The sequence below is a fragment of the Sus scrofa genome, chromosome 6 (assembly GCF_000003025.6).
Source record: "Sus scrofa isolate TJ Tabasco breed Duroc chromosome 6, Sscrofa11.1, whole genome shotgun sequence".
Taxonomy (NCBI): Eukaryota; Metazoa; Chordata; class Mammalia; order Artiodactyla; family Suidae; genus Sus; species Sus scrofa.
In genome coordinates, this window is record NC_010448.4 from 88,255,888 (window position 1) to 88,320,301 (window position 64,414).

Sequence of the window (64,414 nt, forward strand, 5' to 3'; positions counted from 1 at the left end):
TGCTCCAAGGGCCACCCCCCCACTCCCCATGTGCTTACTCCAGGCCCCAACAGGGGGAGGGTATGCGCAGGGTCTCTCAGGAAGGCAGGGACAAAGATTGGGGTCAGAGCCCAGGCCAACCCTCCCAATCGGGCCAGCCTGACCCCATCACAATTTGATGAGACCAAGCGAGCTGAACCACAGAGACACAAGAACAAAGCTGGGGGTCCCAGGGCTGGACCTTCCCCTGGGAGAAGCAAACAGCTCAGCAGCAAAATCCACAGAGTGAAGTTTATTCCCAACAAAGTTCCCCTCCCCCATCCCCAGCCGGGACAGGGACAGACAGGCCGGGGGCGAAGAGGGGGCTCTAGGGGCTGAGAGGCCTCTGAGAAATAGGGAAGGGCCCTGGCCCCCCTGGCCACGCTGTGTCTGGCTCCCCCAGCCCGGCTGAGTCCACTGTGCCTCCCTGCCCAGCCCTCGGGAAAGGGGAGGGGGCGCTGGCTCCTGGGTAGTTCCAAAGTGGAGTGTGAAAATAGAGAGATATATATATTTATATACGCAGTGGGCAGTCCGGCGTGGCACTCACACTTCTGTCTGGAAGTCGCCATCGGGTGGTTCTGTGGGCTCCCAGGCGGCGGCCCGGTGCAGGGCCAGCCGTTCTCGGGGCTTGGGGGGCAGCGAGCCCAGCGTCATAGACTTGAAGGTGCTCCAGCTCTGATGTCGCCGTTGTTGGGATAAGCCAGGACGCTCCCCTGGGCTAGGCTTCTCCTGCGGGGGGGCGGGGGGGAGCGGGAAGGGCCCGTGGAGATGGGCCAATAGGGGCTCACTCACTGCACAGTGGAACAAACTGAGGAGGCCCGGGGAGGGCTGGTGAGGCCCAAAGGTACTGAGCCATCAAATGCCACAGTGGGTTCAAATTTGGATCTGCTTGGCTTCAGGGCTGGGTTCCTGGCCCCTAGACTCAGGGTGGCCTCCTGGGACTGTCTCCTCAAGATCCTGGTGGAACCTCCCACCAACAGCCCCCAACCTCCTGAAAACCCCAGGCTGTCACTTATGCCATGGGCAGGCCCTTGGTGCGGCGGGCTGGGGTGGTCCAGGCCAGGGAAGAGGGCGGGGAGGGAACGAGGGCCTCGGAGCTCACCTCACCCCCACCCGGCCGGGGGCACTTACGCTGGCCACGCTCCGATCGGCCGCCCCACCCGAGGACACACTCCACCGCTTCTCCCTCTGCAACGGGGGCCGTGGGTCAGGGTAGGACCCCAGGGGCCACTGCGCCGGCTCAGGCCCTGAGCTTCAGGGCAGGGGCAGTCGCCAGCGGAGCCCTCACCTTGGCCGTGGACTGGCTGCGGTAGCGGTCGAAAGTGTGGAATTTCTGGTTGAGCTCGTGGTAGAGTTCCGAGTGCCGTTTCCGGGTGTGCATCACCTTCTGGGAGCCACGGGGTGTCAGAGGCGGAGCTCCGTGCAGGGCACTCGGCAACCTGGGTCCCCACATCCCTGCCTACTGCTGGCCCCTCCAGGACAAGGCCTGGCTCTTCCTCCCCCCAACAGAGCTATGGGCATGGGTGGTGAGGGGATGTCGTGGGGGCAGACTCTTCACCAGGGCTTGAGCTGATTTTAGGAGGGGACCCTCCAGGGACACAAACCCCAATCCCCACCCCAAAAACCCAACACACACACACACACACACACACACACACACATATGTACACACGCTGTAGCACTCACCTCAAAGTCCAAGTCTGAATACCGTAACTTCTTTCTCTGGGAAAGAGCAACAAGGAGACAGTGAAGGAGAAGGAAATTTTTTTTTTTTTTTTTTTTTTTTTTGTCCTTTGTCTTTTTAGGGCCACACCTGCGGCATATGGAGGTTCCCAGGCTAGGGGTCTAATCAGAGCTGTAGCTGCCAGCCTGTGCCACAGCCACAGCCACGCCAGATCCAAGCTGTGTCTGTGACCTACACCACAGCTCACGGCAATGCCAGATCCTTAACCCACTGAGCGAGGCCAGGGATTGAACCTGCAACCTCATGGTTGCTGGTCAGATTCATTTCCACTGCGCCACGATGGGAACTCTGAGAAGGACATTTTTTACCACGTGCAGGGGCTTTAGGAGATGGAAAATCTGGTCCCCCAGACCTGCCCACTGCACCTTCCCCCAACTCAGGCCCAGGAGTTAAGAATTCCCTAAAGGGCAGCCGTTGAGGCTGTGGAAACGAGGTTGGGGCCTGGGAAAGGAGACACCAAGATGCCACATCGCCACAGGCCCGTGGCTCAGGCCCCAGGCCCACAATTTCTGCCACCCCTGCCACACACACACATGCCACAGCCTGAGGCAGACGCCCACCAGGGGCACACAAGCTGACACAAGCGTAGAGCTTGACGACACACAGGCCACATGTCGCCATGCAGACTTCCAACGTGGCAAGGACACAGATCCCCCAGGGCATCACAGGGCAGACCCTCCTTCCTCCGAGCCCTGGATTCCACCCCTCTGTCCTGCCCAATCTTGCCCCATCCTCTCTGCCACCAACAGGCTCCTCTCTCCCTGGAAACCTCCGCTTTTCCTGCAAATAGAGGACGCAGGGTTACAGAAACCTGCCTTGGACCACATCCTGCTCCTTTTCCTGCTGAACTTGGCCCTGCCTCCCTGGCCTCCCTCCTTCACGCCTCTCCCGGCCCTCACTTACCCAAGGCCACCTTTAAGGCCCCAGCACCCTACAAAGCCTCCAGTGAGGCTGGAGAGGGAGGCCTTAAGGTCAGAATGTTGGCCCGGGAGCACCAGACCACAGACCAACTTTTGCCAGTTAACGCTGGGGAAACTGAAGTCCAGGGAGAAGAAGGACTGGTCCCATAGGCTTCAAGGATGCCCCTAACACCATCACCTAGACCTCCCAAGTCCCCGGCCTGCACCCACACTCACTGGCATCTGTGACCCCCCTCCCCAGGTCCTTCCACCTCCCTGCTTGCTCTTTCTCCACCAACCACCCCGGCTTCTGCAACTCGAGGCCCTTCTCACTCTGCCCTGGACCCTCCCCTGCCCTTCACCATGTGCACACGTGTCCCCTCTGTTACTGGCCACACTGTACTTTCTGGAGGCAGCGGGACGCCTCTCCCTGCTCCCTGATGCCCATGGGCATGTACACATGGCTACGCCCGACTAAACAGACTCCAAGTTCCACTGCTCTAAACTCGCTCCTCCGCCCCCGCCCCATCACACTTGCCCACACCAGAATTCTGGACGTCATTCTTGACCCCCTTAAGACGCTGCCACGTTTATTGCTACCTCCCACACAAGGAGCCCAGCGCTGGCCCCTCTTCGGTGGCCCAAGCATGGGCAGGTGTCCACAGAACAAAACCTGCCACGCTGAGCACTCCCCTCCCCGGTGCCTGTGTCGCGTTTTCTGTCTTTGTGATGCCTTCCTGTTTCTGCCATCTGTGGCAGGAGCAGGCACCAAATGTTCAAGACACATTTTGGGAGAAAAACTAAACTTGCAGACCTTCTAGCTGCTAACTTAGTTTTCTCTGTGCGGAGGATGGGGAGCAGGTTTCTGGGGCCGAACATGAGCAGCCAATGGTGTCTGAGCTGTGACTCCTGCCCCTTTCCTCATCCACCGCCCGCCCCCCCCCCGCATTCCTCTAAGGAAAGTTCTAGAATATTCTAGAGGTCTACAGGAGGCCACCACCACCTGCTTGCTGCAACTGATCCCCTGCAGGGAACAGGCCTAAGGAGGCCAGAGAGAAGGTGGGGGAGCCACAGAAAACACACAGGCAGGGAAAGAGAGGGGCTTACATTTGCTCAAGAAGACGGGGGCAATTACCACAGGCCTATAGGCAGTGCCAGGGGCTGATAGCAGCAGCAATCCCCAATTATCTAGCACTTTCCATCTGCTCCACACAGAGATAAATGTGTTAACACTAGTCCATCAGTCCTCGCCATGAGTCTACCAAGAGGCTGCTACATTCCCCACTTTACAAAGGAGGAAACTGAGGCTCAGAGAGATTAAGGCGAAGGGTCTCAGTGGGGAGATAATGCTCCTGATCTCACCGCTTGCCAGCAGTGCCCAGATCCCAACTCAGGTCTGCGGGGCCCGGAGGCCAGGCGCTCGGCCCTGGCGATGAGGCTTCCCTAGCAATACAGCACCAGGCCTCAGCCACAGGCCCCTTAAAGGAGGGCCCATCCTAACCGGTCACCCCAAAGCAGGCACAAAGGCAAGCGTGAGCAGGCACCCTCAGCACGTGGGGTCCAAGCCCATTTGAGGAGCTCAGAGAAGCCAGGATCCCCTTGGAGCCGCCGTGGGCACGAAGGGAGGAGAAATGCCCAGTGGGTATGCTCCCCAGGACTTTGTGCAGGAGTTGCCAGCTGTCCCTTCCCAGCTGCTGCCTGAGACTCAGAGAGACTCAGGCACACAGGGCAGGGGTCCCACCCTCAAGTCCTGCTGACAGCCCCTCACCTCCAGGGAGCCCAGCTTCATGGTGGAGCCAGGCACGGTGCGGGGCATGGTCCGGCTGCGTTCCCCTGGCTCGGGCACTTGGCGGGCACTGGGTGTCGGCGGGGGCGGTTGGAAGGTCATCCCGTAGGGGTTCTGTAGAGACCCATAGGCAGGGCCCAGCCCCAGGCCCGAGTGGTCCACAGACAGGAAGCTGGGGTAGCCTTCGGTGTGGGTCAGCGCCTTGGCGGCCCGTCGAGGGGTGCCCTCAGGCCGAGCCCGCGGGGGATCCTCGCCACCTCCGCCCGCGCCGGGCTGCAGGCTCAGAGTCCTCCGGGGCAGCACCATGTAGTCCCCCTCGGAGCCCGGCTCGGCCGGCCGCAGCCATGTGAGGTCCAGCTGCCGCAGGCCGCCCTCCCCACACATGTACACGGGGTTGGCCTCCTGGGGGGGCGGGGGCTCCCCCAGCCCCGGCGAGGCTGCCATGGGCACCAGGATATTGCCAGGCAGTGGCGAGAAGCTGAGGCTGCCCTCGGGACCCACGAGGCAGGACTTGGGCTCCTCGTCCTCATCCAGGGACAGGCGGGACAGGGTGCCCGTGATGGTGGACGGGTTGCAAGTGTTGACTTCCTTGAACAGCACTGGGGGCGGGAGTGGAAGAAGGTAAGTCCAGGGGAGGGAGACGCCCCCAGATGCCCTTGCCCAGGCCAGGCAGGCACCAAGCCTCTGAGCTTGGACGGCGGGAGAAAGGGGGCCTGGAGTGATGGCACGCGGTTAGCACAGGTGTTGAGAAGGAGGCTATCCCAGAGGCTCCCAGGAAGGCAGGACCAGGAACAGAGCCAAGGCCCAGCTCCCACAGGGCCTGGGTGCAGGTCCTGACCTCTGACCCCACAGCTCCAAGGCTGCCAAAGGGCCTTGCTCCTCCCCGCTCCCTGGGCAGTTCCTCCCCGGGAGGCAGAACTTGAAGGAGATGCTGGTAAGAATCATGGAATGGACACAAAGATAGAGCAGCCCCTTTGCGCCGAGCACCCTGCCAGGCACTTGATATCTCCTAATTCACTGAAGGCTCCCCCCCCCCCCCCCCGAAGGACAGCCATCTCTCCCGTACAGGTGAGTTCACTGAGACTCCAGGGGCATGCTCTTTGCGCAAAGTCCTACAGCGAGGGGTGTTCACAGCCAACCCAGGGCTGTCTGCCTCTACAGCTGGACCCAGCAGCCAGACGCCTGTCAGGGCCTCCCATGATGGGGCTGGGGCCCCCCCTTCTCGCCATTCTCTGGGGCCATTCTTGGCTCTGCCCTGGCACACTCACCTGTCTGACAAGCCAGATCCACATCTTTTTCAAAGTCTGACTATAGGCAGAGAGGGAGAGAAAAGATAGGCAAAGAGAGAATCCATGTATCATGGAGTGGGGGGCACTCAGCCTCCCCCACCCACCCAGAGGCTTCGTCCACAGCACACTGCCCACAAGAGCAGAGGGGCCCCAGGCATGGTCTCTGCCAGCCCCAGCTGTCAGTGGCTGAGCCTGAATCAAACCTGGTCTCTGTCCCTTCCCTGCCATGGATGGGGAAGGTGAGGGGTCTAGGGCAGCGGGCTGGAGGTGGCACCCAGAACCCACCTGTGCCCTGCCCAGGCCTCCTCACTCACCAGGATCTGCAGCTGCCCGTTCTTACATGAGTCGGGGGAGTCTTCACTCTCATCAGCCCGGCACACGCCCATCTGGCACTTCACCACATCCTGGACCTGGGGGCGGCAGGTGCCCGCTGGGCCTGAGGCCACCACAGGGCCCCTGGCCACAGCTGGCTCTGCCTCCCACCCCAGGCACCCAGGCGGGTGTGGAAGGAAAGAAGCGCATCCAGCCTAGCAAAGGGGAGAAGGAGCCCCAGGAGGCAGAGGCCGAGGTCAAGGCCGCTCAGGCTATCAGCTTCCACAGCAAGGGATGCCCAGCTTGGGGCCTGGTCGGGGCCTCAATCTTCCCCATCTGTGCAGTGGGGAGAAGCGAGGGACCGGCGTGGTTGGGGGCGGACAGGGGCAGGAGAGGCCCAGCCCACCTCTCGGCGCAGGAAGCAGTGCACAGCCGTGATGACAAAGCCCTGCGCAGAGTTGAAGACAGCAAAGAGGGCCTGGAAGAGGACGGAGCGGCGGTCTGTCATGGCCAGGACGGCGGACATCCAGGTGAGCGCCAGCAGGGGCAGCACCACGCAGGAGCTCCAGAGCGAGGCCCTGCGGATGAGGCAGAGGGTCTGTCAGGGTGGCTCCAGGGGACAGGGCTGAGCCTGGGCCTGCAGGCAGTCGGGGGCCCTGAAGCTGCCCCAACCCGGCAGGGCCCCAAATGTCAAGACCTCAGTAATGTCCCCAAGCAGAGAGGGGCTGAGGTGCGGGAGGCAGAGAAACAGAACGAAGACAGACAGCAAAAAACTGGGGGACCAGGAGAAATGGGAGGGACAGACACGGACACAGTGGGAGAGCCAGAGGCAGCATCAGGGGGCAGAGATGGAGAAGGTGGAAAGAAACAGTGGGAGAGGAGGAGGCAGACAGCTACAGATGCTGTGAGTTTCAGCCCCAATGTGCACAGAAGCACAGGCCGGGGCTGCCTCCCCCGAGACTCTGGGAGGGGAGGAGAGGGAGAGAGACGAAGGGAGACGACAGACATGGCGAGAGGGAATGAGATGGGCAGAGACGCACAGGAAGATTAAACAGGCAGAGAGGACGGAGGACACACATCACAAAGCACAAATCTTTAGGGAGAAGATGGGGGCCACGGCGGCAGAGGCTCCTCCCCCTTGGCTGCCCAAGGAGGAGATGCCAAGCTCCCAGGGGCTGCTCAGAGCCCCTGGGCAGAAAGATTGTGGCTGGGGCAGACGCTCAAAGCCAGGGTCAGGGCCAAACCCACACATCCCCTGCCTCCTTGACAAGGGAGGACAGAGGAAAAAAGGCAGAGAGGCCCTGGCATCCGTGTACCAGTGCCAACCCACGAGGGCACAGTAAGGCAGCCTTGCCCTACTGGGCCAGGTGCCACACCCAACCCACCCTGTCTCATGAACACTGCCAGTGGGAGAGTCAGACGGGGGTTTGCACAGCTCTGGACAAGGCAGAGACACAGGCAGGGGGCCAAGATCTGCCCTCAGAAGAGCGGTCTGGGGCTGTTGAGCCTGGCAGGAGGCAGGCACAGTGGTCTCCACCGGCCCTGGGGGCAGAGCCAAGACTAAAGAGAGGACCTCACGACAGTCAGAAGAGCTACCAAAGATTAGCCACCAATCCTCTGCCAGGCCCCACAGCGAACACTTTACACACATTAGTCACACTGTGACCAAAACAACTCCAACAAACAGGCATGGGGATTATTACCCCAATTCACAGATGAGGACGTTAGTGTGCCCAGCTGCACAGACAGAGACAGAGCGGGATGCAAACCCAACCTGGCCACCTCTTGAGACCAAGCTCCTAACTGCTCGCCCTGAGAGACTGGGTCAGAGGCAGACGGCAGCCCAAGTGCGAGGGAGCGTTCGCCCACGTGGAGCTTCCAGAGATGGGGCCAGCTGCCTCCCCAAGGCAGGGAGCTCCCTGACTCTAGAGGTGTGCAAGACGAAGCTGGGCCCCCACTGGGTCAGGGAGGCTCAGATGGCTTTCCGGCCCTGTGGAAGTGGGGACGGTTGGGCCTGAAGCCTTGGTGGGTTCACGCATTCATTCTACTCTTGTGCGTCTGGGATTTTAAGAGTCGCAGCTGCCAGGGGACATCTCGGTGAAATAATTCCCTACCTCCAAGATTCTGTCCTCCAACTGATTGTGAGATTCAATGCCTCTGAAATTCTACGTCTCAGATTCTATGACAGATGACAAGACTCTATGATTCACTCATTCTAACATTCTTAGCTTCTGATTGTCTTATTCTAAGATTCTATCGTTCTAATTCTAAGGTTCTATGGGCTCGAAAATTCTAAGGGCTGAAGATTCTATGAGCCTCTGTAGGCTGGGGCTGGAGGAAGGAGTGCATGGCTGTGCCTGGATAAAACATAAGCCGGGGTGGGGGTGGGGGGGAAACGGGACGGGGAGCAAGGGGTGGGCACAGGAATCTAGCATTTTCCGAAAGGCACAGACATTCGCTCCCTGGGGCCCCTTCGCCACCACAATGCCCAGCCCTTGAGAGCGCGTGGCAGTGGGCAGGGCCAGCTCTCCGGACTCTGGGCTGACATCCCTCCTCCCCCCACCACAGCCACTGCCCCCCCTTCTTTAGCCCCTGCCCGCCCCCCCTTTCCCCGCGGGGGCACAACTAACATGGCGTTCCTGGCCGAGGCTGAGCTGAGCAGGGGGCTGGGGACCGCTCCACACGCTGAGCAGGGGAGGAGCAGGCTGGCCCAGGGGCACCGCTCCGACCTCGGGGGGGCGCCACAGACATGGGAGAAGGGGGGAGACACATGGGAAGTGGGAGGAGATGGGGCAGCATGAGCCCCGAGTGGGGTGGGAGGGGGAGGGCAGATGAGAGAGAGAGAGGCGGGTTAGGGTGGGCGAGGGGCTGCAGCCGAGCACACCAGGTGCCCACCTTGCCTGCACCCTTGATGCACCGAGGTCAGGGAGCCCCGGTTGCACCATCAGGCCCTGAGCCTCCAAGAGTGGCCTCGGCCCTCCCTCCCTACATCACGTCCCATGAGGCCGCGTCACAGAGACCCCTGTCCCCTTACCCGGCCCTCTGCTTCTTGGACTTGTCTGAGATGCCATCGCGAGCCATGAGCTTGTTGAAGACGATGATTCCAATGAGCATGTTCACCTGGGGCGGGTGAAGGGGGCGGGGCGGGGTGGGGAACAGGATCACCAGGGGCCCTCCTGGCAGGGGAAGCCCCGGGGGAGGAGGCAGATGCCCCTCCCCTTGGCCCCGCCCCTCCCAGGACACCGAAGGGGCACATACCAGGACAATGACAGCCGCAGGGCCCACAAAGGCATAAAGCAGGCCACCCTCCAGAGAGAGCCAGCAGCTGGGGTGGGGGGAAACGGGGTATCAGACTCCCAGTGGGCGCGCTCTCACCCTCAAACTCCATCCCTCGGTGCTCCCTGAGCGACCAGGTCCCACCCCGCCTCCATCTCCCCTCTGACCCAAGCCCTGGGGCTATCCCCGGGGTCAAATAAGGCTGATCCCTGAGCTAAATGGTTCTGAGACTATCCAATCCCAACACATCCGTTTACAATCAGGGAAACTGAGACTCAGAGACGGGGAGAATTTGCCCAAAGTCCCACAGCAGGCATGGGCCAGGAGGGCAGGCTGAGAAGCCCAGAGCCCTATCAGGTCCACTAACCACCCCCCAACCCCTGCTCTCCCCGGGAGGCCCACGTACTAGCTGGATGTACCGTATCCTTTGGTGCGGGTAAAGCCGACAGACACGGCCACCACCAGGGCAGGCAGACCTGGGGGAGCGGAGGAGCCAGAGTGAGATGGCCGCCTGTCCTCGGGGTCCCTCATCCTCCCAGACCCCCAGCCCAGCTGACCCCTGTGCCCAAAGAGTGGGACCAGGGCCAAAGATGAATGTCTACTGTCTTCCCCTGCCCCCCAAGGCCCAGTGACAGGGTCCAGCCTGGGCCCTGCTCACCCCAGCCCAGGCAGAGAAAGCGCTTGCGGACAAGGCGGGTGCGCATCCGTCCAATAACAGCCAGGTAGGACTGCCAGGCCTCCGTGAGCACCCAGCAAAAGGACGAGAGGAAGAAGAAGTGCAGGAAGGCGGCTGTCATGGTGCACACGCCCTGCAGGGAGAGGGAGAGGGCGGGCGTGGCCCTGAGCAGCTGCCCCGGGAGGAGGCGCCAGGCTTCCCACGCCCGCCGCTGGGCGCTGCCACGGCTGCCCACCCGAGCTCCGCCCCCTACAGAGCCCTGCCAGGCACCCCCATCTTCCTGCACCCACACACAGCACGACACAGGCCCGGTGACATGCACATGGCATTCGGCATCCAGGAGGCGGGCGGGCAGGCTGCCCACGCGCAGACGGGGCTGGCAGGGAGGGGGCAAACTAGAGCACCTGCTACGTCACGGCCGGGCAGGCCTGGCGCCTGGCACCTGGCACTATGCACGGAAGGCCGAAGGCGCACAAGGCACAGCCAGCACTGTTAGATCAGACACAGGCAAGAGGCTTTGCTCGGGCTCCCACGTGGCTGCAGATGCCACCCAACACGTGTGAACACAGGCGCTCGGCTCACGTACACGCTCACAGATGTACACAGACATCCGTCACTGGAGTACACATGCCCCCTCCCAATGCCCTCGTGTGTGCTCACACACACAGTCGCCCCCGCACACCCTCACCCAACACCCGGCTCCGGCGCCGACACACATTGTCACCTAAGTTTCATACACACGAATACACGCACTGGCACCTGCAAACACCCTCTGCCCTCCCGCCTTCGCCCCAGTCTCACACCCCGGCACCCCTGTGAGCCTGCACCTGCCTTGCTCAGCACCCGCGACTGGCCCACAAGGATCAGGATGTTGGATGCCAGAATGGACAGGCAGAAGTTCAGCAAGATGATGGAGCGTTCAGATTTTATGAACCTGGGAGGGCACGGTGGGCAGAGACAGAGGAGCTGGCTGTCCTGCCCAATCTGTGGTGGCCGGCCACCTCCCGCCTGGCCCTCCCCCGCACCAGGCATCCCACCTACCTCCAGAAGGCAGCATAGATGGCAAGGAGAGTGAGCAGCGCCATGCAGGACACAGCACAGCCGATCACAAGGGGGACAGAGGGGGAGCCGGCCAGCTCCAGGGTCTGGGGTAGAGGGTCAGAGAGTTATTGGGAGAGGGCAACTGCAGGGGTGCCCTCGCCCTCCCCGCATCCTGTCTAGGAAAGACTGCACCTGCCCCTGTCTCACACTCATGCACAGAAAGGGACTCACCATGATGGCATTCACACACGCGAGGAGCAGACTCAGTCACATACATGGATGCATATTTATGCTGTCACCCACATTCTTCTGCACACAAGTAGCCACACATGTGTGCGTACGTGCATGCAATCACCTGCTGCCACACACCCCTGCATGTCATCGCTGAGAGCACCATCCCAGGGGGCACAGACTTCCACGTGCAAGCCCACAAGTACACCTACTCAGACGCCACGTGGGACCACCTAGGTCCCCGCCAACACCATCGCAGATGGCCGCTGGCAATCCAGGCGCCCCCTCTCCTGCCCAGCCCGGCCCTTCCCTCCCACTCACCAGGTCCTTGGGTGGCTGGGCCAGCACAGCAAATGTGGACAGGTGCTGGCATTGGCAGCGGGTGTGGGCTGCCTGGGTCTCCAGGGTCTGGCAGCTCTCGGTGTCCCAGTCCCCTGAGCTGGCGTCTCTTGGGTAGGGGAAGAGGGGGAGTGAGCCCCAGCCCAGCTCTGCAGCCCTACCCCCAGTGCTGGCCACTTCCCAGGGACTGGTGAGACCCAGGGCAAGGCCACAACCAAGAGACAGGCCATGTGAGGCCCAGGACTTGCCCTGGATCCCTCAGGCCAAGGATAGTGACAAGGAACCCTCCCTCTGGGCTTCCAGGCAGAACGTCCCCTCCTGAAGGATCAGCCCTTTCCCACAGAGAGCCCTTGCCCAACTCACGCTCTGGAGTAGTCCCAGCTGGCACAGTGGGGATCCGTGGTGCCCTGGGGAACAGAAGACGTGGGTGCAGTGGGCAGTGGGGCGCTCAGCCTCTGGCCATCATCTGACCTGCCTGCCATGGCAGGCCCCGCCCAGGTCAGCCTACTGTCAGGGCAGACGACCTCCCCCTCAGAGAGGCCTTTGGCTGCCCTTGCTGGGGTCTACCCAGGGCCCCCACTCACGTTGATGATGTAGGAGAGCTCCACTGTGATGAGGGGCTCAGCTGGCGGCTGCGTGGGGGGCCGCACGGTCACTGTCATCACCCTGGATGTGACAGCCAGCGGGGGCCTGGGGGACAGAACCTGAGGTCAGCTCCTGCCAGCAGGTGCTCGGACCCAGTCAGGAACCCTGAAGGTGCTTTTGGATCGGGAGGAGGAGGCTACCGTGGGACCAAGGCCAGGGAAGGCCTAGAGTTCAGTGGGGCCCAGGACATTGGGTGAGGTCCAGAGCTCAGGCCAATACCCCCAGGATCTCCCCTGGGCCTCTAAGAGCTGCGCACAGGTCTTTGAGAAGCGCCTGTGTCCAGAGCCAGGCAAGGGGGTCCCCGAGGCTGCAGATGGATCTCTCCGTGGTCAGCTCAGGTCCAGCCCTCCTTCCCTTACCCAGGCCTCCCGGGACCCTCAGCTGCCCCCCATCCACCCCTCCCAGGGACTCACCTGGGCGGGGGCAGGATGAGGCCGAGGGTGCGGTAGAGCACAGCACCGATCACAAAGTAGGAGGAGGCCTCTTCGGGGTCCGCAGGGAGGAGGCGCTGGTGGGAGTGGCCTGGGCCAGGAGGCACGGTTCCCGGGCCTCTCCCCCTGCCCAGGCTGCCTGCTGCCCCTGACGCAGATGCGGCCGGCTTCCCTGGGGAGGAGAGGCTGAGCACCTCCTTGGGGAGGAAGAGGCGGTCCTCTGAGTGCCTCACCCAATCCTTCATGCCCCGGCGGCCCCGCATGGGGAACGTGATGTCGCTGGACACAGCCGAGACGGGCTCGCGCTGAATGCTGATCACTGCAGGGGTGAGACGGAGGCAGAAACAGAGGGGACAGTCACGGGGGAAGAGAGAGGTGTCGGGTAGTCAGCAGGAAGGCAGGTGCAGACACCAAGGTTGGTACAAACACAGAGGTGGGTACAGGGAGAGACACGGAGAGAGGGACACAAAGAAGGGGTTAGAAGAGGAGAGACAGGGCCCAGAGAAGGAGAGAGAGGAAAAGAGGAAGAGCCCTCAGAAATCATCCCTCTTCCATGGGAGCCCGGGTTTGGCCACCTCCAGCAGCCCTCCCCTGCCTGCCTCCTTGTACCCAGGTTATCCGTGACAATCAGAGAGCTCTGGAAGGCCTTGAGAGCATCGCCCACCAGGTGAATGAAGTCCTCCACGACACGGAGCAGGTGCACAGAGCCAGGGGACACCTGGGGACAGAGAACATGTAAGGGGCCAAGGCAGGAGTGGGTCATGGGGGAGGAAGCCTGGAAGCCCAGCCTCTCACCTGCTGAGCATCGTCCCACTTGTCCTTGTTCTCTGCATCCACCATGAAGCTCACTACCTGGAAGAAGCGCTGGGGAGAGAGCAGTGGGTGTCGGGAGGTCCCAGACCCAGGGACAGTAGCTTCCTTCCCCACCACAGCCCCACTTGCTGCCCCCAGCAGACTCTGCGATGGGAGCCTGGCCTCTGGCTTCAATCCAGGGCTTCTGAACCTTCAGCCCTCCTTCCTCTTGATGGGGCAGAATGGTACCTGCACATCATCAGCCGAGGGCACATAGGTGGCCCTCTTGAAGGTGTCGGTGACATTCCTCAGAATGTCCACGGAGAAAAGCAGGTCCCCACTGTAGTAGGTGCGCCGGGCCAGGAGCTCCTGCAGGCTGCGCACCACTTGCGACATGCCCTCGCCCGCCAGCATGCGCTGCCCTTTGGCCAGGTGCTCCCGAAGCTGCAGGTGACAGGAGGCCTGCTGTTACCAAAGTGTCAAGAGCTGGAACCAGTCCCTGGCCCATCCCACTCCAATCCACCCACCCCTTGCATCCAGAGGGAAAAGGTCAGACAGAGATGCTCAAAAGGGCTCAGAGGGAGACAGAATCTAAGAAAGAGGCCCATGAAGAGAGAGAATCCCCAAAGATACTTACAAAAAGACCGAAATAGAAACAGCTAGAGAAGAAAGGAGCTCAGATATACATATCAAAGATGATAAGCACAGTTCGGGGACAAGGCACCTCCCTAATCCAGGGGGGTCATGACACGCCAGAAAGTAATGCGTCCTCTCTGTCTCTGTCTCTCTCTCTCTCTCTCGTTCTCAAACACAAGCTCCAAGCACAAACACAGCAAATACCAGTTGCATTCAGACAAGTACACACAGGCCACATTTGCTGGCAGCATTCTTACCCCACGGCAGGCCCTGAGCTAGGGCCTGGGGACGTAGAAATAATTTCAACTTTGTCCCTGCCTTCAAGGAGCTTCCCAGTCTAACAGGACAGATATTGTGATGAGGACTCAGATCACCTAATGACTGAGAAGCTCCAGGAGCTAGAGGAGCACAGAGGCAGGTCCCAGGGATAAGGGAAGACACGCCAGAGTCGGGCCCTGAGGGATGTGTAGGAGTTTGCCAGACAAGGAGAGGCATGGCCAGGCAAAAGTGGGCAGAGTATGCATGCCAAGGCACACGGGCAAGAATCAAGCTCCCCTAACTCCCACTGGAGTCTGGGACAGACCCCGTGTCTCCCCGCCTCCAGCTCAGTAGGATGCACTCACTGACAGATACAGGTAGCGGTACTCGTGAGAGATGCAGCGGGCAAAGCTGGGCAGCCCCCAGTAGGCCACACCCTGGGCACTGAGGAGACAGCGACGGCTGGCAGAGCCTGCAGGGGGACAGGACCGAGGGAGGGGTGTCAGGGCCAAGCTCTCCTCCACTCCACTCTTCAGGATGGAGGCTCAAAGAGACTGGGGGCCCAGTAGGGGGCAGCAAGCATGGCAGGGGTGGGGGATCCACCTGCCCCTCACCTGAGGCGTTGGGGGGGCACTTGTTGTAGATGATCTCGCCAGCAGCCGCCTTCTTCCACGTCATCAGCATCACGTACTCGTCCCTGCACATCTCATGGAAGGCTGTGGGTACGGCGGACGGGCTCAGCCAGGCCCACGCACTTGCCCCCCAAGCCCCAGGGTCCAGTGGGCCATACCTGGACACCTCTTCTCACTGCAGGGCTTCACCTCCTCCCCGGTGCCCTCGCAGGGGTAGCCCTGAGCACCCGTGGCCTGGCACATGCGGAAGCGGCGCTGCCAACCTGTGTCACATGTCTTGGAACACAGGCTCCACGCATTCCACGGCCCCCACTTGCCATCTGTGGCTGCGGAGAGGAGGGGCGTGAGTGGCCCCAGGCGCCCCTTGGGCCAGGGCTGCCACCTGCCCACCCTGCGCTGCGCACTCACTCACCCGGGCACTCAAGGTTGCCACACTCGCGGGTGTCAGTGAGGGCCCCGGTACACGTGGCCCACGCTGGGCCCGCCACACTGCACTTCCTGCTGCGTTGCTGGGTCCCGTTGGCACAGGACGTGGAACATGGGCCCCAGGGACCCCATTCTAGCCACTGGCCTTCCACTGCATGGGGAGACACAAGCAGGGGTGGCTGTTGAGCAAGGGGTGTGTGGGGACAGGTGGGGCAGGGCACTGCAAGGAGATGTCAGAGCCTGCTAGGCATTCAGACCTGAACAAGGCCAGACCCACTGGAGAGGGGTGGCTGAAGGGGGGCTAAGGGAGCTGGTGGTGCCTGGGCCTCCCTGCCCGCCACCAGCTCCAGGAATACAGAACCCCTCTCCACTTGGCATGGAGGCACACGCTCTCTTCTGTCTAGGGAAATGGGCCTGGGGCCACCTTCTGATCTTTGCCCACAGGTAAGCCCAGCTTTGTGTCCCTTCACAGGCCAGCTGGCCATGAGCAGGAAAGTCTTATGAACAACAAGCAAAGGCTCAGGGGAAGGGGCACTGGCAAGCAACCCCCTTTGGATGGGTCTCAGGTGCCAACTCCAAGGATAAACTGGGCCAAGTCACCTCCCACGCCCAAAGGTAGACTTTGTCAGTCTCCCCATGCTTGGTCAAAGTTCATGCCCCCCCCCCCAGGGGCAGGGCACTGGACCTGACTTCCGCCCCTCTCCCAACCCCACCCGGCTAGACAGCCCGCCTGGAAGCCCACGGGTGCTACTGACCCGGGCAGGCAGCCATGCTGCAGAGCTTAGTCTGCAGCTCGGGACCCTCGCAGGCCTTGCCGCCGTGCTGGGGGGGCACGCAGGTCCGCATCCGGCTCCGGGACCCCCGCCCGCAGCTGCGGGAGCACAGGCTCCAGGACCCCCACTCCTCCCACACGCCGTGCACTGCAAGGAAGCACGTGGCCTGTGGCTGGGCGGCACCTCGGCCCCGCCCACTGCCCATCCACCCACCAACCAGGAGCTCCGGCAGCTCTGCCGCTGCTCCTCATTGGCTCTGCCCTGGACCCCAGGACTCCGCCCTTTAAGGAGATGCTGAAGACACAGACTTCAAGTCCCAACTCACACAGGATACCACCTGTGGATACCGGACTGGGAGATTAGAATCAACCCAGGAGGGGAGCCAGGGGTCCTCCTCTCCTGGGGGCACAGGAAAGCCCAGGAAATTAATATTTCCCTTTGCCCCACCCCCACCCTCCCCACCCCCAGACCCAGAGCAAAAATCCAACATGGCAGGCCTGGGGCAAAAGAATGCCCCTCCCAACCCCAAGCGGATGGACAGACAGACAGACATGACCCTCTACATAGACACTGACACAGAGCTCACGTTCTGAAACACAGCTTTGCCCCAGCCTTTGCAAGCTCTGGGCACACCCCCAGTTGCCAAGACCCCTTCCCAAGTAGTCCTACTCTAAATTCCCAGCGAGGAGCTGGTCTGGTCTGGGCCCCACTTCACTCCCTTAGGCACAAGGGGCAGGACCGGCTGTCCCCCCACCCCGCAGGCACATGCGCATTCTCAACAACTCCATGCCAACTGAGAAAGGCTTCAGGGTCTAGGGCAGGCTCCCTGGGGAGTGGGATACGGAGTCAGAGGAGGAAGGGGATGGCCAGAGAAAGTTGCATTTTTTAAAAAGTGGCTTTTGTCTTAGATCTTGAAGGACAGGCTGAATTCAAATATCCAAAGTGGAGGTGGAAGAGACAGGAGAACAAAGTGCAGAGCAGTGGGAAAGCGCAAGAGGTGCTGGTGTGGCCAGAACATGGGGAACCCCGCAGGCGTCGAGGGGAAAAAGAAAGACGCCGCCTTGATTACCAGGATGTACTACACAGGCCCAGAACCAAGCCAGCCGGTGCCGGACTGGGTCTGATTCATCTGTGTCGCCAGTGCCCTGTGCACGGCTGGGCATGCTGTGGGGGCCCGTCAAGTTTGCTGAAAGAAGGAGGCAACCGACCATCTTTGGAAGATGAACCTGCCCAAGGCTCAGGCAGGACAACCCTGCAGGCAGACGGGGCGGGGAGGATGGGCATACCTGGGCAGGTAGCTGAATTGTTGCAGGGCCGGGTCTCCCGCAGGGGCCCGCTGCACAGGGTCCCATAGGGGGAGGACACGCAGGAGCGGGTCCGCACCTGCAGGCCCTGCCCACACGTCAGGGAACACACGCTCCACGGGGACCACTCCTCAGCCGCCGGGTCGCCTACGAGAGAGGGACAGCGTCGGCGGCAGGGGGCATCTCCCAGGGACTCGGTCTCACGGGACTCCTCCTACCCTGACCCCGAGTGAGAGGCTCTTCCGGAGGCAACCCAGCCCTGCCCCCAGGCCTCACATGGCAGAGAAACACGACTGAGCTCCAGGACATAGACACAGACACACCAAACACACATGCCACCAGATGCCACAAAGTCGGGCCCCGCCGCAGAGGAAGGGAGGCGGGCCCGGGTTACCTGTCTGTGCCATGTATAGCCCAGGCTCATCTGCAGACCTTGGCCACTGCGTTTTCACCTTCGGTTCCTCTTCCGGCTCCTCACCTGGAACACGGAGGTGGTGGCAGGGGCTCAGCAGAGGCCAGCTCCATCCTGCCAGAGTGGCACAGAGCGGACAGCCTTGCTCGCCCTCAGCCCGAGGGTCCGGAACCAACTGCAGGTGACGCTGAGAGAACACCATGTCCTGCCCCTGCCCCACCATCCTACGGATAAGGAAGCTGAAGCTCGGAAAGCCATGCAGGGCTCGCCCACGGCCGCACGACCACCTTTTCATCTTTTCCGCGGCCAGACTGGGGGACACTGGAGAGGAGTGGCCGCTCATATCAATGAGCTCTGAGAGGCCTTCCTGCTGAGTGCTGTCCATACCGATCTCCTTAACCCTCCCCTGGGAAGTAGGAAGCTCTGTTTAAAGATGAGAAAGCTGAGGACCAGAGAGGGGACGTAACCTAAGATCACACAGCTTGGTAAGCCTGAAGTCCAGGCTCTTTCCACTCACAGGGCTAACTGCCAGGGCAGACAAACAGCCAAGATAAGCAGCTGCGACCACCGCCTAAGCCAGGGGCAGGGCCTGGGGCCTGGATTCTGCTCTCCAAGCAGCACTAGATTATGACCTAGAGGCACAGGCCAGAATGCAGAATGTAGGTGCCTCCATCCAACAGACCCTACTCCCCACCACTCTGTGGCCGGGGAGCTGCAGGTGTTCTGGGATCTGCTGCTGCAGCCTCAGCCCCCACCTCACCGGGCTCTTGGCTGCCCTGATGGATGTGTCTGGTCTAGGCATGGGAAGCACCGCCAGCCCTGGAGGAGGGGCTGGGAGCTCCCATTCTCCAAAGCCAGGCCCTCGTGCTCAGACATGAGCTCATCAGGCCCTCTCCCATAGGCTGGGTAGCAGGAATGAGGGCAGACGTGAGTGCAGAAGAGGAAGACCCAGCCCGTGCAGAGGCAGCTGGGCAGGTGGGCCCGGAACAGCATTTTGGGACAGGGCTCAGCTTGTGCTGTCCCCAGACTAAAAGGTACTCCTCTCCCCCACCTCCAGGCACTCTTCCTGTTTCTGGAAGCCAGGTCCACACCAGACAGGCACTTTGTGTTTGAAGGAACCCAAGAAGGCTGGCTGTACTCCTTCTGCCCCCTGCCGCCCAGACCAGGCTCTGCGTCTGAGAGAACATTCTTCCTGACCCGGCATGAAGAGTGGCCACTCTGAGCAAACCTGCTGTCCAGCGGGGGGGGGCCTGAGCTGCCACTCAGCCAAGCTTCTGGTCTCATCCACTTCTGCGCCCTTGCCTTCACCCCAGCCACCAGTCCCAGGCCCTGATCTTCATCATCCCTGAAACCTCCACGACCCCTGAAACCCTGATCCTCACCACCACCTCCCCCGCAGGACAGCTTCCGAGTCAGGCAACCCTGGTCCCAAATGGGGCATGGACACTGACCAGCTGTGTGACCTTGGGCAAATGTCCCTGCCTCTCTGACCCTGTTTACTGACTTCTGTAGGACAATACTCAAAATACCCCCTACCTTGAGGCCTCCAGACAGGAGGCCGTGGAGCCCTCAGCACTCTGCTTAGATGTAGAGAATGTTCAGAAGTCAGTCACTACCTGGTTGATTTCACCAGCTCCCCTCCCCTGACCACCTCCACCCCTTCTGTGCCCTCATGTGCCACCACCTTTCAGCTGCTGGGGCCTCCTCCCTTTGAACAGCCTCTGCCATCCCTCCTGGCCCCACTTTGGGCCCTGCCTCTGCCAGGATCACAGAGAAGGCGCTGGTGCCAAGCCCGGCAGCTCCCGAATCCCCTCACCCAGCCCTGCCACCACACCCGCTCAGCCAGTCCCCAGCCCCGGAGTCTTGTGACAAACTGCCTTCTCCACGCCCACCCCCAGGCTGCTGAAGAAACCTACAGCTGTGCCAACCGGCACCACAAAAGACTCAGGGCTGCAATCTGCCGGGCACGCGGGGCTCCCTTCCTTCCCCATTCCCCAGCTCACAGGCTGTGCCAGACCTTGACCTCCATCCTCAAGCCCATCTCCAACCCCCCCACCCCGCAACAAAATCCTTTACCGAGAAAGCAGAAGCTAAAACACCAGAGCACCCCCGCCCCAACCTCCACTGACTTCTTGCCCCACCTCTCCAACTCCCAGCCTCCCTGCAGCCCTTCTCCTCACAAAGGCCAGCCTCTCAGCCGGCGCTGCATCCTATTCCTTTCGCCTTCGCAGGAGCATCCATTATCCCCGCTCTCATCAGCATTTCGACAGCATTCTTCTCATGGCAGCTCAGGAACGCTCGCAGCTCAGGAACGCTCCCAGTCTCGGTCTCTTCCGTTGGTGGTGGGGGGAGCCCTCCTTTGACCTCCCTGCCTTCTCTGGCCGCTGCCCTCAACTTCTCTTTGCCATTAACGAGTGGTCCACAGCTGGCACTCCAGTTTCTCACCTGCCACTCACGTCCTGGCTCAAATGTCACCTCGCTTGGTAATCCACTGCAGTCTGGCTCCCAACCACATCTTTCGGCTGAAACTGTTCTTGACAGAGTCCTCCGCGCCCTCTTCATTGCTAAATCCTATGGACACTTTGCAGGCCTTGTCCTGCTTGACCCTTGGGCAGCAATTGGCCCTGCTGACTTGCCAGCCTGAAACGGTCCCCTCCCTGACACTCCTGGCTTCCTGCTACCTCTCTGGCTCCTCTTCCCAGCCTCCTTGACTAGTCTCACTTCCGGCTGCTTCCAACATCAGGCATCCATGCTTTGTCCTTGTTTGCACAGTACAACACCTTCTCCCCCAGACTTAATTAACCACCTCTGAATGGCTGCTCCCAAGGCATTGTCCCCCGCTGCCCTGTGCTTCACTCCTGTACAGCTTCCTGCCTCCTGAACAGATCCCATGGTGTGTGTGTGTGGGGGGGGTGTCCTCAAACTCGGCATGTCCAAAATAGAATCATCTTCTCCTCTCACATCCCTCAAGTCTGCTTGTTCTCCGCCTTCTTCATCTGGAAAACTCCTACTTGACCTTCAAAACCCACCTCAAATGACCTCTTAAATGTGAAGTCTTCCTAATCCCTCACTCCCCAAGCAGAGTTGACTGCCCCTCTTGTACGTGCTTTCTCATCCCAGATGACTCCATCTTCTGACTGTCTTAATTTCCCCCACCCATCGACCCTTTGAAAGGAGGCTGTTTGTGAACCATCTCCCTAACCACAGTGAACACAAGCACAGAATCGGGCCCAGAGAAGTAGCAGTAAACACCAGTGAACACACTACTCCTAGCTTCCCCCCCAACCCCCATGGAGGGACACTGGAAATGGTCATTTGTCATCTTAGGTATCAGCTCTGCCCTGCAGCCCTCTACCTAGAGCACCCCCAGCCTGACATCCATTTATTAATTAACATTCTGGAGGTGCCATTCCGCGTGTTGCCAATCCAGCCAAGAGTTTTCTCGTCCAGCTCCTTTTTTGGCATCTTGGCCATTACTGTTGGGTGTGGCACCCCTCCTCCTGTCCCCAGCCTGGCATCCAGTAAGCCCATCAAACAGGGCCATGGGAGAGAGCAACCTGACTTGTCATGGACTCACACTGCTTCCTGTGGTGTCCACATCCTCCACCAACCACTCACTGCCCGTTTGCAGCCAGCCCCACAGTATAATCAGAGCTGCTATTGGTGGTTTCTCGAATCCACGCCATGTGCCAGGCCAGGTCCAGCTCTCGAGCCCCTCTCCTAGCCTCGCCTCCTAGGCTGGGCCAGACAGGGGCAGGGGCTTGCACTGACCACCCTGCCCTCCCCACCACCCTCAGAGGCGAGGCCAGCAGTTTCTTTGCCGGCGGTGAAGGCCAGTGCTCCCTGAGGGGCGAGAAGACAGATAAGACCAGAGGTGGCAGCCACTGAAACACACATTATGCGGCTCCGGGCTCCGACCAGTGAGTGTGAGAGGAAGCTGGGCCAAGAGGAGGGGAAGGATGTAAGCACCCCCAGACCTCCCAAGCGTCCTACTCAGTGAGTGCTGAGAGCGACTGGACCAGGGGCTCTATGGCTGACGGTGCTACAAGCTACCCACTTTCCCACCTGGCTGCACCTGGGACCCGCTTCCCTGCTCAGCCCCAGTGATCTCTTAACTGCTCTCTTTTGGGGGGAGGTCACACCCATGGCACATGGAGGTTCCCAGGCTAGCGGTCAAATCGGAGCTGTAGTCGTTGGCCTACGCCACAGCCACAGCAACGCAGGATCCAAGCCAAGTCTGCAACCTACACCACAGCTCAGGGCAATGCCAGATCCTTAACCCACTGGGCAAGGCCAGGGATTGAAACCTGCATCCTCATGGATACTGGTCAGATTTGTTTCCACTGAGCCACGATGGGAACTCCTGCTCTGTTTTGTTTTAAATAACCTGGTAGTGGATCATTTACTACACAGCTCCTGTGGGCCAGTCACAGCCCACACTACATCACCTCATTCAATCCTTATCAGGACAGGTTCTCCCATTCTCCTAAGAGGTTCGAGGCTCCAAGGGCTCATCCTGGAGAGAGGCTGCTGTGGGATTCGAACCCTGGCCTTCCAGATTCCAGAGGCCACTTTCCACTGAACTCCACTGGCTCTGACAAAATACAACTCAACTTGGACCTCAGAGAAACCGTCCCTAATTCCCATGGGACCCTGCGTTACTCCCCCCGCCCCCACAAGGCCCCCCAAACTTGCCTCTATTATCCTGTTTTCACACCATTTTCTAATTGTTCCTTTGCACCTGCTCCCCAGCCAGTGAGCCCAATTCTCTGTAGCCTCCAAAGTGATCCTCTGGAAGCCCACAGTGTAAACCTCAGCCTGGCATGCCCCAGCCCCTGCCAACCTGTCCAGTCCTGTTTTCCCCTCCCCACCAGGTAGCACACTGTGAGGCCATGCGGGCCAGTGGGAAGGACCCAGATTTGGGAGCCGGAGAGATGAAGGTCTGATTCCCGAGTCTGCACAGGCTTGCTGTGTGCCCCTGGGCAAGTCGCCTCGCTTCTCTGAGCTTAAAATTTTCCAACTGAGGAGTTCCCGTCGTGGTGCAACGGAAATGAATCCGACCAGGAACCATGAGGTTGCAGGTTCGATCCCTGACCTCTCTCAGTGGGTTAAGGATCGAGCATTGCTGTGAGCTGTGGTGTAGGTCGCAGACATGGCTCGGATCCCGTGTTGCTGTGGCTGTGGTGTAGGCCGGCAGCTGTAGCTCTGATTCGACCCCTAGCCTGGGAACCTCCATATGAAGGAGTTTGGCCCTAAAAAGCAAAAAATAAAAAAATAAAAATAAATTTCCAACTGAAAATAGAGATGATTCTTCTTCCCACAGGGTCATCAAGAAAACTAAATGATGAGAGATATGGACCACCTGGAGCATAAGCTCTCACTGCAAAGGTGCTGCCACCTCCTGCTTGTTACCTTTGGACATGCAAATGCTTTCCTCCTTCTGCTCATCTGTTAATGGTGTTTCCCTCCTCTTGGAATGTGTTTTATCTGTCAATATCTTCTAGATGTCAAATGCCACCTCCAGGAAGCCTCCCCAGGCTGACCACAGAGAGGTTTGAATGTGCTGGGGGTCCCTTTTCCGGCTGCAGCTGTGAGTATCCTGACCTCGTCTCTCTCTTGGGCCCCGAGGGAGGGTCTCAGTCTCCTTTGACCTATTTGCACAGGCAGCCCAGCTCTGAGCTGCCAGACACGAGATGGGCATTTAGCAAACATGAACCAGATACCTCTGAGGGCTCTTCTGCCCCAACCCCCAGGGGCCACCCTAGCTTCACCCCTGTCACAGGCGCTCTGCCACCTGAGCAGGACTGCACATACCTGCTACACCGCGCTCCACAGACCCTGGCCCCCAAACGCCACACAGTCCAGCCCCCTCAGCCTTTGTCGTGAATGTGTTAAAAATAACCACGATAATCATCACTTCCACAGGGAGAGCGCAGAGCAATTTACAAAGCAGTCCTCCCTTCCCTCAGGCTCTCTGCCTCCTCCCTGAGGCTGGCCCCAGAGCCCCAAGTGGGTACCAATTGATTTTCCTGAAACACCGTTCTGTCCTGGCCTTCATGGCTCCCACTCCACAGCAGTGCTTTGCATCCTGGGGGGCAGGGGGGCAGCGCAGGGCAGAGGAAGGTGGCTCTTGCAAATTCCAGGCTGTACCTCTGCAAGCCCAGTGCACCTGGGTACGCCTAGCCAGAATGCAGTCCTCCTCCGATGACCTCTGGCCGATCTGTCCAGCCTCCCAACAGAGCTAGCTGGGTCCCTACCACCTCCCCCGCGTGCCCAGGAGCTCCTCAAGATCAGGGACCATCTGACTCATCCTGCCTCCCCCACAATCCAATTTCTTGCTGTCTTAAAGCCCTTGGTCAACAGAGGGAGGTCCCACTGGTTGGGGGAGTCAGAGCCTTGGCCCCACCTCCCACCACTGGGAAACCGTCGAGGAAACACTGCCAGTCTGCCACAGCTCCCTGTACCTGGCCTGGGCACACGCCACACCTTTGCATGGGCTGCTGCTCCCTCTACCTCTAAAGCCCTTCCCCCTGCACTGGACCTCACCTGGGGGAGGCTCGCTGATATGCCATGAAATAACAATGGGTCACAGACACAGGAAGTGATCTCTTTTCTAGGTCTCTTTCTCGGTAGAGGGACTGTTTGCCAGTCTTGACGGTGATAGTCCAGTTTGCACCTGCCACCCATGTAATTAAGAGTGCCCCTCCCCCCATTTACAATCTCCAAAATGTCCTGGTTCAGATGATAAATGACATGGCCACCTTACTCTTAATCCTTCCAAATGCATGAGAGAGTCTCTGCGTAGCCAGAGACTTTAACACACTCCCAGCAAGTGTTAATTTCTCTTTCTAACAAATTGAGAGGAGGGGTGAGCATCTAACTAGAATAATGTTTCTCACGGTGGTTGTTTCTTTGGTTACCTTCTATTTCAGATAAGTGAAACTTTCCCACTGAAGATATAGAATTTCTTTTTAATATATTAAATTTAAAAAGCAATTCAATTGGGAGTTCCCACTGTGACACAGCGGAAACGAATCTGACTAGGAAGCATGAAGTTTCGGGCTCAATCCCTGGCCTCACACTCAGTGGGTTAAGGATCCAGCGTTGCTGTGAGCTGTGGTGTAGGTCGCAGACGCGGCTTGGATCCCATGTTGCTGTGGCTGTGGCGTAGGCCCGGCAGCTGTAGCTCTGATTAGACCCCTAGCCTGGGAACCTCCATATGCCACGGGTGTGGCCCTAAAAAGACAGAAAAGACAAAAAAATACAAATAAAAAATACAAATAAAAAGCAATTCAATTGACAGAAAAAAAATTCCACACGCTACTGAACTCCTATTCACTCCTCAAAACCCAACTCAGAATCACCTTTTTGGTGGGGCTGTGACCGCAGCATTGTGGAAGTTTCCAGGCCAGGGATCAAACCTGGACCATAGCGGCGACCCAAGCCAAGGCAGTGACAACACCAGGTCCTTCATACTGTGCCACAAAAGAACTCCAGCATCACCTTCTTTAGATGACCTTCCCACTGCTATGTGGTTTAATCCCTCACTCTTCCTCCTCCCTTGACATCTGGCACATGCATCATACCTATTACATGAAACTATGATAACACACAATTATTTATTAGGAATTTACCATGTGCCAAGCACTGTGCTAAACACTTACCCACATCCTCTCGCTTAATCCTCACCATTACTCTTTAACATAGCTCCCCTGCCCCCATTTTATAGGTCACGATACAGGGATGAGGAAGCTTGCCCATGGCCACACAGCTGGTTGGCCTGTGTGTGGACTGGACCCCCACCATACACCAGTGGTCCTCCTCCCCGACCAGAGGGCAGGAGGTGTGCCTGCTTCACCTTGGATCTCATTCACCAGAGCTGGTCCAAGGCCTGGCACCAACTCCACTCTGATACCGGCATGAAGACATGTGCTGGATGGGCCGGGACTCAGTCCCCTCTGAGGTGTCTGGGGGAGTCTGTGCCCCACTCCCTGTCCCATGATGGAGCACACAGACTTCCGGCAGCAGAGATCTGGCCTGGAAGCATCTCCCAGGAAACGTTATCACGTGTGCTACATCTCCCCACACCCCACTCCGAGAGAGGCCCGGCCTCCCTGATGTCTGCGCCCCAAACAGGCAGGCAGGGCCCCGCCTGAGCACTGAGGAGAAAGACAATCCAGGACTGGGTTGGGCAGGTCAGAGGCAGCTTCCCACAGAGACAGGGCTCCAGCTGTGCTTGGAAGGATGAGGCACAGGATAACCCAGGGCAGGGCAAAGGGCATTTCAGGTGAAGGAAACAGCCCAGCCAAAGGCAGGGAAGCCAGGAGTTCCTGTCATGGCTCAGGGGTAATGAACCCAACTAGTACCCATGAGGACGCGGGTTTGATCCCTGGCCTCGCTCAGTGGGTTAAGGATCCGGTGTTGCTGTGAGCTGTGGTGTAGGTTGTGGATACAGCTCGCATCTGGCGTTGCTGTGGCTGTGGTGTAGGCCTGCAGCTGCAGTTCTGATTCAACCCATAGCCTGGGAATTTCCATATGCTGCAGGTGCAGCCCTAGAAAAAAAGATAAAGAAAAGTTGGCGGGGGGGGCGGCAGGGAAGCAGAAAGCAGGAGCCCAGTGGAAAGGATGGGATCAAGTTAGAGGGAAAGCAGGTGGCAGCTGGATCAGGGGTGGAGCTGGAATGCCAGGCTGAGGAGTCTGGGCCACTAAGGGGAGTCACTGGGGGATGAATCAGGGAGGTGACACCCAGAGAATTGGGGGTCCTGAGGCCCCAGTGGGGCAGCACCTTGTCCGGGTCCCACAGCAGCAGCAGCAGTGGGGGTAGGGGTGGATCTGAGCCCACTCTTGCCTCCCAAGCTCAAGACTCAAGGGACAGCAGGCTCAGCAGGTGGCCAGTCCTCGAGAATGGAGCTGGATGATGGGGAGGGTGGGCTAGCAGCAGCCAGCCAAAGGCAGATGGTGCCCCTGGGGAGAGGTCAGGAGTATGGCAGAGGAGGGAGGGGCTACAAGAGGGAAAGACACTTTTCTCCCAGGTGTCACCCCACCCAGCCACACCTCAGGATTGGAGGGCCAGTGGGCAGGAACGACAGGCTGGCGACTGACCCCCTGGGAACTGGGCTCTGCAGCCGGTACCACTTCTACCACCCGCCTTCCTGCCTGGCCTCAGCCAGCCTCCGTGCCCGTCCTCCGCCGAGCTCCTTCCTGCCTGCCTTCCCTTTCTTCCTCTCCCCCCACTTAACAGATTGCGGCAGCAAGATGGCACAAATTTATGGCTCAACTCACCAAAAATAACAAGAGATCTATCAAAGGCAGTTTGCGTGAAATTAACAGGCGCCTGTACCCTCTTGTCGAACGCAAGGGGCTCTGAGGCGGGCCTGGCACTCCACACCCGGCCTCATCGCTCTTCCATTACGAACCCAGCTCCACCCCGCTTGGCCTGGCTGTTGATCCTACCTGGCATCCTACCCCGAGGTAGGCCATTGATTCTACCCCAAGAAGCACTGCTCCCTTGCCCCGGGACCTGGCAGAGGGGCTGGGTCAAAGGCCTCACTCTCCCTGTTCACCACCATCCCACCAATCTCGTCCTCAGGCTGGCAGCTCCACGTGGCATCCAGTCCTCCTGCAGCCGGTATATGTGTCCAACAGGCCCCATGGTGAGGTGGGGGAGGGAAGCATGGAGGTGAGGCCAAGGGCTTGGCCAAGGTGCTGCTGCCACCAGGCACAGTGTGCTCCGGGCTCTGATGATGCCACTGGCCCTCAGATGCCCCCTGCTGCATAGAACAAACTGAGTCGTGTGCCCTTCATCTCTGGCCCCAGAGAAGGTGGGCAGAAGGGAGGAGGTGGCAAAGAAGAAGAGCCTCTTGCTGCCAAGGGAAATGAAGGAGTTGTGCCAGCCCAGCTCTGGGCACCAGTGTGCCTTGTGAGCCCACTTATGGCTGATGCCACATCACCCCCCACCCCAACTCCCCACCAGAACCTTCCTTGCAGGCAACCCCAGGGAGTGGCCTGGAAACATGCCGAGCAGGACAAGGGGCATAAGCTGGGAGGGCTCCCTACTCAGAAAAGATACCAGCCCTCGTGCCCAGGGACAATTGGCATCCATTCTCCATCCATCCTCAGTCCCATCAGATCCCTGCGGCGGCTCTGATGATGGTGGGAACGATGGTGCCCTTCCCATCACGGGCCCTCTCTGACCCCTAAAGACACCCAGCTACCAACCAACTCCTGCTTCCGGCTTCAGCCAAGCCCAGCTGGCTGCTCCTGGCTCTGCGCTCCACATGGCAGCTTGCCCAGATGGTGCCCGCCCAAGAGGGCAGAGCCTCACTCAATCCCACTGCAGACCACTGGGCTGCTGGACCCCAGGGGAAACCAGACAAAGAACCCACCCTTTGCCGAGCACAATGGGGGAGGCCCCCATGGAGTGACGGGCAGTGGCGGCCAGGCAAGAAGAGCCATAAACCTCCTGATATACGCCTGGCGCTCTCCGCCGATGTTCGACAAAGAAGCGAAATTCAATTTCTTCCTGCAGGCACTAAATCCCAGGCCAGCCTCCAGGGCCCGTGGCCTGCCCACGGCCTGGCTGTCACTGGGACAGCTTCATCGACCGCTGTTAAAGGCCAAGCTGGCCTAGGGGAGAGGCCAGAGCAAGGCCACTGGGCCCTTGCCATGGATGGGCATGATGCCAGATGTCTCGTGGGGGAGGCTGAGAAGCCGCTCCCCCAAAGCCATGGGAGAGGCTACTGTCATCATAAACACCCCTTGAATTAGACCAGGGCCATCTCCCCATTTTACAGACCAAGAAACCTGCTGCCAAAAAAAAAAAAAAAAAAAAAGAGGATCTATTCAGTGTAACAAAGGCGGTTCCCAACTTTAGGGCTTCATCTCCAAAGCAGGGATGGGAACAGATCGTACTCCTCGCAGCCATCACGAGACCCATCTCCTTGTAATCACTCCCAGTCCGAACCAGATGCCCCCTCCAACTTCCCTCCGTGACAACCTCACGATGGTAGACCAGCACCTAGTATCCCCAAAGGGTAAACTGAGGCCCAGAAAGGGGGTGTTAGTACCAGCGCTGGAAACCAGATCCCAAATCTCTGCCGCCCTCCCACCCCCACGCCCTGGACCCCCAGGCCAGTCCCTGGCCCAATCCTATTCAACAGGCACGCAGCAGCCAGCTGGGGGACTTAGGGCCTTGAAGCCACAGGAAGGAGGGTCGGCAGAAGGTGGCCGTGGCTGAGGGAGCCGGGGTGGGAGCGGGAGCAGGCAGGACTCAAGGGCTTCGTGAGCTTTTGCCCAGTCAGCAGGAAGCTCTAGCAGCTGGCGGCCTTGGTCCCAGAAGACGTGGGCCCAGAGGCGGGGAGACAGGAGATGCTGGGAGCCGAGCCAGGCCAGCCCTCCCAGACAGCCTCAAAGCTCAGGCCTCTTCACTCACGTTCTTCTGCGCCCCCCTCTGCCCTGACCCTGGGGCCACAGCCAAAAATCACTGACCCGTGTGGGCCAGAAGAAGTCCCTGCTCCCCTGCTCACTCCAGCCTCCAGGCAAACTCGTCAGCTTGCAGTGCCAGGGCCTGCCGCGGTCATTCCCAGCTTGGGGCCTTTGTACATCCTGCTTCCTCTGCCTGGAATGCCCTCTGCCTTGGCTTGCTTCCGGTTGGCCTTCTGATCTCTGCTCCGTACCATTTCCTTTAGGAAGCCTTCCCTGACTGCCCTCGCTAGGGGGTGCCCTCCCTGGGTTTCTCCCAAGGCATTGTCTGATCTATCCCCCCATGCATCCACCCAGACTGCAAACTCTTTCAAGAGTAAGGTCTGACCCCAATCCACTGTGGTGACCCCAACGCCCGGACAAGGCTGGACCCGGAGGAAACACCAGCAAACAACTACACGAATGCCCCAGGATCTGCCAAGATGGGCACACGTGCACACACGCACAAACACAGACGCACACCCTGGGCCCTGCTCAGGCTCACCATATCTCATCTCCGTGGTGAATAGGTCATTGCTGCTCCCCGAGTGCAAATCGGCCTCGGCAGGTGGGGCTGGGCCCCCGGGCACCAGGGCATTGGACAGGGTGTGTGCCGCGGGAGGACCTGGAGGCGTGGTGGCCCCTGCCTCTCCAGGGCAGCTGCAGCCCGGCTGGGCAAAGCCGCAGGCCCTGCCAGCTGCGCGGCCGCACTCCTCGCTCCAGCGGCAGAGCACGCCACAGGTGAACTGGCTGGAGTTGTTGTTGTTGATGAGCAAGACCTCGACGAATCGGAAGGCCAGGGCCGCGGGCGCCAGCAGGCGCGGGGCCTCCGAGGGCTCGGCCGACAGGCACAGCTGCACAAAGTTCTTGTCGAAGTGCAGGAAGGTGAAGGGGCCTGAGCCGCCGCACAGCTCCAACCCTGCGGCCTCCTCTTCCTCCTCCGGTCGCCCCACCTCCGACTCCGCCGGGGCCTCCGCCTCCTCGGGGCTGGGCCGCAGGCAGGTAAAGTTGACCAGGTAGTGGTCCAGGGGCAGCAGGCGGGGGGCAAAGTGGGCGCACACCTGCTCCTGGCGGTTGAAGCGCAGGTAGAGGGAGTACTTGGTCGGGTCCGGGTTCTCCAGGGTCCAGGAGCAGCCCGAGGCGATGGTAGGAAAGAGGTCCTGCAGTGAGAAGGCCCCGTAGAGCACACCCGAGGCCAGGGCGGAGCAGGCGCTGGGGGCAGGGTCGAAGGCGGCGGCCAGGCGCAGGGACAGAATCACAGATAGTAAGAGGGGACAGGCTGGGGTCATCCTATGTCCCTTGCCCTGTGGAGAGAGACAGTGGTCAGTGGCCCCAGGCACGGCCAGCGCGGGGCTCTGCATCTCCTGTGACTGACTAGCTGCAGGTCATGGGCCTCGCGGTTAGGACCCCGCTCTTTTAAGCCACCCAGGCCTTCCAGTATGATCAGAGACTAGGGACCGGACCGCTCTGAGCCCCAAGTTAAATCAAGGCACTCAGAGGAGCATCTGGCATCTTATGAGCCCTTCAGAAACGTTAGTTGGGACTGTGATCCTATGGCTCCTCCGTCAGTCCCAACAACCTCCAGCATCTCAGCCTGACATTTGGATCCAGCCCCAACCCCACCACCCAACTCGTATGCTCCCGAACTGTTGCTCTGAGTCGCAAGGTGTCCTGATCAGCTGTGAGGCATGTCACACATAATCCAGCGGTAATTGTCAAAGTAGCGATGTTTGACAATGATTTGCTTTTTTATAAATCAGAGCAATTCAAGGTTATTCCCACAACAATGTCATTCTCACTCACTCGCTTTACTGAGTGGGGGGAGAAAGGGGAGGAGTTACCGCCTGTGGGCCAGGGACTGCGCCCAGCCGGAGCCATGCCCGTGAACGCCATGACTGTGGCTGCTGTGGACTTCCGGCCAGAAAGGAGGCGGAGAGGCCAGAGGGGTGCAGTTGTTCCCCTCTAACCCCTCTTCCCCTCCCACCATGAGGTTATCCTCCAAGGTCTGGCTGCAGGCCTGCTATCCCCAGGGAGGCCACCAAGTCATCTCCCTGCCCGTAGCTCCCACAGCCCCTGCCTGAAAGTCTGCATCATCCAATCATCACCTCTCTCCTTTGCTGTCTCTCCAGGGCTGCCTCACTCATCTGAGCCTTCAGGCTCCTGAGTGGAGACCAAAGCCCGTTGATTTCTACCTCCCTCCAAAGCACTAAGCGGCGCTCCCAGCAGGTGTGACTGTGGTCCAGGTGCAGGAGGACAACTAGGACCCAAGCCCTACTTTGACGGACACACAAGGCAGTCAGGCCAGAGTGGTCAAGGGATTTGGGGGAGGGGGGAGGGGATTGTAGGTGCCCTACTACCTACCAGGCCAGGGCAGAACCCTGCCCACAGCCTCCATCCCAGACAGCGGAGAGGGATGCCTGGGCTGGCTCGGACCCACTCCCTGCCCCCAGGGGAAGGAGGATCCACACCGCCTCCTTCCTCCATGCCCAAGGCAGAGCCCACAGAACTGATGGGCCCCTTGAGCCTGGTTGTTCCACATTAGAGGAGAAAGGATGAGACTCCAAGAGGGGAGGCAATCTGCTCAAGATGACCACAGAGAAGCCAGGCTAGGGCTGGAGTCCGGGACCTGAGGCCCCAGCCCAATTTCTCCCTCATCCACCCAGAGCCTCCTGCTCCATCCCCTTCCTTGCTACTCATGCTTCAGGCCAGAGGGACAAGCTCTTAGCTCTGGGAACTGAATCACAAACATAGGCTAATTCACAGGTGTGGCTAGACTGCCCCAAGACCCAGCTGCTCCCTGGGTACAGGTTTCCCTGGGGCTGTTCAGGAGTCTAAACAGTGGCCAGAAGCAGGGAGGGAGGGACAGGAATTAAAACCCCAGAATTCCAATCCCCATGCAGCACGGAGGGGAATGCCTCACTGCCCCAGACCCCACGTGCTGCCATTCTGAGCCAGGCCCAAGCCCCAACCACAAACACACTTGCCCCTCCTGTCTACAGGGGGGTTAGGGGGGGCAGGCTCAAGGCCATTTACTGGGGAGGAGCCAACCCACCACCCTCCAAAGGTCCTCCTGGAGTTATCCTACAGAAACCAGGATAGCTGAGTCTCCACTGCTCCCCCATTCCCAGAGGGACTAGACCCCTGGCCTTCCCCGCCTCACAGGCTTGACCCAAACTGATCGGCCCGCCAAGCCTGCTGCGGCACCAGCCAAGCCAGCAGCTGATGATGAGTGACATCCAATCCCCCCGCTGCCCCCAATTATTTTTAAGCAGGCTGCAAAATTCAGGCCATGGCTCTGGCTCAGCAGAGGGGAAGAGGGGGCTCATTATAACTGGCCTGGCCTCCCCCACTTAGAGCAGGGCAGGGAATCTCCACACACAAACACACCAGCACGTGTGGGCATGGACATCCCTGTGGCCTGCAGATACAAAAGCATGTATGCACAGACACATGTGGAGCCAGGCGTTCTGCACGTAAAGAGTTGCGCGTGCACACAGACAGGCACAAAGATGGGAGTAAATCAGATGAGTGAACCCCATGCATGGGAAATGCACATACTCACTGGTACAAGGCTATAAAGAGCCAGATGCTCGTACACATGCGCTGAGATGCAAATGTACTCTCTAGTGTGAACACGCACACACAGGTATTTGGTTCTTTGAAGCTCAGCGTATGACGGCTCAGTATCAGGCAGGATCTGACTCGCTGCTCCTTCCTTGGTAAAACTGAGGACGTGGAACCCCGGGCCCTACCTCCTGAGCCTCCGTTGCTCCCTAGTCCATGGCTCCAATCCACCAGGAAGAAGCTCTAGGTCCATATCGTTCAGAGCCACAGCCTGGCTTCTCCAGAACTGAGCCACCTCTAAACTCTACCCAAGCCCCTTCCTCTACAACGACCTCTCCTTCAGAAGCACCCCCCCCCTGCAATTCTGGAATTTCTTCCCGAGTGTGTATGACGCGCATGGTTCCTGCTGTGACATAAGACCTTTTAGGGGCCTCTTTACAAATCACTCCTCATCCACAAAATAAGGCAAGGAGCCCAATTCCATGCTGGGTCAGAGACAGGCTCCCCTGGAGAGGGACCTAGAGGGATCCTTGCCTTTCAGGCAGCTCAGGGGATTATTAGCTGTGATTAGCCTCCCTAAGCCTCAGCTTCCCCCTCTGTGAAGTGGAGACCCCGATCCCGCCAGGGGGATTGTATACGCCTTCTCATTCCATCTCCTGGTGAGTTCCCAGCACAGAGTCTGGCACAGGGAGAGCCTTCGCATCACCCTTTTCCCTCCCCCCTTTCTTAGAACCTCACGAAGTCTCTCCCCTTTCCTGCTGAGGTTGTGGTCGCTGCCTCTGAAGACTCTCTGGGTTAAACCTCAGAATAGCTTTACCACCTGCAAGCCCAGGAAGACGGCAAACTCCACGCAGAGCTAGAGAGGAGGGGTACCACATCAGCTCTGAGGAAGAACTTCCTGGGTCAGGAGGCAGATGGAGAGGCTAATCACAAGGCCACCTTCCTCAGGACCTCTCTAGGCTGAGAAGGGTGAGGAGCAGGTTGAAGTAATCTCAGTCTCAGGGACCCCCCTCCTCCCGCCACCCGGGCCCTTCACCTCATGCCTCCCCCACCCCAACCTGAGAATCCCACCCTCCGCCCAAGCTCACTCAGGCCACCTTCCTCCCAGACCCCAGAGGCTGGGCTTCCCTTTCTGCACCAGTGAGGGAATCCAAGGCTTTCCAGCAGCTGGAAGGGTCAAGACGAGGGCTAGAGGGGGCCTGGAGCGCAGAGCGGCGGGGAGGGGTACCTCAGGGCAAGGTCTGGGTCTCCGGGGTCGACCGGCTCCTCCCGATCCTCCCTCGGGCGAGGAGCCCCCGGCCGCGGGCGGGGGAGGGGCGGGGGCGGGGCGCGTCGGTGCGCACATCCGTCGCGTTTATCCACCTGGCAGCTCCAATTCGCCTGCCCGTCACTCACCCTCCGCCTCCCGGGGGCTCGCTGAGCGGCGGAGCCCAGGCAGACCTGCGGGCGGGGACCCCTACGCAGGGCCTCAAGGACCCCCCGCCCTTACACCGGCTGATGGGGGCGCGGGGTCCTCAAGAACCCCTCCGCCGGGAGCGCTGGCACCCAACAGAACGCACGCCCTCCACCGAGCAGTGGGCCAGGCCGAGGGGAGGGGACGACCCTCCCCCGGGGTGACCCTCCCCCATGGCGACCCCTCCCTCTCCGACTTGCAGAGTGTCCCTCTGTCTGGGGAGGGGACTCCTGGAGCCTCCCGCAAGCCACAAGTATGCAGCCTCCAGCCACCAGCGTGGAGGGGGGGGGTGCCGCGCGGGGCGGTGACTCAGCCGCCCTCCGCCCGCCTCCCCGGAACTTTGCAGCAGCTGGAGCCCCGTTGCTACAGGAACCGAAAGCTTTTGTTCCCCAATGTCAGGGCTGCCCCGGCAGGCAGCGGGAGGCTGGGAGGCTACCACTCCCCCCTGGGACCCAGGCCCAGCCACACTGCTCAAAGGACTTCCAGGCCAGCAGAATGCCACTAATTCGAGCCTCCTCTCCCCCTTTTGCCCGCCAAAGCCAGGTTTCTTCAAACTCTTGGGGCCCTCTGCCAAGTCACCCCCTAACTCTGACCTGGAGCACTAAGTGCCCTGGAAAGTTCCTGATGGCTCGCCTCCTGGGGGGAAGATGGAGGCTCTTGTATGCCCCATGTGCTCCTCTGGGATTTCCCAACTGAGTCCCCCCTAAAAGGGAGCCTACCTTTGAGGACCTTGACCAGTGTTCCTCCACCTCCCCAGCCTCTACACTTGAACCAGGATCTCAGAGGCCTTGGCCTTTTACTGATGCCCCTCTGGCCAGGGCTGATCCCAGAGCAGTCCAGTGGGGTGTCGAAGGATGGGTAAGGGAGGCAGGAGACTAACAGTTGCTGGCTCCCTGGACCCATTCTAGGTCTGAAGCTATCTTCTGACTTTATTATCCTGGAGGTTGGAGCGATGGCACTAGAACCTGTTCTGCATTTTCACTCTGGGGTTAGGAGCAGACTGGAGAGGGGGGTCTGATCTTGAAGAGAAACAGCCCAACACACCTGTCATTGTTGAGCATCACTAGGTGCCAGACACTCTATACAAACAACCTAGTATCATTTCTCCAAGCAACTATATGAGGCAGGTATCACTGACCCATTATTTTATGGAGGGCCAGCTGAGGTTCAAAAAGGTTATGCAGCTTGCCCAGGTCACACAGCTTGCCAACCTAGGTCATCCAATCAAAAGCTGAGTTCCTAACTATTTACTCAGCTCCATTACCTGGAGGTTGGGAAGGAGGGTGGGGGGCAGAGAGTAGCTGGACCTCACTTTGGGTTACACACACATCCATTCCTGGCTGGACCTATGGTTTTCTGAAGAATGATGGGGGAGGGGGAAAGAAGAGGCAGAGAAGAGAAGAAGTGGGGGAAATCTCTGGCAATCATGACCCTTCCCCATGCCCCCATCACAACCAGGGCATACCCTGCACAGTCCACACCGACCCTCACCCCTGTGGCAGATGGGGAAATGCTCCCGAGGTCCCAGGGCCAGGTAGACTCCCCCACTGCCTACTTCATGCCCAAGCCAGCCAGAGACCACTTTTGCCCCCACCCCACCCCCACCTAGTGGGTTCTGCCATGAGACAGACAGATAAAATCCCTGGGGACACTTGCCCAGCCAGACCATCTCAAATCCAGGGACCAGTCCTACTGATCTGTGCCTTATGGCTCAAAGGGCTCCTAAATTGTTGCTGGGATAAGCCCTCCACCCCCACCCTCCACCCCATCCCCAGAGTATATGGCCAGACAACCAAGGCTGTTCTGGCATGGTTAGCACGAGGGGGCACCCGGCCTCGCCCACCAATCTCCTCTCTCCAGGGACTTGCCAGCGCCAGTCCCGCAGCCACCGCTGTTGCCCGGGCTGCGGAAACCTAGGGTTGCCCGCGGGAGGAAAAGGAGCGGCGGGTCCAAGGCTGCGGGCAGGGGGCGCCAGAGGACGCCCAGGGGCCCGGCCGGCAGCTGGCGAGGCGGGCAGGCGGGCAGCATCTCTCGGCCCGGGAGCCCCTCCCCCCGCAGGCACCAGACCCTTCGCCTGCTCTGCACCGGCCGTGGCGCGGAGGACTTCCCTCGGACCCAGCAGACTGCGGGAGTGGTCACCAACTTCACAGCCTACATCCCACCTCCCCCCATCACGCCAGCCCCCGGGGCTGCGGGAGGGTGCGTTTGGTGCCCGGCTCCATACCCAGGGGTGGGAGGAGAGGAATGGGGGATGGACAGAGACTCCGACCAAAGATGAACAAGGAAGGCAGGGATGTGGGGCCAGTCGAGATCCCGGCTGAAGGGGAGGGGGCTCGGACCAGACATGGGGGACACGGCCCCAAGTCCAGGCTGAGGGGGAGGGGACTTGCAGCAGAGACTGGCAAGGGATAGCGGGACTCCGGACAGATATGGGGGAGGGGGCAATCAGGACAGAAATAAGAGGGGAAGCATGGTCCGCGTACCGACGCGGGGAAAGGCAGTAACTACGGGGCAGACATGGATGGGGACAGGAAGGACTCCGTGGAGAGATGAAGTGGAGGGGAGGTGCAGGGTCCGGCATCCAGACGAGGATTGGGAGATGGGGGAGACACAGTAAGCTGCAGGTTGGACAGAGGGGCTCTAATCAAGGGTGGTGGTCGCACCTCCGGATCCAGGCTTAGATTGGGAGAGAACAGAGACAGCGATGCGAGTCGGTCTGGGTCAGGACCGGGGGTGGGGCGAGGGGCTATGGCAGAGATGGATGGGGGGGTGGCAGAAAAGGGACTCACCAGAGATGAAGGGGACCTCGGCCCCAGGCTTGTAAGTTCCCCAAAAGATGGGAGTGGGTAGATGCTGAACGAACTCAGTTCGGGCGGGGGAGAATTTAGCAGAGGCGGGCTGGGGGAGCGCCCCAGTCCGGGCCGGTGCGGAAACTCGGGACCGCGCCGGGAGGGCTCGGTGAGGGGGCCGGGTCGGGGTCTGGGGCCGAGCACTCACCTGGGCGCCGTCAGCAGCAGGAGCGGGGGCCGGCGCTGGCGGAGGCGGCCACGGGGCGCAAGTTTGCCATCCCTAAGGCGGGGGCTTGGCCGGGCGCGGGGCAGCTCGCTGCAGCCGCGCGGAGGGCCGAAGCTCCCGCTCCGCGGAGCGGCGGGTGCAGAAAAGGCGCCGCGGAGCAGCGCGGGGCGGGCGGGCGCCGGGCCGGGCGCGGGCTCCTGCCACCGCCTCCTCGCCACGCCGCCCCCACCGCCCCCCCCGCTCCCCCGCCCCCGAGCACCGCCCGCGCTGCTCGCCGCCTCCTATTCGCGGGCGGCGGCCGCAGCCCCGGGCTCTAAAAGCCGGCGCCGCATCCTCCTCGGTCTCCGCGCGCCGTCGCCGCCACCGCCGCCGCCAAACCGGGTTCCTCCGGCCGCTCCGGCCGCTGCCCGCAGCGCGCGCCGGGCCGAGTGACGGCCGAGGCGGGACGCGGCGCCTGCGCGGGCCAGGCCCGGGAGGGGGCGCGCGCCGGGCTGGGCGCGAGGAGCCGCGGGAGAAGGGGCGGGGGGGCGGGGGCGACGCGCGCCGCCTCCTGTTAAAGGGGGAGCAGCGCCAGCCGAGCCAAGCGCACCCTCCCCCTCCCCGCCCTGGGCCCCAGGCGCCGGCGCGGGAGAAGCCCCGGGTAAGCCCCCGCCCCTCCCTCAGCCTCCTGGACCGCAGCATGAGAAGATCCGCGGCGCCCCTCCGGAGATACCCCAAACCGAAGGCATCCTGCGCATCCGGGGTCTCCGGGGCCCCGAGGGCTGAAGCATTTGCTCCCCCTCCCCCATGTGCGCTACAAATTGCATATCCTTGTGCATGCAGGTGCCATTCGTGTGCGCTGAACTTTGCACATGCTTATGCATACAGGTGCCCTGGGTGTGCACTGCAATGTTGCCTGACTCTGTGCATGCAACTGCTGCACACATGCACAGTGCGTTAATGTGTGCTCAGGTCCAGAATGCATGTTGCTTGTTCCTGTGGGTAGGGATGCTATAGATGTGCAAGCTTACAAGTGCCACATATGTGCTGAAGGCTGTACGTCAGTGTACATATGTACACTGCAGTGTGATATATTTGGTGCATACTCTCGTAAACTCGGCAGCGTTGCATGTCGGTAGGCACAGGGAAGCTACACGTGTGCAGGGTGTTTCATGTTTTCCTGAGCGGCTGTCTATTCCCACAAGTGCCTTTCCGTGTGCCAGGGGCGCCCCCATGTTGCATCTGTTTGTGTAGAAGCAGCAGAAAGATATAGGCCTGCCCCCTCCCCATCCTGGCAGCCAGCGTGCTCAGGGACATTTGGGTGGGGCCAGAGCCCACACGGTAAAGGCGGCACTCAGGGAGATGCCTTTGGCTCCGGCCTCTGGTCCGGTGGGTGGTTTGTGGCCTGACCATGTTGCCACCAGAAAGGTGGGTAGACCAGGACACACCACTTCCGCCAAAGACAAGTAGGTTAATCTGATGGCTCTGGTCAGAGGAGGAGCCAGCAGGGGGCAGCTTTGCAGTGAGGGTGGGATGGTTTCAGGAACCCTACTTTCCGAAGGTTCTCTGGCCAGGAGGGTGCCAAACCTGGGGAGCAAGGAGGTCCCCAACCCCCCCAATCCCAACCCCACCCCTCCACTGAGGCCACTTGAGTTGTGTCTCCTGGGAGAGAGGGGCAAGATAAGACCACCTCTCACCAGGGGCAGTACCCATGAGAGAAAACGCGCCGTGTTCCCTCTGTCCCTCCCCTCTCCAGCAGTCCCGGTGACATTTGTCGTGAGTGATTGTGAGAGATTATCGACTTTAATGGAAGGAGGTAATAAGGGGCGATGAAGGAATCTCGCCCGTCACCTTAAGAGAATTTATGAGGCTGTATGAGGCAGGGAGGAGGGCTGGCACCTTTCCTTTCCCAGCAGGAGCCCAAGGAGGCCTGTGCCCTGGGTCTGGCACTGGCAGGCAGGGCTCCTAGGTTCTTGCTGGGCACCCTTAAGCACACCCCCAGGTCTCTGGGTTTGAGGCTCAGCTGCTGCTATGAAAGCCAAAGCAGGTGGGCCTTGCCCTCTGTCTGGTGTGTTCAGAGCCCCCCCAAGGGCAGTGGGAGATCCTGAGCCTCCTTACTTGGGCATTTCAGGGGGCAGTGGGATTCATGAAGAGGTGAGCAAAGGCGAGGAGAATGGCCAAGACGTGGGATACCCACAAGGATGTAAAGACAGGCCCTCAGAAGCTTCCGGGACCCTGTCCTCCACAGCTCCAGCTTCTTCCACTCCTACAGGGAGCCTGCCTTCCTCTCTATGAATATTCATGACTTTAGCATACCAGAGACCCAGAGCCCTGAGAAACCCAGGCAGGTCTCTTGCAGATGTGATGCAGCTGGATCCCTGAGGCCCTTCCCCCGCACATCCCCACCCCTCCAGGATCCAGCTGGGTGCAAGGTAATGGGAGGGCTGGTTCTGCATAGACAGCAGAGTTTTGTCTGTTTCTGTGTTCTGTGGTATTCCTCATACTTCTTCTTTTTTTTTTTTTTTTTTTTTGTCTTTTCTAGGGCCGCACCCACGGCATGTGGAGGTTCCCAGGCTAGGGGTCCAGCCCCCCCCCCTGCCTACACCACAGCTCACAGCAATGCTGGATCCTTAACCCACTGAGCAAGGCCAGGGATTGAACCCACAACCTCATGGTTCCTAGTCAGATTCATTAACCACTGAGCCACGACGGGAACTCCAGCCCTCAGACTTCTTGACCTCATTTTTTCCGCCCGAGGAAAGACAGGTGGTCAGACAGAATGAGGGACTGACAGAGATGGAACCCCATGCCTGGGGGCTCACTGGGACAGGACGGGGAGATCAGCAAGGCAGGAGGGGCTGTGGGAGCTGGGAGGAGAGAGCAGGACCTCCCAGGGGTTGTGCAGAAACAGGCTAGATTAAGTTGAACCTCTGGAAGCCTCTCCCCGAGGTGCCTCCCTGCTCTGGGGCTTCCCCACCTCCTTTCCCAGGAGCCCCTGCCCTTCCAGACTCACTCTGGTGATAATGCTGCCCAGGAGGACTTGGAGTAATTACAAATCATTTCCATATTCAAATCCAGCTGGTTGAAGAGAAATTACTTCTCTGACAGCCCAGGAGAGGGTGGGAAGAACAAGTCTTAGCCCCAGGAAGAGCCTCCAGGGAGCCTGGGGCCGAAGCTGGGCAAGACAACGGGCACTGGCCAGAGCTTGAGCTCAGAGGGCTGGTGCAGAGAGAAGAGACATCCCCCAGCCGCCAGCCCCCACCCCACAGACTGTGACAAGGACAATGGCTCCAGCCCTTTAGTCCCACTGGGGTCCCTTCTTGGACCTCGGATGGGATGGAGGAGGGCAACTAGAAACCAGCCTCTTGAGAAAGTCCAGGACCTTGAGAAAGGTCCTTCAGCTTTCTGAGCCACTGCTTCCTTATCTGTGAAATGGTATAAATGACCTTACCTGGGCTCCAGTAAGATAACAGCCATGGATTAGCAAGAGCTATGTATTAGCAAGAGCTATGCCCCTGAAAAGGGCCTTTTTTTTTTTTTTTTTTTTTCTCTCTCTCTCTCTTTCTAGGGCTGCACTTGCAGCATATGGAATTTCCCAGGCTAGGGGTCAAATAGGAGCTGCAGCTGCCGGCCTACACCACAGTCACAGCAATGCAAGACCCGAGCCACGTCTGCAACCGGCACCACAACTCACAGCAATGCCAGATCCTTAACCTGCTGAGCCAGGTCAGGGATCGAACCCACATCCTCATATGGGTAATAGGTTTGTAACCTGCTGAGCCATAACAGGAACTCCAAAAGGGCCTTTTTAAAATAGTGATTTTATTACCAATTGAGTCGCATTTTTGTTACCAGTTACCATCACCAGTGGCCCAGGCAGGAGGCAGCACAGCCCTTAGTGGGGCTGCACATGGGAAGATAGTGGGTCCAGCAGGGAAGCAACGCAGCCTTGCCTGCTTGGCCTCAGCCCTGCCTCCCGCTGGGCCAGCCACCGCTATGCTTCGTTGCCCTTTAAACAGATGAGAAAATGTTCTTCTTCCCTTCCCAATGATTTATTTGGCCCAGAGCCTGGACAGGTTTCCTTCCAGCCAGTGGGACCTAAAAGCACCCCTCCCTCAGCCCCTGCCCTCCAGTGCAACCCAGCCAAGTATCTACAGCAACCCAAAGCTCTGGGTACCAGGGTCTCCTTCCAGCCCCCACCCCAGACACCTATCAGGAGCTCATAACATGTCCCCAAAGACTCCCCAATCCATGTGACATGTCTTCTACCAGGATCTGCCCCAGAGCTCATATGACAAATAGCTGAGTGCTCTGGCTGTCATGGACCCTGATGGGGTATCCTGGGAAAGATGGACTGGCCTGCCCTGTCTGACAGCAGGAAGTCTTGCATGTCCCTCTTCCACTGCAGATGCCAAATGGGCTAGGAGCCTGGGGCAACCCAGGCTGGGTGTTTGTCATTTTCCTGGTGCTATAAATTAGGGTGGAGGGGGATTGGTTGCTCCCTAGCTAAATCTTCCCAGGTTAGTGCCCCTTCTGTAGAGCCCTGGGGGCAGTGCCTGCCTTCTTGGGCCTCTGGACCCTGGGGCAGAGGATAGAGAAGAACTTTAGGGTCCTAAGTGATCTTTACACACATGTCTTAGACTGGAGTCTGTGTACAACATGACTTCACTCATTCAACAGGCTTTTCTTTCTTTCTTTCTTCCTTCCTTCCTTTCTTACTGCAGGTGCAACATCTGGAAGTTCCCAGGCTAGGGGTCTCATCGGAGCTACAGGGGCCGGCCTATACCACAGCCACAGCAACACCAGATCCAAGCTGCTTCTGCAAGCTCCAGGCAACACCAGATCCTTAACTCACTGAGCAGAGCCAGGGATCAAACCCACATCCTCATGGATGCTAGTCGGGTTCGTTACCACTGAGCCACGACAGGAATTCCCACTCATTCAACAAATATTTATCAAATGTTTGCTATGTTCTAGGCACCGGGATCCAGGTCAATAGCAAGTCCCATTGCTTCTACTTCCCCAAATATCCCAAATCTCTTCACTCTTCACATCCCCACTGCCAACCCCAGGGTCCAAGCCACCAACATCTGGTGCCTGGACTCTATTTAATCTCCAGGCTCCCACTTCTGCTTCCCCATCCCAGCCCATTCTTCTGAAGCCTACTGAGCCATCTTTTTGGGTTTTTTTTCCAGGTCATGGGAACATTCTGGGCCAGGGATCAAATCTAAGCCACAGCAGTGACAATGCCAAATCCCTAACCACTAAGCCACCAGAGAACTCCAAGAGCCATCTTTTCAACATGTAAATCAGAGCATCCCTTCTTAAGGCCTCCAATGGCTTCCCACTGCACTTAGCACTGTGTCCTTCCAAGCCCTGCATGGCCTGGCCCATACCAGCCCCTCCAGAGCCACTACCCCACCCCCATCCCACCCCACCTGCACACTACACTCAGGTAAAAACACAGGTCTCCTTGCTGTTCCTGGAAAACTCCAAACCCTCCTTCCCCCAGCACTATCCATGGCTGACTCCTCATCAGGAAGTCTCAGTTCCAATATCACCTCCTCTTGGAGGCCTCCCCCGATGACACTTCTCAAGCAGCCCCCCACCCCCCACCCAGTCACTCCATCCATGGCCTTATTGTATTTCCTTCATAGCACTCATTTCTCTGAAAATATACTGTCCATTGACACCCATGTCTTCTGTTTCCCCCACTGGACTGCAAGTTCTCTAAAGGCAGGGACCTTGCCCATCCATTCACCACTGGGCCCCCTGGCATGAAGCACTGGGCCACGTACGTACTCAGTAAGTGTTTGTTGAAGGGATGGATGGTGAGAGGGCAAGCATAGCCCCTGCCCTCATGGAATTTCCAGCATGTGATCCTCGATTCGTATTTGTTCAATAAAACAGTGTTTTACGTTTTCCCACATGATGAACCAGAAAGCGTTTAGGTCCTGGGATCACACAGATCGGGACTTCTGCCTCTGTTCTTCGCCGATCGTGTGACCTTGAACAAGTCACTTATACTCTCCAAGCCTCAGTTGTCTCTTCTGTAAAATGGACATGATGATCCCAACCTGGCAGAGCTGAAGCAAGTCACGTGAGACAGCAGAGACGAAGTGCCCCACACAGTGCCTGATGCAGAGACGTGTCCTCTGCATGAATGCGGGCCCCTTTCAGACTGAAGGCTGAAGTCGTTCTAGGTTCAGAGGTCATGGAGATGACTCAGAATGGGGTCCTGACCTTGAGGCCTTCCCACTGTCTGCTTCCCCCACCCCGCACCAGCTGGAGTTCTTGTCTGCTCATATCACTGAAGCAGAGTCAAGGTGTGACCAGGACAGTGCGTGGTGTGATCCCTGCAGAGAAACCAAATCCAGATCCACTTCTCTGCAGCATCTCCTTTTCTGCCATCCTTGTTTGTGTAAACACACACACACACACAGATGCATAAACTGCAAACTTAGATCCACACCCTTACACAGTCACAGCTATACACACTTGACCAGGGTACACAGGTATATAATTAACCTCACACGCCCAATGCCAGGACACGACCCCCTCCATTTCTCTGGTGCAGCAGGGACCTGTCTGGCTTATCTGTCAGTCCTGTCACCTCCTGCTCTAGGCTGAGGTCAGACACAATCTCTCCTGGTTGACAGGCGGCAGCCCACGCACTTCCCTTGGAAGATTCTCCCTGCAGTCTAATCCCAAACCTGCCCCTCTGCAGACCTTGGGGACAAGGAGCCCTGGAACCCACCCTAGGGGGTGAAGGGGAATCCCTCTGGGAGGGCCTGGGACCCTTGGCAGGCATGCGACACACTGATAGTCAAGGGGTCCAGATGCAGGGACCTATCCTCTGCATGCACGTGGGCCCCTTTCAGACTTAAGGCTGTGTGCTGTTCTGGGTTCTGAGGTCATCTCCATGGGGAGATGGGGTGAACCTGGGGTTCACCCCAGGTTCTCCACCGCCCCTCCATGCCCCCGGGCCCAGGTAGGCTCTGTGCCACCTAGCTCCTACCCAACTGGGCTTGTGCCAAGCTGGACGCAAGGAATGTAGCCGGCAGAGCAGGGGTGACCTAGAGGTCTAGAGGGACCGACTCATCCTGCGAAACCCCTCTGTGCACCTGACACTGTGCTGGCTAATTATTGTCACCATTAGCCCCTGGGACAACCCCTTACACTGGCAGGGTCACCCCCACTTCACAGATGAGGAAATGGAGAGACAGAGAGCCTCCTCTCACTCAGCAAGACCCTGCCCTGGTCCTGCCTTGTCCGGAGCCTCCTTGTTTCTGCCCCTCCCGCTGAGGACAGACCAAGCGCCAGCTGTGGGAAATTATTTATTTCAGGATTAGAGCTGATCTTCCAGAGAAGACCAGCTCCCTCAGGGTGAGCGATCTGAGGGGCGGTCTGACTCCCCGGGCCTGGCCCCTGAAAGGAGAGGCTGGAGCTGGACACAGGGATCTGGGCGAGGCCACCAGAGTTGCTGAGGGTCTGGGGAAGGACATGGCGCAGGCCCGCTGACACCTACACACCTCCCTGGCAGGCATGACCACAGTCCCCACAGATGCCAACCGGGGGTGGGCACACCCTAGGGGACATCCCTCCTGCTGGCAGGAAAGCCGTCACTGCCGTCACTGCCGGGGGAGGCAAGGGCCTGTCTCACTGCCACCCCTGGCAACTCTGACCTCAGCGGGTCTCAGGCTTCAGGCGAGGCCTGTGGCTCAGGCAGAGGGCGGAGGGTGGGCAAGGTGGGGAGAAGGTTCCAGAGTGTTGTGGTTGGAGGGGAGAGGCCTGGGGTGCATCGCGAGCCAGTGTTCTGCAAGTCAGAGTGGGAGTGAGTGGGGCTGAGCTCGGGTACACGTGTGGGTGGTTGTGTGCGTCAGTGCGTGGGGGGAGAGTCTGTGTGTGTGTATGTGATGTGCCTGCGCCAGGTTTTGTGTGTCTGCCTAGGCCTTGTACGTCACAAGTCTGGGCCTGGCTCTGGGGATCTCTGCTCTGTGTGTGTGTCTTTGCAAGCAGAGAGTGTGGCGTTTTCGCACACTGATTTCTCTGTTTGGGTGTGTGTACGGTGTGGAAGGCGGACCTGTGTGTGACACTGGGGCTCATGGACCCAGTCAGTGTCTGCATGCTCATGGGGGCTGCTGACAGGGCAGTGTTTTGTGGTGTTAGAGTTTGTGTGCAAGCAGAGGGTGGTGTGGTCTTTGTGTTCAGGGTGTCCTTGAGCCTGTGTGTGTGTACCTGTGTGTCAGGCCTGTGTGCATCTGTGCTCTAGGGGTGGCGCGTGAATCAGGGTGTGGGGAATTTGCAAGTCTGTGTGTATGTGTTTGTGTGTGTCAGTGTTTGGCATGTGTCTGTGCCAGCCTGTGGTGTGTGTTCCTGTGTGTGCTTGGGGCTGTTGGCAGGCCTTCAATTTCCCAGTGGGGTGTGTGTGTGTGTGTGTGTGTGTGTGTGTTGAGAGATACTACTTGATGTGTGTCTGTGGGTGGCTGTGGGCCTGGGTGTTTGTTGTAATATGTGCCTAGGTGAGGAGTGTGGATTAGTGTGTTGTGTGTGTCTGCAATCTGTACTTGTGACTTGGTGATTCTGGTCTGTGGGGACTTTTTGAACTAATTCTTTCCAAGAGGTCCCTAGGGACACACACACACACACACACACACACACACACACACACACACACTCTTGGGCTGAGGCCTTGAGGATGCTCCTCACTCCCAACCAACTTTGCCATCCCTGTGCCTGCCTTTGGGGGCCTCCTAAGGGTACCCAGAAACTGCCAGCCACCAGGTCAAGGTCACATAGCAGGAGGAGCAGGGGAACCTTCTCCTCCGGAGGGCGCACCTCTCTGCTCACGGAGGGCACTCCCGCCGAGGCTGGCATGAGCTGGGTGCCCCACTCAGGTCTCCCCTGAAATGAATTTTAATTTCCGCTTGGGGGGGTGGTGTAAGGAGAGTCTGGAGCCTCTGGTGGCAGTGGCGGTGGGGGTGTCAGGCCGCAGGGTCGCCGCCTAGCCTGGCACAGGCAAGAGGCATGCAGCACGGATTTGAATTTCAAAGGCAGCTGGGGCCCAATCGCGTTGTGCAATTGTGTGTGCGGCAGTGGTGTGTCTGCTCACGCGCGCCTGCGTGTGTGGCGTGTGTCTGGATGGATGTGCCTTGTGACTGGGCCTCTGCAGGGCCGAGGTGAGCCCCACGTGGGCTGCGAGCAAGCAAGTGGTCAAGAGCCAAGGTGTCAGGGTCTCCATCACTGTGCGAACATTCATGGGAGTGGTCGTGTGTTTGCGCGCACTGGGGGTGTGAGTGTGCGTTTCCAAGACGAGTTCACCAGAGAGTGTCTGTGTCTGTGTGTGTCTGTGTTCCCAGTCCTGCGTGTGTCTGCGAGTGTGCCAGTGCGTCTGGGTGCTGACTAGGTCACTGAGGGTGTGTTGGTGTGTCTGCACACATATGTGGACAAGCGTTGGCACTGGTGAATCTGCGTGGCGGGTGTGTGTAGGAAGGAGTCTGTCTGAGCGTGTCTGTCCATGTGTCTGTGTTCAGCCCCCGCACGAGGCTGTGATCATGTCCTTGCTTTTGTGCCCTTGGGTGTCTGGGTCATTGTGTCTCTGTCGGTGTTGGCGCCCACTAGTGTCGGTGTGTCTTGCGAGGGTGCGGAGGCGGGGTGGGGAGCTGTCCGTGGGCGTGTGCTGGGGGCACAGTAAGCTGGGGAGCAGGCCCACGCCCCTGCCAAGGTTCCTGGCGCCCCCAGCGCTGTGTCCTCTGTGCAGCCGCTGGGCCTCTCCAGGTCCAAGGGACCCAGGGCCAGCACCAGCCCGGGACACAGCCCACCCCTCTCCTCCCTGCAGCTGCCCGGCCCACTGATCCACGGGTGCTCAAAAGGCACTTGGAGGCAATGGCTGGAGAGGATGAGCCATTAGCCTGAAGGGCGGAGCGGCGCCTGTTTCACGCTCGCGCTCTTTTGAGGGTGCGAGGGCAGCTCATCCTTCTTGGGCGATGGGCCTGCGCGGCTGTGAGATCTCCAACGACCTGTGGCTGCACTGGAGACGCAAGCCAGAGCACAGGAAGGACCACCAGGGACCCAAGACGGCGCAGGCTCCTAACAGGCACATGCACACACTCGTCTGAACTCCGACATGTCTGGGCACATTCCCATGCTCGCCCAATGCAGACAGAAGTGTGGTACGACAGGCCCCTGACACCGGCTCAGAGGGCCGGCCCACGCATGCACACGCCGATACAGGCAGGTGTGTGTACAAATCTCACTCCCTTAAACAAATCTCAGCTCTCCCTGGTGTTGGACCCTGTGGGGCGAAGCTGAGGCTCAGAAGTCCTAGAGAAGGGAGGGAGCCCTTTACTCCATCAGGTCCTAGGATGGGCCCTGACATGGAGGCCTCACCCTGCATCCTATCCTCCAAAAGCTGGCAGGGAGGGGGCACAAAGACCCCAAATCCACGTATGCCTGATCCTTCCCAGAACTGTGTGGTCCCACAGCCTGAGACAGACAAGAGCTAGAGGGCTGCCACCTCTGGGAGCCCTCCAGGGATCTGGGGGGCACAGCAAGGTGATGTCATGATGCCCAAAGGACAATAAAGAGGAGCGAGGGATGAGATGATGATTTCAGGTCCTCCTTCCCCGACAGATGGGGAGCAATTTGAGGAGGGGTGGGGCTGGCTCTTCCCAGTAGGTCTCCGCAGGAGGCCTGACACTAAGGGGCTGCTCCAAACGCACTGCTGACCAAATGATGAAAAGAAACAAATGAGTCGGAGAAAGCAGAGGACCACCTAAGGGCTGAGGGAGGCAGAAATAGTATATCCAGATTCTGTGCATCTCTCTGTGCCAGGGTGTGTGTGTGTGTGTGTGTGTGTGTGTGTGTGTGTGTGTGTGTGTGCAGTTGTGCAGTTCTGCTTGGTGGAGGACATGTGAGACTGGAGGTTAGGCTGGAAATACATCACCAAAGACCTTGTAAGCTAAACTGCAGAGAGATTTTATTCTGAAAGCAGCAGAGATCTATGAAGGGTGTTAGACAGGAAAGAATCCATCAAGTTTGCATAAAGAAAGACAATGGCGACTAGTTAGAGGCTCATGCTATTGTTCATTCATTCAATCATTCAACAGATATTTATTGAGTGCTTATCAACAGTGTCTGGGAGTTACCATTGTGGCTCAGCGGGTTATGAACCTGACAAGTATCCATGAGGATGTGGGTTCGATCCCAGGCCTCGCTCAGTGGGTTAAGGGTCCAGTGTTGCTGTGAGCGGTAATATAGGTCGCAGACATGGCTCGGATCCCGAATTGCTGTGGCTGTGGCATAGGCCGGCAGCTGCAGCGCCGATTTGACCCCCAGCCTGAGAACTTCCACATGCCGCAGGTGCGGCCCTAAAAATAAGACCAAAAAACTAAAAGTGTCTGGCACTGAGCGAGTGAAATGGACACAATCTAATCTAGGATCTCAAGGAATTTTTAGAACCTGACCATGTAACTGCTGGGCTTATGTGGAGTTTACCTTCCAGTGGGGGAGGGAGGCAGACACAAAGGCATAAATACATGGAATGTGAGCGCTGGTAAGAACAAAAGAATAAAGAGGCAGGAGAGAGGGAGGAGGCGGGGGGAGGGATGTGGGGTAAGGTGGTTGGGGAAAGTGACATCTGAGCAGAGATCTGAAGGAGGTGAGGGATATTTGGAGGAAGGGCTGTCCCAACTGGGGGACCCGCAAGTGCAAAGGCCCTGAGGCGAGTGTGCCATTTACTCGGTTGGGGGAAGCCTGGGGGGAAGTCGACAATTTCTCTTTTGGACACGCGGCATTGAGGTGCCTTCAGGACATTCGGGGATGGTGACCAGGAAACAGGAGCGATTTGGGTAAAGATAGGGATTAGCGAAAATGGAACTTTGGGAGCTGATGCAGTGGGAGAGATTAAGGACAGACTGCGTGGAGGAGAATGGGGAACAAGCAGAGCGTCAATTTGGGGAAGACTGGCTACTAGGGATGGGGAATGGAGGTGGGGACCATGTGCTTAAAAGGGCATTCCCCCCCGCCGAATGGTCCTGATACCAGCCGCCCCTCCTCCTGATCCTGCTGGAGCCCATAGCCTCTCCTCATGTGCCAAACTACCCTGCTGCCTGGGAGAGCCGGGGAACCAGGTTGGGTTGTTGACAGGAGCCTCTTTCAACACGACCTCCTATGGTCCCCTGGGCTCCCTCTGTCCCGTCTTGGCCATCAGAGCCAACCTGTCCGCCTTTAGCGCTTCCTTCCTCTCTCCCAAGGCTGAATCCTCAAGCAACGCTGCAGCCCTCTCAGTTGCTCTCCGTCCGGGAGAGTTGGGGAGACGGGACTGAGAGTCTGGAAGGCCACAGACTTCCTAGGTGGCCTCTGAGCCTCTGTTGTCCCTTGTGCTGGGATTTGGAGGGACCTTCTAGCCCTAATATGATTAGAATGTTAGGCTAGGGCTAATACATATCGTCCATTACATATCAGATGGTTTCGGTGGTGTGCTGGTAACAGTTCAAACTGGCTCTGGGTACGGAGTGGGGAGGTGTGGCCTTGATTTGCAGCATTTGCCAATTTCCCTAGTGTAAATCCTCCCTCGATGCCAATTTCAACTACTAATATGAAGCCAACTGGTTAGCAAAATTCCTAACCATTTAACAATGGGCTCTCATAAGCCAGTATGAGCAGGCTCCAGCACCTTTGCCAGACCCTTTCCAGAGTGATGGAAGAGGCAAAAAGCCTGGGATGGAGCATGGGGATATCTGCTGGTAGGTGAGGAAGGAGAAGAGCCGGGCTTTCTAGCCTTCCCATCTTCCTTCTCAACACCTAAGTCATTCCGCAGCGAGAAGCTCAGAGCCCCTTGTCTGCCCGCATTGCTCCAACTTTAACCATTTGACAGCCTTCCTAGTCCCTCTACCCACCACATTTCCTACTCAAAAGGAGGCTGGTACTGGGAGTTCCCGTTGCGGCTCAGTGGGTTAAGAACCCGACTAGTATCTATGGGGATCCAGGTCTAATCCCTGGCCTCGCCCAGTGGGTTAAGGAACTGGCATTGCTGTGAGCTGTGGTGCAGGTCTTAGACGTGGCTCGGATCCCACATTGCTGCAGCTGTGGTATAGGCCCACTGCTGCAGCTCTGATTCCACCCCTAGCCTGGGAACTTCCATATGCCACAGGTGCAGCCCTAAAAAACAAAGGAGAGAATAAAAAAGAGGCCAGTACCTATGACCTCCCCCACTTTCTCTGTTTCCCCTTCAAAAAGACACCTTTACCTGGAAACAGAAGCCAGAGAGCCAGGCCATAAGGACCCACAGTGAGGCCGCCGTTGTGGTCACCGTAGACAGGTCATCTAGATATCTGGTCAGCTCTGCCACCAGCTCCCAGGAAGTTCCTCCTCCTACCTGTCTTCAGTTTCCCCATCTGTAAGACAGGGCAGCAAGTGCTGGCCTCGCCAAAGGCTCTTTCAGCTGTGAGATTCTGCAATCTCTACCTTTCCTTGTCTCAGCCCCTGATGGCAGCTCAGGGCTTCCTCTCTCAGACTCATTTCCCAAGCTTCCGAGACCCTCCCTGCTCCAGTGGCCCCCCACTGCCTCTGGCTCCCCAGGCACCCCGATAAGGGGCCCAACTAATTACATTAGGATTTCATGCCAATTAGCAAACAATTACACGGGCAAATTGGTGCCTAATTTGGAGCAATAACGACAACTCCATTGGCCAAGGCAGACAGCTGCAAACATGACTGCTCAGCCAGCCCGGCCCCCTCAGAGCCCCTGCGGGGTGGAAGCCGGCTCTCCACCCTGACCTGAGCCAAAGCCTGCAGTCCTCCTTTAAGGATCTTTGAGCAGCTGTTTATGCAGATGACAAGGTCTGCCCAGGCCTTTGCAAAGTGAAGGGTACAGAGGAGAGGAGGGCAGGTGGGTTGTGGGGACCGAGGGGAGCTGAGGCCGACAGGGGAGGCGGCAGAGGATCTGGGGAGGCAGAGAGGAGGGAAGACAAGGGCAGGGGCAGTAATGAACATGAACAAAGGCTTGGATGCTGGAATGGGGGATGTGAGCTCCAGACTAATGGAGAGGGAATTCCTGTTGTGGCTCAACAGGTTACAAACCTGACTAGTATCCATGAGGATGGCGGGTCCATCCCTGGCTTCGCTCAGTGGTTTAAGGATCCGGTGTTGCTGTGGCTGTGGTGTAGGCTGGCAGCTGCAGCTCCGATTCGACCCCTAGCCTGGGAACTTCCATATGCTGTGGGTGTGGCCCTAAAAAGGAAAAACAAAAACAAAAACAACAAATGGAGAAGAAGTCAGCTGGGGCAGAGTACCTGCATGGGGGGGGAGTTGAGGCTGCAGAGGTAGGTGGGGCCAGACTGGGAAGGCCTTTCCAGGGAACTGAAACATTTTCCTGGAGGACTATTGGGAGATATTGGGGCTCAGGGTGGGAGGAGGAGACTGTGCTGAGACTCCTGGGTTCCTGACCTTGGACCACCAGCAACCACCCATCTTGCCTACAGCTGCTGTGTGGTCCCATCTGCCCTCCCCTCTTAACATCTCTGGAACCCACTGTCCTTGTTCAGGACCACAGACACTGTAGCTGCCAGTCCTGTCCCTCCTCCTCTGTCCATGTTTTCCCCAAGCGATCACGCTAAGGAATGAATCCAACCATATTCCTCTTTCGCTTAAACCTTCAATGGCTCCCCCGTGCTCTCAGGATAAAGTTCAAATTCCCCATCTCAGCAGTCCCTGCCTTTTACCATCTGACCCCTGTAGACCTTGCAGCGTTCCCTTTCTTCCTGCCTCCACATGTCCCAGGGTCTAGACCCCATTTTCTGATCGAGCCAGGTTCTTTCTCACCTCCCAGCCATGGACCATGCTGTTCCCGCTGCCTGGCTTGCTCTTCCAATACCCCTTCCTCGTTAGCAAATGCATCTTTCCAGGTCCCAACCTCTACCTGTCAGATTCCTCCAGAAAGCACCGGTTTGTCTCTCCTCTGGGCTCCCTTTGTAACCTCCTTCTTCTGTGACACAGTAAACTCTGTTTCAGAGCTGTTGGTATCAGCAGTGCCTGCCTGTCCCACTGGACTCAGATCTGCTCCTGGGCAGGGCTTAGAGCTAATTTACTCTGTGTTTCCTTCCTTAGCACTAATATGAGCAAATAAAGAAGACAAAAGGAAGGGATAATAAAAACATTTTCCCCTGAGGGTGGTGGGGAAACTGAGACAGGGACCCAGAGAAATGCTCAGGAATCTGGTGATGCTTCACTTAGAAAGGAAAGCTGAGTCAGCTTTCAGCCTTCTGTCTGCTAGAGCCAAGAGCCCTGCCCCCATCCCTTCGGGGTTTTGTTTTGTTTTCCCTTGAATGTCTTTATAAAACTTGGAGTACCTCACTTCCACCCATTCTTACCTGGTGTTTTCACTTCTGCTTTCAACAAATGGGGGAAAGAAAGCCCCTACTAAGCCAAGCATACCCCCTAAAATAAAGGCAGCTCTTAGGATGGCAATGGCACAATAAACTGAATTGCAGCATGAAAGACTGTTGGTAGACTCAAGGAGGAACTTCCTGACCCTCAGGGCTCAGCCCCTAAAGAGATACCTAAAGGAATGACAAAAGAGAAGGGGTGAGGGGTCTTGGCCTCTCCAAGGGAGACAAGCAGAGGCCAGCAATGGATATACAAACCTTCCCAGAGGCAGCAGGATGACCTGGCTAACTTTCCTGAGAGCTTGGTTCTCACTTGAAGGGGGGGGGTTGCCACTCCATCTCAAGGCCCATCACTCACGTTAATTGCTGAGAAAAAGCCGATTTCTCCTCATTTCCAGACTCCAAATGACAGTATCATTAGGCTGGTAATGTTCGGAGAAATTGTGCATGTCTGTCTTGGAACATGTCCTGAGCTAGAATGGGTGAGGGTGCCCCCAGTAAGGGTTTGTCTTTAAGACACTCTGTGTGGCAGAGGGCCAATCTCAGGAAGAGATGCTGTGCCACCAGGGCAGAGGTGCTCTCCCTCTCTGGTGATGGTGATTAAACCATATCCGGCAGTGGTGTAGGCAACAGCCCACAGCACACAAACCCTGCCAGATGTGAGTAGAGCCCTTCCTCTTTAGACTTATTTGAGGACACAAACCTCCTTGTCTCAGCTGAACTTGAACTCAGGCCTGTCCCCTGCCATGGCCCTTCCAGGTCTTACCTGGACTCTTTGCTCGGGGCTCCCTTCCCATCTCTGGACCAAGAGGTGTCTGGGCAGCCTCTTGTCTCTGTGAGGGGGAGGCGGCCATTCCCACTTGTTCCTTCCTCCCTCAGTTCCCTGAACATGAACGTGAGCAGACTTGAGACAATAACCACCGCTCACAGCCCTTTATACACCTCTTCACACTCCTCATCGTGTTTAACCCTCCCGCAAACCCACTTAACATATGTGGAAACTGAGGCCCAGAAAGGCGAAGTAATTTGCCCAAGTTCAATCCTCAGAGTTAAACTTGACTCCAAGTCGGCTTCAATTCCATCCATCCATCTGGGAACACCTCCTCCGTGCCTGCTCCTGATACAGAGAATTGGACCCAACCAGGCTCTGCCCTCAAGTGCTGAGGTTGGTGAGGGAGAGACGGGATGGAAGATGATAATTATAGCTCAGTGTGATCTGTGCCTGACACAAAAGAGGAGATACAAAAGGTTTATCCTCACCAGTAATCAAAGACATGCAAATTAAAACAACAATATGATGCAGTTTTACCTACTGAAATTAATAGTTTGCTTTTTTTTTTAAGACTGTACCAGTGTTAATAAGAACTAAAATCTGGGGCACTCTCAGATTCCATTGGTGGAAGGGTAAAGGCCATCCGGCTGCAGTGTCAAGAGCTTTTTTTTTTTTTTTTGGTCTTTTTGTCTTTTTAGGGCCGCACCTGCGGCATATGGTGGTTTTCCCAGGCTAGGGGTCCAATCCGACTGCAGCGGCCAGCCTACACACCACAGCCACAGCAACTGGGGATTCAAGCCATGTCTGCGACCCACACCACAGCTCACGGCAAGGCCGGCTCCTCAACCCACTGAGCGAGGCCAGGGATCGAACTCATGTCCGCATAGATGCTAGTCGGGTTCACTAACCACTGAGCCGTGATGAGAACTCCTCAAGAGCGTTTAAAACAGACAGACCCCCTTGGTTCTCTGAATCTACTTTAGGATCTCGATCCAAGAAATAACCGAAGATGTTAAAAAAGAACCACACATAAGGATGCTTATTGCCGTTATTTATAACTGTGAAAAATCACAACCACATAAATGTCTAGCAATAGAGGGTTGGTTAAATAAATCATGATAGATCCATATATAAGCATATTATGCAAACATTAAAAGTCATGTTCCTGAAGAATTTTTAATAACCTGAGAAAAAGCTCACTGTATAATGATAAGTGAAACAAAGCAGGCAAAGAAACGATACATATTAGGATATTCTTAATTTTATAAAGAAAATACTTCATTCATTTAAAGAAAAGTCTGGAAGGAAATAAACAGTTCATTTTGAGAGGATTAGCAGTGGTTTTTGGTTTCAACCAATACTTTCCTGTGTCTTCTAAATCTTCTACAAAATTTGAGGGGAAAGGTCATTAGAAATACACACAGAGCATGTGTGTGTTGGGGGGCTGCCCAGGATGTCACCAGAACACAGAGACTCCTAACCCAGCCCCGGCAATCAGGGAAGGCTTCCTGCTGGAGGTGATGCCTACGCTGAGTGGCAGAAAGTAAGCTTTATCCAAAGGAGGGAGGATTAATTCTAGGCTGGGAAACAGTACGTGCAAAGGCACAGAGGCAAGAGAGATCCTGACCTTTTTTTGGAAGCACTTAGTAGCTTGGGTGAAGCTGCATGAAGAAGCGAAAGGTAAACCCAGTCTGTGAGTAGAGACCAGGCTGGGGAAGACCTAGGAAAACAGGTTGAGGAGCTGGCACTTTGCCCCGAGAATAAAGTGGATGCTCCTCAGCAGGGGGTTGTTCCAGTACAGGATCCAAGTTGTGTTCTAGAAAGATCATCCTTGGCCACAGAATGGAGAGGGGATGGAGCCTGGGGGATCGGGTGGGAGAGATGGGGAGAGCCATTAGGAGTCTGTTGCATCATCTGGGTGAGGAAGGGGGTTGGCCTGGGCGGGGCGGTGGTGACAGAGAGGAAGAGAGGAGGGGTGGCTGGCGCAGCGATTATGAGGAGGTTTGACAGGACTCGGTGATTAATTGGAGAGGGGAGGTGGGCTGGGGGAGGGGAGGCTCTGCCTCTGACAGTGACGACGGGGCACACATGCACACATGCAGATTCCGCTCGCACTGTTTCAGGAGTGGCTTTCTCCCTCGTTCCCCCAAAAGGAGCAGATTTGGGGTTTGTTCGATATTTGGCTGCAGATAAGAAGCTGACGTTGGCCCCGTCACCACCGGACCTCTGGCCCACGCTGGGCAGCCCTGAGCCTGTGTGCTCCCAGCCTGCTGCTCTGGAACGTGGGGTGTGCAAGGTGATAAGGGAAGCCCACAAGGAGGGGGCCGTGGACCGGGGCAGACACAGAAAAGCCAAGGCTAAGCCTCCCCTCGGGACACAGATACACACAGGGACCTTGAGCCACGGAGAACACAGTCACCCACAGGGACTCTGAGAGTCAAGGCACAGGCAGGGACACACACAGAGACACAGCCTAACGTAGGCTGTCAGACACCGGTCCTGTCACACACACAGCTGCACGCCCACAGTCAGACAGCCTCCCACACCGTGGGCCTCAGACAGGTCTCATACTCAGGTCATTGTGCTCAGCTGGAGTCCCCAAGGGCCTCCCGGCTGTCCCACCCCAGCCTCACACCCCCCTTCCCTCCCCAGGAGGACGACGGGACAGAGGGGCCAGCCTAGGGGACTGGCACAGAGACCAGCAGCCAAACGGGGCAGCTGAGAGGGAGGCCTTGGAGAAGGGGTTGCCAAGGCAACAGGCTCCTGCAGAACCAACCGGGAGCTTCGAGTCTCGACTCTTATTTTTAGAAGTTGGGCCTGGGCTGATTGGACCGGCCTGAGGGCCGCGCTCCCCTGGGGAAGTGCCTGAGGGTATAGACCAGCCTCGGCCCTACCCCTGGGGGTTCCGGTGGGCACTGCTCCAGCCAGACGCCCACACGCCCCCAGCCTCCTTCCCCAGGGACGTGCCCTGGGCATGCTCTTCTATTCTTGTCTCTCTTTACACTGACCAGGGTCCTTCTACCAGCATTAGACTCTAAACCTCCAGGCCCCAGGAATGGAGACACAGCCTGACTTCCAGCCCCTGCCTGTTGATGTCTGTGGCTTAATTTACGGTGTGTTGGGGAAGAAAGGGCGGGGGCGGGGGGAAATTGCCTCGGCCAGGTTTGTGTAATGGTGCATGTGAGGCTTGGGTCTGAACAACCATATATGTGTGTACATCTTAGGGGCATCTCTAACCCTCTGCTCTGCAGGCCTGTGTGTGTGTGTGTGTGTGTGTGTGTGTGTGTGTGTGTGTGTGTGTGTGTGTGTGTGTGTGTATTCTCTCTTCTGCAGAGTTCTCTGCTTGCTCTCCAGCCCCAGTCACCACCCTACGCCTAACTTTCATCCCCTGTCTGGATCTCTTAAAAGTGGGTGGAGTTCCCACTGTGGAGCACGGGGATTGGCGGCGTCTTGGCAGTGCTGGGACGCAGGTTCGATCCCTAGCCTGGCACAGTGGGTTAGGGATCTGGCATTGTTGCAGTTGCAGTTTAGGTCTCAACTACATCTGGGATCTGATCTCTGGTCCCAGAACTGCATATGCTATGGGGCAACCAAAAAAAAAAAAAAAGTGGGGAGAGGGCAGACCTCAGTGGAAAAGGTGATATAAAGGGGCTGGGCCTTGATGTCCCCTCTTATCCGGACTGTCCCTGTGTCTGAGCAAATAGCTCCTGAGAGGGGATGAAAGAGTGGTGACAAAGACCAGACAAACCCAGGTGGACAGAGACTGGAGGAGGGGAGCTCGGGGAAGCTCCAGTAAACTGACTTTGCGGTGGCTCCTCCAGCTGCTGGGGATTTCTCTGTTAATCTGGGACTGCTCCGTTTGCATCTCATTTGCCTACATTTGCATAACAAGGGCCTGGCTGGCACCAGAGATCGAAATTCCTAGCCTGGGTAATTATGTGAAAAAGCCCCTAGAGACCAGCAGGAATCCTGGGGCCAGGGAAGCAGAGGCTGGGAACTGGATGTTACTGGATGTTACCCATTCAATCCCAGGAGTCTCCTCTCCGTCCCTAATCCCCGCTGCAGGAGGGGTGGGGATAGCAATGGGTGTGGGGTGGGAGAGGCTACAAGACCGAGGATCAAGTCATCCTTGAGGGCCCAGGTGCCTAGATGGAGCTGGGCACAGAGCATTGCCATGCTGGGAATGGCCTGAATTTGTCAGGGCAGAGTTGGGAGTGGGGGTGGGTAAGAGTGACCCTTGGTGTCACTCTGACAAGCTGTTTGACCTTGGGCAAGTTACTGAACCTCCCTGTGCCCCCAAGTGGGGCTAATAATAGGAAGTGCCTCATAGAGTGGTTAAGAGAATGAACTGAGTTAATTGAACGAACTGAGTTAATTCATGTAAAGCACTTAGAACCGTGCCTGGCACAGAGTAAGAGCCTGTAAGTGTAAGCTAATCTTTGCCCCTCTAGTCAGCTCCCTGCCTCCATTAGCCTCCATCAGACTCTTTTTTTATTTGCTTTGTTTTGTTTTGTTTTGTTTTGTTTTTTGGCTTTTTAGGGCCACAGCACTCCAGCTTGTGGAAGTTCCCAGGCTAGGGGTCCAATCGGAGCTACAGCTGCCAGCCTATGCCACAGCCACAGCAACACCAGATCTGAGCTGCGTCTGTGACCTACACCACAGCTCACGGCAACGCCAGATCCTTAACCCACTGAGCGAGGCCAGGGATTGAACCCACAACCTCATGGTTCCCAGTCACATTTGTTTCCGCTGTGCCACAGTGGGAACTCCATCCTCCATCAGACTTTTAAGATTCTAGCCAGAGAATCTGTGAGCACACCCTGGGTCTGCCGTTTCCTAGCTCCAACACTCTCAGACCTGGGCAACCAAAGCCCTTGCCTTGGGACCCCCCACTTTATTTTATTTTATTTTTTTCTTGGGATAAATCTTACTTGGTTGTGGTATATAATTCTTTCTTTTTTTTCTTTTCTTTTTTTTTTTTGTCTTTTTGCCATTTCTTGGGCCGCTCCCGCGGCATATGGAGGTTCCCAGGCTAGGCTAGGGGTCTAATCGGAGGTGTAGCTGCCAGCCTACGCCAGAGCCACAGCAACGCAGGATCCGAGCCAAGTCTGCGACCTACACCACAGGTCATGGCAACGCAGGATCGTTAACTCACTGAGCAAGGGCAGGGATTGAACCCGCAACCTCATTGTTCCTAGTCGGATTTGTTAACCACTGCACCATGATGGGAACTCCTAATTCTTTCTTTTTTAACTCAATGAATTTTATTACATTTATAGTTATACAACGATTGTCACAACCCAATTTTATAGCATTTCTATCCCAAACCCCCAGCCCAGCCCCCTCACCCCCAACCTGTCTCGTTTGGAAACCGTAAGATTTTCCAAAGTCTGTGAGTCAATATCTGTTCTACAGAGAAATTCACTGCATCCTTTTAGATGCCACATATAAGTCATAGCATATGATGTTGGTGTCTCACAGTCTGACCAACTTTACTTGGCAGAATAATTTCTAGGTCCATCCATGCAGCTGCAAATGACATTATCTCATTCCTTTTTATGGCTGGGTAATATTCCATTGTGTATATACACATCTTCTTTATCCACTCCTCCATCATGGACATTTAGGTTGCTTCCATGTCTTGGCTATTGAATGTAGAACTACAAAGAACATTGGAGCACATGTATTTTTTCAAGTCATGGTCTTCTCTGGGTCCCCCACTTTAGAGGACCGCACTTTGGGCCTCCTCTGCATGAACTGAAGAATTCGAGGGTCCACAGGCCCACAGGGTTGTGCTCACCTGGAGCTCCAGCTCCCTTCCAGACCACACCCCAACCCAGGATCCTGGAATTCCTTCCCCAAACAGCCCTAGGCCAGCTGCCAAGGCCAGGGGGCCTCTTCCCATATCCTTTCTCCAAAAGCCTCAATGGTGTCAGAAAAGTGGCTCTTTGCTAAGAATGTGGCAAGCAGGGACTCTGGCGTTGGGGCATCAACAGGCATGCGTACAAGGGCGCTCACGCTGCCGCAGGGATCCCAGGGATGGGAGAGAAGGGGACCCGGTGGAGGGCTAGAGGCCTCCCTTTGTAGACTTTCCCTAGGCTCTTGAAACCCTTGGGGTCACTCTGACAAGCTGTTTGACCTTGGGCAAGTTACTGAACCTCCCTGTGCCCCCAAGTGGGGCTAATAATAGGAAGGGCCTCATAGAGTGGTTAAGAGAACGAACTGAGTTAATTCATGTAAAGCACTTAGAACCGTGCCTGGCACAGAGTAAGAGCCTGTAAGTGTTAGCTATTATTATCTATTACCCTGGGACTTGGCTTTTTTCCTCCAGTTGCAAAAGAGCCACCTCTTAGTTCGTGTTGAAGGGCTGAGGAAGGAGTAGGGGATGGGGAGACCTGTCCACAGGCTTGCCCTCCTCCCTCAGAGCCAGACCCCCCTTTTCTCCCTTCCCAGCTACTGTGCCTCTAGGCCAGGATGCCAGGAGGGCAGCCAGGGCATTAGACTGAAAGCCATGATTTGTTTAATGGCTTTATTGGTTGAATGAATGAGGGAACAAATGAAAAACAAAGATTGGATAAATAAAAGGCAAACAGAAGGCTGGATTGACTGACAGAAGGAGAGAGAGATAGGCGGATGTTTTGGCCCCCAGATCTGTTTCCTGTCTGCTTTCATTAGATGGCAGGAGGCGGAGAGGGGCGTGAGGGGCCTGGCCAGGCTCCCTGCAAGGCCAGCCCTGGCCGTGGTGAGTGGCCTGTGCCTGGGGAAGGGGCACCTCTGCCAGGGGTGCTAGAGGGGGAGTGATGGACACTGCTGGTATCTGGGTCCTTTTGTGTCCTGTGGAGGTCTGCGTGTGTGGGGATGGCTCTGTGTGAATCTGTGTGCTTCTGTGTCTGTGTGTCTCTGCTCAGAAGCTCCTCCTTATCCAAAGAGAGGGCCCGGGGCAGGCTGCTCCCGGGGCTGGGGTCGGGGTGTGGGTGTTGGTGAGCCTGATTGCCTCCTTACTTATAGCTGTGCCCCACTCTGGCACTGCCAGGCCTCAGTGCACCGGCCTCTCGGCTGGCAGGTTAGCAGTGATGGAGAATTCTCCTGGGGCCTGGCAGCCTCTGCCATCTGGCCAGGCTAGTGTTGGGGGAAGAGGGGGAACCTGTCGCAGAACAGCCCTCTGGGCCCTTGAGTTTGGCATTAAGCTCATCTCAGAGAGGGGTCGGAGTGTAGGCATGCGGACATGCCAGTGTGTATGGGCGTCATTGCATGTGTGCCCGTGTGTGTGTGTGATTTTGTGTGTGAGGTGAGAGTGTGTGTGGGCAGACAGGTCTGGGTGCGACCGTGAGGAGGAGTTCACAGGTTTATATTCATGACTGTCTATGTTTGTGCAGCTGCATGATTGTATCCTTGTGGTTTGGGGTTTCTGTGTCTGATGGTGTATGTCCCAGGCTGCGGGCTAAGTGCATGGGTTTGGGGTCTGGCATTTTTCCATGGGAAGTTCCAAGGTGGAGGCAGGAATGGGAAGGGCTCAGGCCCAGTGAAGCCTGGACTTGCAGCCTGGAGACGAAGATGTTCATTCTCAGTGAACTCCTGGCTCAGCTTTCAATCTGGAGAAATTCACTTCCAAATCCATTTCTTTCTTTTTTTTTTTTTTTGTATTTTCTAGGGCCGCACCCGCGGCATATGGAGGTTCCCAGGCTAGGGGTCAAATCAGAGCTGTAGCTGCCAGCCTATGCCAGAGCACAGCCACAGCAACGCGGGATCCGAGCCATGTCTGCAACCTACACCACAGCTCATGGCAACTCCAGATCCTTAACCCACTGAGCAGGGCCAGGGATCAAACCCACAACCTCATGGTTCCTAGTCGGATTCGTTAACCACTGAGCCACCACGGGAACATCCTTTTTTTTTTTCAAATCCATTTCTTTCTTTCTCTTTTTTTGGCCACACCTGTGGCATGGGGAGGTTCCCGGGCCAGGGATTGAATCCACACCACAGCCTGAGCCACAGCAGTGACAACGCCAAATCCTTGACCTGCTGAGCCACCAGGGAAGCCCTCCTAGTCCATTTCTTTAGAAGCTGTTCTCATTTCTCTCTTCCAACCTGGGTGAGGCCCAACAGTGCTGAGTCCCACTAGAGGGTCCGAAGGTCCCCCGGAGGGAAACCAACTCAGCCCAAGGAGTCCTAGAGGATCCTTGACTGTCCTTGAGCCCTGTCCCCAGGAGGTGGACCCTGGGATCATCAGAGCTCGTAGGCTCCCCAGGAAGCATCCCACAGAGAATTCCTTTATCTGCCCCAGCGAAGACAGGACACACATAAAGCCACTCTGAGTCACACAATTAACCAAACCTAGGGGCTGGCATAGCACCACACATGAACCAGAAACCACATGTGTAGTCACAGGTCTGCCGGACACAAGCATGGGTACACGTAGCCATGCATACATCCTGATGTGCAAACACTCATACAGGCACATAGATGTATAGACACGTGCGTGCTTACACGCAGGAACATGTGCATACCTTGGTAAAACACACTCTTGCAAGGACACACATGCTTAGAGTCACATGCACGAAGACATGCTGGCATGTGTGTTTACACGCTTTCTGTCCCTTCCTGTCCTCGCTCCGGCTCTCTCAGTCCAATGCCCTGCTGCAGGTCTCACCCATGGGGCACGATCCTTGGCAAGGGGGGCACCAAAGGAAGGCAGATGCCATGTGTATCTGGGACCCTATGAATGTGGAGCCGTGCATCTACATACCCAAGTTTGTGTCTAGCAGTCTGTGTGGCTCTAGCTCTGGGGGAAACAGGGCAGTGTCTCTTTGTGACAGTGTGGGTATTTTCCTGTGGATGTCTGTGTATTTCTGGCAGGACCAATGTGTAGCTCTGTGAACCCACTTGGATGAATGTCAGTGGGGGTGACCACAGGGATGTGTGTGTCTGTGTGACTGCCTTTTGTGGTCTGCCTCTCTGAGTATGTCTCTATAGGTGTATCTACCTCACATTTGCATAGATGTGCCTTTCCCGCATATATACGGCTCAGTGGTCCAGAACCCACAGGCTGGCTGGGCTGGCTCCCTTCCGGCAGAGGGCTGCAGCCTAGGGTGGGGCTGGGTGAGACTGGACTGAATCCCTCAGCTACTGACAGTCATATTTACAGAGCTCCAAGTAGGACGTAATTGCTTCTATTAATCTTTCTCCGGTTGTTAATTGCTCACTTATCGGGTTGTGTATTATGCCGACTGTTGCTCTTAATTCCCCTCCATAGCTGCAGGTGTTTGCTGCCTTATTAACTGTTAATCGGCGCAGCTAGGGATGGAGACTTAATTGGCCCCCAGAGTGGGACACAAGCAGGCCAACTGGGCACTGCCAGGCTCTCAGCCTGTCCCTAGAACCCTTACCTGTGGAGCACAGGTGGCTACGAGGGAAGGAGTTGGCCCACTGCCATTCGCTGGCAGACAGCAGTCCTCATACAGCGGTCAGAGTGACAACGGCAGGGTATGGCTCCCACATAATTCCACCTCCTCCAGGAAGCCGACTAACCAATCAGAGTCCAGCTTCTAAACTCTTCATCACCAACAACCTTCTACTCAAGAGAGGTGCCAATCTCACTTATTTTAATGGTCTGAACCTAGTGGAGAACTAAGAGACCAACACAGAATGAAACTGATTCTCCTCTAACACCTGTTCTGCCTCCCCTCTGACCCTGGCAGTCAAGGCTGTTAAGGTTACAGAGACACTGGGAGAAAGGAGGACAAGAAGGAGCTTCTGCCAGAGAAGGGAGATGAGGTCAGATCCAGGAAGGACTTCCCAGCTTTTCAAGAGGCTATCTGGATTAATTAGAGTCCAAGTAAAAACAAGAATTTCTGAGAGTTCCAGCTGTGGCACAGTGGGTTAAGGATCCTTTGTTGTCTCTGCAGCAGCTTAGGTCGCTGCTGAGGCACAGGTTCAATCCCCAGCTGGATGCAGTAGGTTAAGGATTCCATGTAGCTGAAGTTGTGGTGTAGGTCGCAGCTGTGGCTCAGATTTGCTCCCTGGCCTGGGAACCTCCATATACCACGGCTGCAGCCAAAAAAAAAAAAAAAAAAAAAAAATCAAGAACTTCCTGGAGGAAATCTGCTCCATCCCATCCACATTCAAGGGGTCCCTCTCAGCCTCTGCTTTTACAGCCCAAACAGGGAACTGACTTCCTCCAGGGCCTCACAGCTGCAGCAGTGAGAAGGTTCTCCATACCGAGCTGACTTCTTCCTCCCTCTGCCCCAAATCACAGCAAAGGAGGCCCAACTGTCCACAGTGGGGCCACTGGATGAGAAAGGGCAAAGCGGTGGCCCCAGGATCCCCCAGTCCTCTCTGGTAAAGGCTCAGATATGTGGCTCCTCACGCAAAATTTCCACCCTCAGCCTGGTGCTGAATGCTGCTCCACCCCAGGCATCTCTTTGCTGGAGAGTAATTTCTTGCTCACCTCAGCTCTGGTTCTCAAGCCTCTCAACCACACTGTTGCAGCCACTTTGAGACAGAAGTACAAGGTTTCTGGAAATCTTGTCCCCTGAGAGAGACAAGGATGTAAGGGTGTGTGTGCATGTGCGTGTGCGTGTGTGTGGTGATAGGGAGGGTCCATGTTTCACTAGACTGGCTTCTAGCCTCCAAGGAGGACAAACGGACAAACCAATAGTCCTCATCCCGTGCCTCAAATCTATCCTGCCCTGACATCTGGAAGTTCTTTCTGGTGTTTAGTTGTCATGACTTGAGCGGCAAAGGAAGTCCATTTGCTTTGTCTGGGGCCTGAGAGGAGCTAGGCTCCTTGCAGGGAGGGACAGAGCTACCATTAAGTGCCTACTGTATGCCAGAAGCAGCAAGCATATGTAAAGCTGGCATCTCAC

The 64,414-nt window shown here is 57.5% G+C and overlaps 1 protein-coding gene across 15 annotated transcripts; it reads right to left on the bottom strand.

Moving 5' to 3' along the window:
* Positions 257-37,632, bottom strand: ADGRB2 (adhesion G protein-coupled receptor B2). 15 transcript variants are annotated; one of them, XR_002344962.1, is made up of 31 exons: positions 34,173-34,304; positions 29,886-30,684; positions 17,903-17,986; positions 17,491-17,655; positions 16,187-16,351; positions 15,418-15,582; positions 15,164-15,331; positions 14,988-15,089; positions 14,739-14,845; positions 13,729-13,923; positions 13,483-13,551; positions 13,297-13,405; positions 12,670-13,006; positions 12,196-12,301; positions 11,975-12,018; positions 11,594-11,720; positions 11,042-11,145; positions 10,832-10,934; positions 9,983-10,133; positions 9,731-9,800; positions 9,307-9,373; positions 9,083-9,168; positions 8,679-8,777; positions 6,455-6,626; positions 6,051-6,146; positions 5,716-5,751; positions 4,430-5,046; positions 1,705-1,740; positions 1,307-1,405; positions 1,150-1,206; positions 257-747 (listed from the first exon to the last, which is right to left on the bottom strand). XR_002344962.1 is itself a non-coding variant. In XM_013999097.2 (31 exons), exons 1-31 carry the CDS (start codon positions 34,287-34,289, stop codon positions 562-564), a joined length of 4,842 nt encoding a protein of 1,613 aa, XP_013854551.2. In that variant the 5' UTR covers positions 34,290-34,304; the 3' UTR covers positions 257-561. The 15 variants fall into 15 exon arrangements, 14 of the variants coding, with proteins under 14 accessions (XP_013854551.2, XP_020951450.1, XP_020951444.1 ...); XM_013999097.2 differs by having other exon boundaries at positions 5,716-5,755; XM_021095787.1 differs by lacking the exon at positions 34,173-34,304 and adding an exon at positions 37,395-37,632 and having other exon boundaries at positions 259-747; positions 5,716-5,755.

What these genes read in the sequence shown, in the direction of transcription:
- ADGRB2 (XM_013999097.2), bottom strand. Translation starts at nt 34,289, where the DNA reads ATGTGCGCACCGACGCGCCCCGCCCCCGCCCCTCCCCCGCCCGCGGCC. An exon ending in ACCGCTACCTGTATCTGTCA is followed by an intron (nt 13,924 to 14,738) that starts GTGAGTGCATCC and finishes TGTCACCTGCAG; the next exon opens with CTTCGGGAGCACCTGGCCAA. An exon ending in ATTCAGACTTGGACTTTGAG is followed by an intron (nt 1,406 to 1,704) that starts GTGAGTGCTACA and finishes CGTGGCTCCCAG; the next exon opens with AAGGTGATGCACACCCGGAA.